The 72,089-nt window shown below is 42.4% G+C and overlaps 4 protein-coding genes across 8 annotated transcripts; 1 reads left to right on the plus strand and 3 right to left on the minus strand.

Moving 5' to 3' along the window:
• Positions 1 to 14,406: 14,406 nt before the first annotated feature.
• On the minus strand, positions 14,407 to 32,176 carry LOC109901684 (tRNA (guanine(10)-N2)-methyltransferase homolog). Of its 4 annotated transcripts, none has more exons than XM_031787030.1 (13): positions 32,060 to 32,176; positions 31,791 to 31,856; positions 31,586 to 31,659; positions 31,350 to 31,431; positions 31,170 to 31,262; positions 30,874 to 31,008; positions 30,423 to 30,579; positions 30,223 to 30,303; positions 29,516 to 29,680; positions 29,250 to 29,322; positions 28,927 to 29,061; positions 22,220 to 22,340; positions 14,407 to 15,890 (listed from the first exon to the last, which is right to left on the minus strand). In XM_031787030.1, exons 1-13 carry the CDS (start codon positions 32,135 to 32,137, stop codon positions 15,738 to 15,740), a joined length of 1,413 nt encoding a protein of 470 aa, XP_031642890.1. In that variant the 5' UTR covers positions 32,138 to 32,176; the 3' UTR covers positions 14,407 to 15,737. The 4 variants fall into 4 exon arrangements, with proteins under 4 accessions (XP_031642890.1, XP_031642889.1, XP_031642893.1 ...); XM_031787029.1 differs by having other exon boundaries at positions 30,417 to 30,579; XM_031787033.1 differs by having other exon boundaries at positions 30,874 to 31,067; positions 32,060 to 32,164.
• Positions 32,177 to 32,556: 380 nt separating this feature from the next.
• On the plus strand, positions 32,557 to 35,586 carry LOC109901442 (actin-binding Rho-activating protein-like). Of its 2 annotated transcripts, none has more exons than XM_020497435.2 (2): positions 32,557 to 32,786; positions 33,457 to 35,586. In XM_020497435.2, the coding sequence occupies exon 2, from the start codon at positions 33,521 to 33,523 to the stop codon at positions 34,016 to 34,018; it is 498 nt and encodes a 165-aa protein (XP_020353024.1). In that variant the 5' UTR covers positions 32,557 to 32,786; positions 33,457 to 33,520; the 3' UTR covers positions 34,019 to 35,586. The 2 variants fall into 2 exon arrangements, with proteins under 2 accessions (XP_020353024.1, XP_020353023.1); XM_020497434.2 differs by having other exon boundaries at positions 32,557 to 32,782.
• Positions 35,587 to 38,321: 2,735 nt separating this feature from the next.
• LOC109901683 (histidine triad nucleotide-binding protein 3-like) lies at positions 38,322 to 43,344 on the minus strand. The gene is given in 6 exon segments (XM_020497668.1): positions 38,322 to 38,354; positions 39,161 to 39,287; positions 39,836 to 39,905; positions 42,876 to 42,923; positions 42,926 to 42,954; positions 43,334 to 43,344. Coding segments are annotated over 6 exon segments (318 nt in total).
• A 687-nt stretch (positions 43,345 to 44,031) lies between these two features.
• Positions 44,032 to 47,478, minus strand: LOC109901441 (nuclear receptor coactivator 7-like). Its single transcript, XM_020497433.2, has 6 exons — positions 47,267 to 47,478; positions 46,631 to 46,777; positions 46,107 to 46,259; positions 45,874 to 45,969; positions 45,578 to 45,651; positions 44,032 to 45,408 (listed from the first exon to the last, which is right to left on the minus strand). Exons 1-6 carry the CDS (start codon positions 47,369 to 47,371, stop codon positions 45,273 to 45,275), a joined length of 711 nt encoding a protein of 236 aa, XP_020353022.1. The 5' UTR covers positions 47,372 to 47,478; the 3' UTR covers positions 44,032 to 45,272.
• Between the last annotated feature and the right edge of the window lie 24,611 nt (positions 47,479 to 72,089).

The following is a 72,089-nucleotide window of genomic DNA, read 5'->3' on the forward strand; positions in this document are numbered from 1 at the left end:
ATGATTCATAAATACTTTTCTTACCCTAAATAATCAAAAAAATTGTATCTACCAATTGGTGCGGAAAGAGACGAATATGCATATATTTAGATGTCTTTCTTTCATTGATCCCTAATATTCTGAACCTGTTCTCTCCATATATTCTAGTGAGTCTGTCGACAAAATTGTAAAAGGTACAGCGTATTTAAAGGGATGGCTTAAGATAAATGTACTCGAAACTCTATTGAATGAAAACTCCACAAGAAAATCTGTTGGTGCGCAAGAGGAAATGTTTTCAAAGATTGAATTACATTTATGCAGCGAACGCAAGGGAACTGTGCCTGCAAAGCCTGTTAAGTCTGAATACCAACTACTGAGAAGTGAGTAGGAAAGGTGTGTGTAAGAAAGATGTAACTTACTCATTTGGAATCGGGCCAATAGAGTTACCCTTTCGTTGGTCCTTTACATGTGAGATATTTCAGAACGATGAAAAAAATGAACCATCTATCTGCACAACACCTTTGAACTTGGTGCTATAAGGTTCTATCTGCAATCCAATCACACAATGCTGGGTTGTCAATCACAAATAATTGTATGTAAGGTGATATACTTATTGAGTCATGAAAGAGGAAGACATCACAAAGCAGATCTGGGATATGAAACATACTCATTATCTCAAAACGATACATTTTGCAGTTAGAGCTTTATAGTCCCAAGTCAGTGATTATTCATATCACTTTTTCAATTCATTATTTTTTTCACCACTTTTTCAGAAGAATGGCCATAACGTAAGCTCTTTATGGTAAAAACCAATAAATACAGGTTCCTTAGAGCATGTTTTAGTCCCTTAGGAGAGGATTGGCTGTTTTTTGTCTTGTTCTATATCAATACGGAAACCTACATGGAAGAGCGTATTTAGACCCCTTGACTTTTTCCAAATTCTGTAACATTACAGCCTTATCCTCAAATTGATGAAAAATATTTTTTGTCCTCATCAATCTACACACAATATCCCATAATGTAAAAAAGCAAAAACTGGTGGAAACATTTTTTTGCACTTTTTATTCAGTACTTTGTTGCAGCACCTTTTGGCATCGATTACGGCCTCGAGTCTTCTTGGGTATGATGCTACAAGCTTGGCACACCTGTATTTGGGGAGTTTCTCCCATTCTTCTCTTCAGGTTCTCTCAAGCTCTCTCAGGTTGAATGGAAAGCTACGCTGCACAGCTATTTTCAGGTCTCTCCAAAGATGTTAGATCAGGTTCAAGACTGGTCTCTGGCTGGGCCATTTAAGGACATTCAGAGACTTGTCCCGAAGCCACTCCTGCGTTGTCTTGGCTGCGTGCTTAGGGTCGTCCTGTTGGAAGGTAAACCATTGCCCTAGTCTGAGGTCCTGAGTGCTCTGGAGCAGTTTTTCATCAAGGATCTCTCTGTACCTTGCTCCACTCATCTTTCCCTCTATCCTGACTAGTTTCCCAGTCCCTGCTGCTGAAAAACATGATGGTGCCATGTTTCCTCCAGACGTGACGTTTCAGGCCAAATAGTTGTGTGCCTTTCCAAATCCTGTCCAATCAATTTAATTTACCACAGGTGGACTCCAATCAAGTTGTAGAAACATCTCAAGGATAATCAATGGACAGGAAGCACCTGAGTTCTATTTCAAGTCTCATAGCAAAGGGTCTGAATATTTATATAAATAAGGTATTTCTGTTTTTTATTTTGAATACATTTGAAAACCTTTCTAAAACCCTGTTTTTGCTTTGCCATTATGGGGTATTGTGTGTAGATTGATGAGGATTATATATATTTATTAATCCATTTTTGAATAAGGCTGTAAAGTAACAAAATGTGGAAAAAGTCAAGGGGTCTGAATACTTTCCGAATGCACTGAAGTGTATTTGCCATTTTAGGGAACTACCACTTTAACACATGTGTGATGAACATGAATGAATATATTTGATGATGTGATTAGAAAGAAGAAAGGGTATTCTCTTTATTTCATTATTGTATGTCTGTACTTTTCTACTTAAATTACTTTAACAATCCGTGCCATATGGCTTTATGGCTGAACCCAGATTGACATTTCTATCTGAGATTGCACCCCCCCAAAAAAATAATTATAAGTAATAATAATAAGTCTTAGGATTTGATACTCAACTTTAGGTACCTTTAAGGTGAGGACCCTGGGTTATGAAAGAATAATTCATCACAACCTGGGATGTGAAAACTTTGATGCTCAATATCTCAGAACTATGCTTTGTGCAGATAGAACTGTATAGTCCCAAGGTCTCACATTGTTACTTTGGAGAGTCGGCCATGTGTCTAAGGGACACGTTTGGGGTTCTAAATCACAGACAGGGCTACGTCTTCATGAGAGCGTGTTTCCAAATCACCTCCACTACACAATGTACTGTATTGTAGGTTTGGTTTTTTGAAGCTTGGGTTCACATGGTCTCAGGTTTGAATGAAATACTTAATTCAAGGCAGGCCAGTATTACTGATGTCTGCAGAGTAATTACGTTGTAGTTACTGTAAATGTTTATTCTGATCAAACACCTTTTTATAGGATTTCTCCTGAATGGACGATCCAACCAACAGAAAATCCCAGCGGATCAAAGGTACCACCTGAACTACAATGGTTTTTTGATGTATCACTGTCTGTGCTGATTCACTATATTACCTTCAGAGGTGAAACTAGATAGTCATCAAGAGAGAAAAGAGAAGCACATTTCAGTGTGCGCAAGAAAAAAGTATCAAGCACAGGTTTTGGAAAAACCCACTTTGACACATAACCGCAAAGATATGTTAATCTCTCTCAATCTCATAAAACACAAACGCATGCACACACACACACACACATACACATGCACGCAAGCACAAACACACACGCCAACAAACAATTTGACTAAAACACCCCACACACATTTACAAATTTAACCCAATCAACCCCCATACACATAACCAATATTCACACACAGCCCAGATGAAAGCTGTCATTAACCACGGTGAGTTTGTACCAGGAGGGTAGCTACTGTTCACATCCAGTGTACAACCCATTTCCAACCACCCAGACCTGACAACCTCCAGCAGCAATGCAGGCTAGGCCTCACTGCTTCTTTGTGGTTTATCCTTTTATAACAAAAAGGGGTACTATGGCAACATTGTTAAACAACAGTAAAACTGAAAAGAGCAAAAATAAACAGAATTTCTGGCAGTAGCTTGAAATCAGTTGTAAACGTAAACTTGTTAACCTGCCCATAACACTTGATTTTACACAAGCCATTTACAGTGCCTGAAGTAGCTACTTTTCCTTCTGTCTCTAGAGAGGAAAATACAGCGCTGTGGTTTTCCCGATCAGCCCCATCCAAATATGTTTATTAGAGATCGAATTCCAGATAAAGTAAGTGAATGGATGGAGAGGGGCTGGAAGAGAGAAAGATTCCCTCCTTTTCCAAAGGCTGTCTGATAAACTTGTTACATTGCCACTTTGAACCTTTTCTCCATAGAGAAGCTGCACTGAAGGCCTGTGGTTCAGAACCACTCATATTCCACAGATTCAGCAACTTAACTCGCAACAAGTTCAGTTAAAAGCTACAGTACAGTAAACCTCAGAGCACATAGCAATAAGTTTGTTTTATTTTCTGGCTCGTACTGTCACGTCCTGACCATATAAAGCCTGTATTTTCTATGGTAGAGTAGGTCAGGGCGTGACTAGGGGTGTTTAGTCTAGTTTGTTATTTCTATGTGGGGTTCTAGGTTTGTTTTTCTATGTTGGTGTTTGTGTATGATTCCCAATTAGAGGCAGCTGGTAATCGTTGTCTCTAATTGGGGATCATACTTAAGTTGCATTTTTTCCACCTGTGGGTTATAGGATATTGTTTATGTTTAGTTGCCTGTTCACACTACATTGTCATCACGGTTTGTTTATTCTTTATTTTGTTTTGTATTAGCTTAAGTTTCACTTTCATTAAAATATATGGAACTCGAAGTACGCTGCGCCTTGGTCCGACCATCTTTATTACGAACTACGTGACACATACAGCTACATGATGTTTGATACTAAAAGCCCATGGTACTTTTCATCATGTTCACAATCACCATCATGTCCAGGCAATGTGCATATGTACAGTACATAGCCCCTCACCAGTTCAATGGAGGTTTGATCTAACATACACCATGGATTACAACAGTAAATGGCACAGCTGTCTTTGTTGGGTTCATTGGGTATGAGCTGAGCTCCATCCAGTCGTTGGCAGCCAGTGTTACAGTTGGACCAGCCTGGGATAAGGCTGTACCTGAGTTGAGGAGCAGGCATAGCGTGCAGGTGAGCGGGCTGAGGGAGGGAGGCATCCAGCAGGCTCACCTGTACACCAGCAGACAGGTGTGTCTGCAGCCTGGGCCTACCTGTACCTGTACCTATAGCTCCTCAACACCCAACACCAATCAGCCGGCACAGATTCCTCTATCCGCCCCAATAGGGGTGACTGTCTCCAAGGTCCCAGGCAGGCAGAGAAAACAAAATTTCAGAACCATGCGTATTTCCTGGCCCCTGCTAACGTAGACCCCCATGGATAACACATTCCAGTGATCAAGGCAGCTGTGAGAGCCACCCCCCCCAATTCACCTCTCCACACACACACCCCCACACCCCAATCACACCCTCCCCACGGGCACTCAGGCGCATCGCCGAAATTCAAACCCAACGACCCTCACAGGCAACACTCCAGTTCCTGGAGAGACAAGAGGCAGAACATCTCATCCTGAAAGATGTAATATGTCCTGAGTGAGATGAGAGATGAGATGAGAGTGAGATGAGTGAGATGAGTGTGAGGGCTGCAAACACCGTGTAGACAGGGATGGAGGTACATATGGTTCAGACAGGAGTTGAAGTTAGGAGCAATTTAAGTACCGTTACCTGAACTCTAATAGATTCATTTGATTATATCGAATGAATTGATTCCACTTTATTCTAATAGATTATATTCTAAGAGATTCTATTGGTTCTATTGTTTCAGAGAGGATCCTTCCACTATAGGCCCTATTTTCACAAAACATAGAGAAGGTTTAAGACTATAATACTCACAATATCTGTTATGAAATCTATTTCGAAACCCTTTAACCGAGTCAGTCTTGCAACTGTTGCATACCAAACTCACACGCCAACTATTTGAACAAACACAGTGCATTGCCATCTTGATATAAAGTATAAGGACTGAAGAGGCTTTCTGATTTGAAGAAAACATCTACTTATTCCACACACAAGAAGCCCTGACTAAAATACGACTCTGCCTATAGTATACATTCCAATTTGCTTTGTTAAAAAGAATTAGCACTTCTCGTCTTGAGTCCCCTGACGGACTGGAAAAGGAAATGTGTTATGGATGGTGTCACCGCCGTCCTGGTTGCCCACTTGGCACCTCAGAGTCATTATACAAGGGCTGGGTCATTGTGAGCCCGGCGGAGGTTTGCCTTGTTAACGAACCAGGAACTGAGAAGCATGGACCAAACTGAAAATTTACCCACTTTTTCCTCTCTCCATTGCGCTCTCTCCCATCTCTTTCTCTCTCACCTTCTCTCCTAATCTCTCTCTTTCTACATCACTCTCTCCCCTCTATCCTCATCTCTCTCCATTTTCTCTTTCTCTCTCCAACCCCCTCCTTAGCTGAGCTCACCCTCCACTTCACTCTGGTTCTTCTCCCAGTTGCTCTGTATATTACACTTTCTCTGTAGAAACCTGTCAAATAAAGTGATGACCCTATTAACACACTGCATGCAAATGGACAAACAGTCATGAATGCAGTCTTTACTAGGGTGAGCAACAGAGCCATTGAAGGCTCTTTCCACAGTTTAATTTTCCATATGCAGGGGCCACAGTTGTATAATGGCAGTGACTCACTTTTTAATAGTTGTGTAATTACATATTATTGAGGTTGAACCAGGTGAACAAACTGATAATTTAGTACACTATAAGAGAAATAGGGTGCCATTTGGGATGCACCCTAGGCCTTAATAAGAATAAAAGGCACTGAGGGAAGAGGGGTGTGTGGCAGTGTGGGGTGTGAGTTTGGTGACAGGGCGGTCAGTGCCCTCTTGTACTTCCAGGTCACTGACCTGCTCCACGTCCAGGTGTGTATCTTCAACAGCATGGCGTGTGTTCAGTGGTCATCTGCCTTTTTTCAAAAGCAACTCATCTAGACTATCCACCATCCAGGGCGAGGCACGATACAGCAGGACATGTTGGTTGGTGTATCCTTTACTCAAGGCTGTCACCTAGTGGTTTATTTTTAAAAGAATAGACACTCTTTTACTTGTTTACTTTTTAAAGGTTAGACAGAGAGTTTGAGAGCTGTAGCCTGTCCTTGATGTTGAGGCAGTAGCCTACAGTGGCTTTAGTTTCACACAGCTGTATAAAAACAAGCCACGGTCTCCTGCAGTGATTTGTGGCTCCACAGCTGACTGCCAGAGGAGAGGAAGGTAGAGGAGGGGAGGCAGGTCGAGGTGGCGTGGAGGGGGCATTGGGGTGAACTGGGGGCAGAAGGTAGAGGTGGGTGGGTGGGGAACCTGCAGGTGTGTGTGCCTGGCTAACTCCTCTGGCTAGGGACAGGTGCACTGCACCTGCACCACATATGCTCAATCAAACCCACATTCATTCGCATTCCAACATCCGCAATGCAAATACATACACACGGACAACAATAGTGTTACTGTGTGTGTGTATGTGAGTGCGTGATGCCCTGTGTTACAACATAAAACACCTCTCTCTCTCTCCCCCAACACACGTCATCAGTCAACAACAAACAGATGTGGGACAATCTATCTGACTGGGTAAGAGACATCACCATGATGAATGTCTTCTTCTCCCTAGACCTGGACTCCCTAAATCTCTGGGGAGGGGGAGGGGGGAGGGGGCGATGACACTCCTCCTTATTTTCTACCTCCTCCTCCTCTTGCTTGCTGGCAAATGATGCTAATTGCGGTCTGGTTAGCTCGACTGACTCAGCAGTTTGGAGAGCACTTTCACACGCTGGAGAAAGTAATCAGGAGTAAGCACTGTTCTGGAACAGCGGGCCTGGAGGGGCGGCTAGTTTCCAACTCCCTCCCCCAGGCTAGCAGTCAGACCTCCAGGAGCTCGGGATGCAGAGGAGATGCCTTGACTGATATAATGGCATGGACATGGACTTTCTGGTCTCACAGGGTATGTGACTTGTAATGGTAGTAACCTTTGACCTTTAAGTGTTTCCTGCCACTTCAACAATATCTCCCTCAGGTTATATAGACAATCCCTCAGTATCCTGCAAATGATCACATTTTAGAGGACCTTTTAGAGTGGCAGACAGACAATGAATCACCACAACCAACACAATCACCTATTACCAATAGACAATGTGCACAACAAAGATGACTTGGGTTGTGTTGGGTTGGGTTGTGCCATGGCGGAGATCTTTGTGGGCTATACTCAGCCTTGTCTCAGGATGGTAAGTTGGTGGTTGAAGATATCCCTCTAGTGGTGTGGGGGCTGTGCTTTGGCAAAGTGGGTGGGGTTATATCCTTCCTGTTTGGCCCTGTCCGGGGGTGTCCTCGGATGGGGCCACAGTGTCTCCTGACCCCTCCTGTCTCAGCCTCCAGTATTTATGCTGCAGTAGTTTATGTGTCGGGGGGCTGGGGTCAGTTTGTTATATCTGGAGTACTTCTCCTGTCCTATTCGGTGTCCTGTGTGAATCTAAGTGTGCGTTCTCTAATTCTCTCCTTCTCTCTTTCTTTCTCTCTCTCGGAGGACCTGAGCCCTAGGACCATGCCCCAGGACTACCTGACATGATGACTCCTTGCTGTCCCCAGTCCACCTGGCCATGCTGCTGTTCCAGTTTCAACTGTACTGAGCCCTAGGACCATGCCCCAGGACTACCTGACATGATGACTCCTTGCTGTCCCCAGTCCACCTGGCCATGCTGCTGCTCCAGTTTCAACTTCCACCTGACTGTGCTGCTGCTCCAGTTTCAACTGTTCTGCCTTATTATTATACGACCATGCTGGTCATTTATGAACATTTGAACATCCTGGCCATGTTCTGTTATAATCTCCACCCGGCACAGCCAGAAGAGGACTGGCCACCCCACATAGCCTGGTTCCTTTCTAGGTTTCTTCCTAGGTTTTGGCCTTTCTAGGGAGTTTTTCCTAGCCACCGTGCTTCTACACCTGCATTGCTTGCTGTTTGGGGTTTTAGGCTGGGTTTCTGTACAGCACTTTGAGATATCAGCTGATGTACGAAGGGCTATATAAATACATTTGATTTGATTTGATTTGATGACCGTATGCAAGAAGAGTAACTACACAAAATTCCCTTCTGGTCTAAGAGAAAGGAAACAACTAAATCCACTGTAGGGTCGTTCCATGTCATTTCCACAAGCCATGACACTCACAATCTCAGATTGTTCTGAAATATTTTAATTTTGTTTAAATATAATTTGATCTCTGTGAATTTAAACTAATTGATTGCACCCAAATTTTCCATTTTAATTTATAGGATTAATTTAATATTAAATAATTACAAGGACTATGGAGCTGCAGCTCATAGTATTGTTCCCCCCTATTTCTATAGGTATAGTTCACCCTAATTAAAACATTGCATCAGATTTGGACCAAACTTTTTCCTAACAATGAGTAAGAATACAAAGAAGTGGTCAAAAATCCTCCATGGACTCCCCACACCCCACGTCAATCCCACCCCAACAATGAGGATATAGCATCAGTTCTCTGTTTGACAGGTAGGATGGAGCTGCAGCTCAGAGGACTGTTTCTTCATCCTATGTAATGTATTCTCAATGAATTTGGTGATGTTTTTTAACCTCTATTTAACTAGGCAGGTCAGTTAAGAACAAATTCTTATTTACAATGACAGCCTACCCCGGCCTTACCCGGACGACGCTGGGCCAATTGTGTGCCACCCTACTGGACTCCCAATCATGGCCGGATGTGATGCAGCCTGGATTCGAACCAGGGACTGCTGTGACGCCTCTTGCACTGAGATGCAGTGCCTTAAACCGCTGTGCCTATCGGGAGCCGGGAGCCATCCTACATCCTGATATCACCAGTTTCTGACTACTATATGGTGCTGTTCCTGCTATTAGGTGCTTATTTTTTAAAGAATTCCCCCACACACATGTTTAAAGGGATAGTTCACCCTAATTACAAAATTGCATTACCTGTTAGCAGTCTATGGATCATGAATGACAGCAACTTTGGTTTGTTAACCTGGGCACTGTTTCAAATGCAAACCTTTTATCATTTGTGGCACAAATCTAATACAAGTCAATAGTACAAATATTAGCATTTTCGCACTCTTTAAAACAAAATCACTTAAGACCAGGTAATATCAGGATGAAGAATCGGACATAAACTCAACAACGTCAATTACTAATTTCTCTGAACAGAGAAACAAAACATAACCAAATTCACTGAAAATGGGGATCCTCAATAAATAAAAATACAAAAATACATTACATAGGATGAAGAAACAATACTCCATGCCGCAGCACCATACTACTTGTCACTTAGAGAACTGAAAGTAAACTCAGTAAAAAAAAAGAAACGTCCACTCACTGTCAACTGCATTTATTTTCAGCAAACTTTACATGTGTAAATATTTGTATGAACATAACAAGATTCAACAACTGAGACATCAACTGAACAAGTTCCACAGACATGTGACTAGGAGAAATTAAATCAAAATCAAAAGAAACAGTCAGTATCTGGTGTGGCCACCACCTGCATTAAGTATTGCAGTGCATCTCCTCCTCATGGACTGCACCAGATTTGCCATTTCTTGCTGTGAGATTACCCCACTCTTCCACCAAGGCACCTGCAAGTTCCCGGACATTTCTGGGAGGAATGGCCCTAGCCCTCACCCTCCGATCCAACAGGTCCCATACATGCTCAATGGGATTGAGATCTGGGCTCTTTGCTGGCCATGGCAGAACACTGACATTCCTGTCTTGCAGGAAATCACGCACAGAATGAGCAGTATGGCTGGTGGCATTGTCATTCTGGAGGGTCATGTCAGGATGAGCCTGCAGGAAGTGTACCACATGAGGGAAGAGGATGTCTTCCCTGTAACGCACAGCGTTGAGATTGCAATGACAACAAGCTCAGTCTGATGATGCTATGACACACCGCCCCAGACCATGACGGACACTCCTCCTCCAAATCGATCCTGCTCCAGAGTACAGGCCTCTGTGTAATGCTAATTTCTTCGTAGAGAAACGCGAATCTGACCATCACCCCTGGTGAGACAAAACCGCGACTCGTCAGTGAAGAGCACTTTTTGCCAGTCCTGTCTGGTCCAGTGACGGTGGGGTTTGTGCCCATAGGCGACGTTGTTGCCGGTGATGTCTGGTGAGGACCTGCCTTACAACAGGCCAACAAGCCCTCATTCCAGCCTCTCTCAGCCTATTGCGGACAGTCTGAGCACTGATGGAGGGATTGTGCGTTCCTGGTGTAACTCCGGCAGTTGTTGTTGCCATCCTGTACCTGTCCCGCAGGTGTGATGTTTGGATGTACCAATCCTGTGCAGGTGTTGTTACACGTGGTCTGCCACTGCGAGGATGATCAGCTGTCCATTCTGTCTCCCTGTAGCGCTGTCTTAGGCGTCTCAGTACGGACATTGCAATTTATTGCCATGGCCACATCTGCAGTCCTCATGCCTCCTTGCAGCATGCTCACTCAGATGAGCAAGGACCCTGGGCATCTTTCTTTTGGTGTTTTTCAGTCAGTTGAAAGGCTTCTTTAGTGTCTTAAGTTTTAAGTTTTTTTAAGTGACCTTAATTGCCTACCGTCTGTAAGCTGTTAGTGTCTAAATGACCGTTCCAGAGGTGCATGTTCATTCATTGTTTATGGTTCATTGAACAAGCATGGGAAACAGTGAATTAACCCTTTACAATGAAGATATGTGAAATTATTTCAATTTTTACGAATTAGCTTTGAAAGGCAGGGTGAAATCCCACCTCCGTTGTTGGGGTCAGATTGGTGTGGGTTCTGGGGGATCCGTGGGTTCTGTGGGGGTCCATGGAGGGCTTTTGACCATTCCCTTGGATTCCTCATGTCTAACTCATTGTTAGAAAAAAGTCTGGTCCAAATCGGGTGTTAGGTACTATATTTATTGAATATTATATGAACCCTATAAATTAAAATGGCAAATTTGGGTGCAATCAATCAGCTTAATTAAAATGTATATTTCAACAAAAGAACGTTTCAGGAATCTTTCTAACAGAAACGATTTCAGAACAATCTGAGATGGTGGGTGTCAAAATCCTCTTTCTTGTGCTTTTTGAGGTGGAACAACCCTGTATCTACTTGTGTCTGGACAGCATTAGAGAGAGAGCGAGAGAGAGTGAGAGCGAGAGTATGCGTGTACAACATATGTCCGAAGAAAGAAGGAACCCCCTCCTAATTATAGTCTCCAGCCACACACTGGAAGTTTCTGAGTAAACTTTTTCTCACTACGTGGTGGCAACACTCCATAGACAGACAAGTAAAAATAACAAGCCTGAAAAGCTCTTCTGTTTCTTCATAGGAATTGTTTGTTTACACGTGATGAAGGGGTGAGGGGGAGTTTGGGGGGATAGAGGGAAGATGGGAGGTCTGTGTGTCGTGTGGTAGGGTAGAGTTTCCCCTGATGAGCCAAGGCATGTTGGGTAATCTAAACGATATGCACCACAAACGATGCAACTGGTGATCGTGTGATCATGTTTTTGCCATTTTTCCTCTGGGGAAATTGGGGGGAATTATGGGCGCAGCTGAACCCCGTTGATAAACAGGCTGAGGAGTAAAGTATATAAATGGTCACTACGCAAGCTTTGGAGATGAAAAATGACCCAGCCACATGTAAACTGTGGTTGGAAAACACAGAAAGCAGCTGACTAACTGCAGTGGGGTAAAAGGTGGGGGCACCCTGTCATTTGGTCTGGGCCTGGGCTGCCTGACTGAGAGTGCCTCACTCATCTAAACATGTCCTCTTTAGTCTGGGTACCAACCACCCAACCAACCCACCAACCAGGGCTGTATTTTTTGCCACCATCTGTATCACATAAATAAGTGCTCATCACCTTCCTCCTTCCATCCAAAATAGCCCTGCTGTTAAATAGAGACCTGTTGCTGTCATTGTTTTTTCCCTTTATCAGTTTAAAGGCCTGTTCGTTCCCTATTTAAACAACACAGCTCATTTTAAAACACGGGAAAGGACTTCACTGACTGCAGTTTATTATCACTTACTTTCCTTACAGAGGATAAAGAAACACTTCAATCTGAGGAGTTTTCCTAAGTCTTCAAGTGTCTCATTAAAACTTCAAGTGACTTCAATACAGATGGCATTTAAGCGGCTCGGGGATTAGAAATCATATCGCATTGGGTTCATATCTCCAGTAAATGTGTGTGTCTTTTACTGGGTTGACAGGCATCATACTCAGAACCAGTGAAATCTCTCATTCCCTGGAGTGAATATCCTGTTGTACTTCTGCTGTGTAAACACTAGAATGTAATGATGTATCAGGTGAATGTTTTAAAACTGGGCTTTTTATATGGATTCTACTACCATTAGTGCAATTCAACACATCATTAAAAAAAGATCAAATAAACAAGCATAACCCTGTCACCTTGGAAACAGATTAACAACAGGTTTCCTACTGGACTAGAGGTTAGTTAGTAGACTGATGATGCCCTCAAAATAGCCCACTCAGGGCTCCAGAGTAATGTTATTTCAACCCAACATGCTGACAGGCCCTGTCCAGAAACAAAACCTATCCCCTACCCCCCTAACAAGCCCTAGACACTTGGCCTCCACCTTACCACCAGCACTGAGAGAGAGGTCAGCCTCTCAGGTCATGGGTTTATTCATCTGTCTCAGTTCAAAGGTCACAGTTCACCAACACACAGGGTAGTAGTATTCCATCTTTATTACAGGAAGGTGCCAACCCAGCCCCCGCTCAAAACAAGATCCCTGATTGATTTATGGTATAGTAGTAACAGGGTTCATACCCAGGAGGCACCTTAATTGGGGAGGACAGGCTCGTGTTAATGGCTGGAGCGGAATCCGTGGAATGGCATCAAATACATCAAACACATGGGTTCCATGTTTGATACCTTTCCATTTGCTCCATTCCGGTCATTATTATAAGCCGTCTTCACCTCAGCAGCCTCCTGTGGTTCATACACATTTTGACAGATGGAATTTCATGACTTTTCCATGACCAACCATTAGCAGTGTTTCTATGTACATAATGTATAAAAAAAGTACGTGGAATGTGGTATTAACACCGGGAGGCTGCTCTCTGATCCCATTTACAATCTTCTGTAGTTGTGCAAGGCACTTAATCAACAAAGTAAAATACCAGGTAGGCAACTGAATAATACTGGATGTGCATTTGATCAAGCCCTGTTCAAACACATCAGAGGCAGTTTATCAAGGCCCGGCTGAGCAGCTCATTTCCAAAATGTGCTTTGTTAAATGGGGACTGGAATAAAAGCCTGCACACCCACACGTGGTCTGCCACTGCGAGAACGATCAGCTGTCCGTTCTGTCTTAAGCGTCTCACAGTACGGACTTTGTCATTTATTGCTCTGGCCACATCTGCAGTCCTAATGCCTCCTTGCAGAATGCCTAAGGCACATTGACGCAGATGATCAGGGACCCTGGGCATCTTTCTTTTGGTGTTTTTCCAGAGTCAGTAGAAAGGCCTCTTTTAGTGTCTGAAGTTTTCATAACTGTGACCTTAATTGCCTACTGTCTGTAAGCTGTTAGTGTCTTAACGACCATTCCACAGGTGCATGTTCATTAATTGTACTTGGTTCATTGAACAAGCATGGGAAACAGTGTTTAAACCCTTTACAATGAAGATCTCTGAAGTTATTTGGATTTTTACAAATGATTTTTGAAAGACAGGGACGTTTCTTTTTTAAACTTTCTTTTAACTGAGTTTATCTTAGAAGTGTTTACTTTGCAGGGTGACTAGCAGGGGCAGACTAGCCATCTGCCAGAAGGGCTGGTCCATTTTTAGCCTAGTGGGCCTGCCTAACTAGTTTTATTTAGGTTTTTTTTATGAATTATCTGACTAATAATGGGGGCCTCAAGGGAAGAAAACGGGACGGTTTGGGGGCCTCATGGAAATAAATTGCAGATGTGTTACAAATGTCAGGGACGATTTCTGGTCCCAGTCCGCCCCTGCTGCCTATCATCTATTCAGTTGCAATGTCCCATACGATGGATGCCCAAATCAACTGGAAGTATCTACAAAACAAGTTTTGAAGCCAAATAATCCAAAAGAAAAGCTACATCTAATCTTTTTTCCTAAAATTACTGTTTGCGATTCACAAATTATTATTTTGATTCACATTCGGTTTGATTGAACAAACACAGGCACTCAAAGTGTCATTCCAATCCTGGCTGATATGCAGATATTTTTATTTGATTGATCAAATATGTAAAAACTGTGCCTAAATAAATTAAATTAACAAATTATTAAATACAGTTCCATGACTTTTCCAGGCCTGGGAAACACCATTTTGAAATGGACTTTTCATGATCATAAAAACCCTGTAATAACTTTGTATTATTTTATGATGGTAACCCACTGAAAGAGGTCAATCAGATTTGACAAATTAGCAGGTAACACATTAAGCCAGGGGGAACCAGCCTGATCGCTGCGGCTAGGTAAAATTAACTAAAAAGTTATTCCTCCCTGATTCAGCGGTGCAGTCTAGATTTCTGTCAGAAACTACAGACAGTTAGGTTGCTTCTCACTCTAGCCACATTGTCAAAGGTAGACTGGTATGATACAGGCTGCGTCCCAAATGGCATCCTTTATAGACAGCCCCCTCCACAAAAGTATTTCCTTCAGTCACACACACCCCCCCCCCCAGGCTTGCACCGTGCAGGGTGGCCAAGATGATGGCATCACTTCTCAGAGTCAACGTTAGATAAACAACACCTTCACTGAAAGTGATGGCAAAACAACAAACGAACCATGGCTGGCACTTCAGAAACTTATTCAAATAAAATAAAATAAAATAATCCAGTATTTGTGTCTTTACAATAAGGAACCGTTAGTTTCTTTAAATGTCCGGATAGAAAAGCTTGAGAAAAGACTTGTGAGGAACAAGTTTGTCCCTTGTCTCGTCTGGAATCTTGCAGGGATACTGTGAAACTGTTATCCAAATGCCCTCTGGTACATGGATACAGCTGCCTGAAAGTAAAGCCCTTTAACAGTTCTCTGGACACTTAGTGCCCTCTTGAATCAAATCTGATAATGTGCTTGCTGGGATAAAACAAAACATAACACAGAAAGATATAGGAAATTGAGAGCCCTTAAATCTCCTGCCTCCAATAAATAAATACATTTTAAAATGGTGTTTATTCGTTCACAATTCACATTCATTATTACACAAAGGGCAATAAACATCAAATAATAAAAAACATATTTGAATAGAAAATTTGATTTAAAACAGGGAGCCCTATGTCCCCATGGAGTCCATTGTAAACCATAGGCAGGTATCGGCCCAATCCTAAATGGAGCCCTAGAACCTTCAGCTAATGCACTTGTGCAGATCTGTGAGAATTCGATTTGTATATGCAATATGGTGAAACTTCCATCTAGCCTATCAAACAGCAAGGTGGAGTTATTACCATATTGATTGCACCTTTCAGATCCTCTGCAGAATTGCATACTGGCTTAGGGGTCCATTTGGAATTGGGCCATCCTGTGATCCTTACATCACTCCCCACCGTTGGCGGCCATCTTGTTGGTCTCCTCCTTTCCTGTCAATGTCCTCTTGCTGATGCCGCTGAAGTACTTTTCCCTGAAGGCGTTGTGGCCTTGGTACGGGCTAAAGTGAGGGTCTGACAGGTGGGCCAGCGCATCTGTCTCCTACAGAGAGAGAAAAGACAATTCAGCCCCATATACCAACGACAGAAAGTTCTTGGTACAATTATACCTCTTAAAATTGCGAGAAAAGTGTGAGGGTTTGCCTTCACAAAGTGGAACCAATTCACCTACAACCTCGGTTCAGTAAACAAATGTAGCGTCATAAAAATGCCTTTGAACACAGGTGAAGGAAGAAAGAAACCAGATGATATCAGACCTCTGCCAGGTATCCCATTAAACTAACCAAACAGCCACAGGATAAAATTCTCACCTTGTATTCCTCTCCTTGCCATCACAAGCTCAGTGTAACAATAATAAATGTTAGCAGAGTGTTATGTTCCTCATATTTTCCTGGTTGGAGCTTTAGCCAGGTTGTTAGGCAGTGTTTGGAAGGCCAGCAGGCAAGAAAGTGTCGGGGCGGACGGACAGTTGGATGGAGCGGGAGGAATGAGGAGTAACGAGGTGCCGGGGATGCAGAGTGCTAGAAGAGATGACTCCCCAGCTGGCCTGCCATTCGTCAACGCCACCTCTCTCTGTTGGCCCTGGTTACCACTGCCAGGCAACCTGTCCTGGACCTAGAGATGGTTACCCTCAGTCCCCACCACATCCAAGAGCAATCCCAGATATGAAGCTCCTAACACTTCCTAAGGTTCCATATAGAAGGGATATTCAATAACCAGAGGGTCAAAGTTTTCCAGGTTCTTTTCTACCTGGTAGTCCTTGATAGGCCTAGAGTTCACACACCTGTCCCAAATCTGAACATTTCCCAACACGACCATACACCAAACCATTCAACACAGAATAGGAAAGCACAGCAACTAACTTCAAAGTGCTCCATGGTAGGAGTTAAAAACACAACCATCACTTCTCAATGGAAGCAGTTCAATTCACACAAACTGACACTGCAAACTCTCACACACACCCAGCGCTGCTGTCCCATGTCATAAAGACATTGAACCACTGGACACTTCCCATTTCCCACTGAGTATTTAAATACTCTATTACCGTCATAGCTCATTCTAATAATTATACTACTGTACTTTGTATTTAGTTACTCTATTTATACACACACAACATATTTATTTAAATACTGGATTATTGACAGCTCACTAATATATTTACTGATGTACATATCATTCTTAGCACATCTTGTGTAAACTGTTCCGGTGTATACGTACAGTGCCTTCGTAAATTATTCAGACGCCTTGAATTTTTCCACATTGTTACGTTACAGCCTTATTCGGAAATATATATTTTTTCATGTCCTCAGCAATCTACACACAATAGCCCATAATGGCAAAGCAAAAACAGGTTTTAAAAATGCAAATTTACAGAAATACCTTATACACATGCTATGAGACTCGAAATTAAGCTCAGGTGCATCCGGTTTCCATTGACCATCCTTGATGTTACTACAACTTGATAAGAGTCCACCTGTGTTAACTTCAATTTATTGGACATGATTTGGAAAGGCACACATCTATATAAGGTCCCACAGTTGACAGTGCACGTCAGAGCAAAAACCAAGCCATGAGGTCGAAGGAATTGTCCGTAACAGGATTGTGTCGAGGCACAGATCTGGGGAAGGGTACCAAAACATTTCTGCAGCATTGAAAGTCCCCAAAGAACACAGTGGCCTCAATCATTCTTAAATGGAAGAAGTTTGGAACCACCAAGTCTCTTCCTCAAGCTGGCCGCACGGCCAAACTGAGCAATCAAGTGAGAAGGGCCATGGTCAGGGAGGTGACAAAGAACCCAATGGTCACTCTGACAAAGAACCCAATGGTCACTCTGACAGAGATCTGAAGTTCCTCTGTGGAGATGGGGGAATATTCCAGAAGGACATCCATCTCTGCAGCACTCCACCAATCAGGCATTTATAGTAGTGGTGGCCAGATGGAAGACACTTCTCAGTAAAAGGCACATGACAGCCTGCTTGGAGTTTGCCAAAAGCCACCTAAAGGACTCTCAGACCATGAGAAACAAGATTCTCTGATCTGATGAAACCAAGATTTAACTCTTTGGCCTGAATGCCAAACATCACATCTGGAGGAAACCTGGCACCATCTCTACAGTGAAGCATGGTGGTGGTGGCAGCATCATGCTGTGGGGATGTTTTTCAGCCGCAGGGACTGGGAAACAAGTCAGGATCTAGACACAGATGAACAGAGCAAAGTACAGACAGATCCTTGCTGAAAACCTGCTCAGGACCTCAGATTGGAGCGAAGGTTCACCTTCCAACAGGGCAACGACCCTAAGCACAAAGCCAAGACAATGCAGGAGTGGCTTCTGGAGAAGTCTCTGAATGTCCTCGAGTGGCCCAGCCAGACCCCGGACATAAACCTGATCACAGGATCTGCAGAGAAGAATGGGAGAAACTCCCCAAATACAGGTGTGCCAAGCTTGTAGCATCATACGCAAGAAGACTCGAGGCTGTAATCGCTGCCAATGGCGCTTAAACAAACTACTGAGTAAAGGGTCTGAATACTTTTTATTATTTTTTATAAATGACCAAAAATCTGAGGATAGAAAACAAAGGAATAACAATACAAACTGAAAGACTAAAAAGCACACTAAGGAAAAGCAGAGCTGAAAATGTGTGTTTTAAGATCCCTTTTAAATATGTCCAGTTTCAGCCCCCCTCAGGTTCTCTGGCAGGCTATTCCAGAGGCTGGGGGCATAGTCTTCGTCCTAAGCTTTGGGACAGTTAAAAGGCCAGCACCAGAGGACCTGAGGGACACATAACTAAAAAGCATGTCTGACATGATTTTGGGTGCACAATCATTCATTGATTTAAGAACCAATAGAAGAATTTTAGCATTTATTTTAAAACTCACAGGCAGCCAGCGCAGAGACTTTAAAACCGGTGTAATGTGCGCTCTTCATCTGGTCTTGCTGCAGCATTCTGCATGTTTTGCAGTTGACCAATGGCTTTCTTAGGTAGACACGACAGAATAGCATTACAGTAGTCAAGCCTGCTGTAATAAAAGCATGGATGAGTCTCTGAATCAGCCTGATCAGCATGTAGCTACATTTGAATTATGTGTGTACTTGCTTGACATTGTACTGAATTGTAAGGAGCTGGTAACATAACCATTTCTCTGCACCCGCTATAACATCTGCTAAACTGTGTACGTGATCTCATTATGAACGGTAGCCTACATTCTCCAGCTTTTGCAAATCCTTACCTCTGATTGGATAAATAGTCATTTCAGTTTGAGACTGAACTTTGGCCTAAGATCACATCACAACATATGGAAAGTGGTAGACGGGCCAAGTTCACGGCCCAGTCAGGAAAGCCTGTCTTGATTTGATTCTTACCATTACAGCCTCTAAAGCAGAAGCCTTTGAAGACTGGGTTGAGCAGCATTGCTGGATACAGCCTGCCAGGAGGAGACTACGGAAATGTGATAAACAGTTGGGTCCCAAATCGACACCCTTGATAAAAAAAAACAATGACTGTATAAAATAAATAGTTCAAATACTCTACAAACTTGGATGCATTGGTTGTTTCAGATTATTTTGTGCACAATATAAAGTAATAGTAAAAAATGTAGTGTGTAGTTTTAGAGGCGCAGTATTTGAATTATTTACTTTACAGTCATTATTGCTCATCTTTATCAAGGGTGTCAATAATTTGACGCCACTGTATACCGTGCCTTCAGAAATTACTCACACCCCTTGACTTATTCCACATTTTGTTGTGTTACAGCCTGATTTGGCTGACCCATCATATGCACAATACATGAAATACATAAATATCTAATTGGCATAAGTATTCACACCCCTGAGTCAATACTTTGTAGAAGCACCTTTGGCATGTTCTCCCATCTTAGCCAAGGAACTCTGTAGTTCGGTCAGAGTGGTCATCGGGTTCTTCATCACCTCCCTGACCAAGGTCCTTCTTGCCAGGTTTCTCAGTTTGGTCAGACGGCCAGCTCTAGGTAGAGTCTGGATAGTTCCATATTTATTCAATTTTCCAATGATGGAGACCACTGTGCTCTTGGAAACTTTCAACGCTCTAGAAATAGTTGTATACTTCCCCAGGTATATAGATCTACGAACAGTTCCTTGGACTTTATGGTATAATTTTTGCTCTGACATGCACCGTCAACTGTCACCTTATATAAAACAGGTGTTTCTTTCTAAATCATGGCCAAACAATTGAATTTTGCCTTGACAGCTTTGCACAATTTTGCCACTCTCTCAACCAGCTTCACCTGGAATCCTTTTCCAACAGTCTTGAAGGTGTTACCACATATGCTGAGCACTTGTTGGCTGCTTTTCCTTCACTCTTCGGTCCAACTCATCCCAAACCATCTAGATTGGGTTGAGGTTGGGTGATTGTGGAGGCAAGGTCATCTGATGCAGCTCTCCATCACTCTCTTTATTGGTCAAATAGCCCTTACACAGCCTGGAGGTGTGTTGGGTCAATGTCCTGTTGAAAAACAAATGATAGCCCAAACCAGATGAGATGGCGTATCGCTGGAGAATGCTGTGGTAGCCATGCTGGTTAAGTGTGCCTTGAATTCTAAATAAATCACTGACAGTGCCACCAGCAAAGCACACCCAAACCATCACACCTCCATGCTTCACGGTGGGAACCACACTTGCAGAGATCATCCATTCACCTACTCAGCATCTCACAAAGACACAGTGGTTGGAACCAAACATTTCTAATTTGGACTCACCAGACCAAGACAGATTTCCACCGGTCTAATGTCCATCGCTCATGTTTCTTGGCCCAAGCAAGTATCTTTTTCTTGTTAGTGTACTTTAGTAGTGGTTTCTTTGCAGCAATTCGACCATGAATGCCTGATTCACACAGTCTCTGAACAGTTGATGTTAAGATGTGTCTGTTACTTGAACCCAGTGAAGCATTTATTTGGGCTGCCATTTCTGAGGCTGGTAACTAATGAACTTATCCTCTGCAGCAGAGGTAATTCTGGGTCTTCCTTTCCTGTGGCGGTCCTCACCAGTTTCATCATAGAGCTTGATGGTTTTTGCGACTGCACTTGAAGAAACTTTCAAAGTTCTTCAAATGTTCCGGGTTGACTGACCTTCATGTCTTAAAGTAATGATGGACTCTCATTTCTCTTTGAGCTGTTCTTGCAATAATATGGTCTTGGTCTTTTACCAAATAGGGCTATCTTCTGTATACCACCCCTACCTTGTCACAACACAACTGATTGGCTCAAACGCATTAAGGAAAGAAATTCAACAAATTAACTTTTAACAAGGCACACCTGTTAATTGAAATGCATTCCAGGTGACTACCTCATGAAGCTGGTTGAGAGAATGCCAAGAGTGTGCAAAACTGTCATCGAGGCAAAAGGTGGCTACTTTGAAGAATCTCAAAAATAAAATACATTGATTTATTTAACACTTTTTTGGTTACTACATGATTCCATATGTGTTAATTCATAGTGTTGATGTCTTCACTATTATTCTACAATGTAGAAAATAGTAAAAATAACGAAAAACCCTAGAATGAGTAGCTGTGTTCAAACGTTTGACTGGGACTGTATGTAAATTAGATATTTATGTAGACGATTGAGAGGGAAAAAAATCGATTTAATCTATTTTGAATTCAGGCTGTAACACAACAAAATGTAGAATAAGTCGAGGGGTATGAATACTTTCTGAAGGAACTATTTATCTATATATAGTAGCATGCTATGAGATATATGTTCCAGGTTTGGGGCACTGGGAGTCAGAGACAGATGCCAGTGTGTGTGTGTGTGTGTGTGTGTGTGTGTGTGTGTGTGTGTGTGTGTGTATGCGGTGATTCAGACAGGGCTTGCCTTTATGGGAACAATTGTGTTTTGAAGTGAAGAGGTTGTCAAATCCAAAGATGGATTATTTTCCATAAAATATGTGATTAAGTAATTTATGTGCTGTATATAAAAAAAGCCAATCATAGCCAGATGCTGAGGTTTATGGCAGACCTCGAGGGAAGCACCATCGACATCCCCTTTAACTGTGTTGTATTGCGCGTGTGTATGTTTAAAGAACACAGACCGACAACACTCATAGTACACATATGTGCATGCTTGTACATACAAACACGGCACAAACATATTCAGTGGCACGCACGGATACTTTACTTTGTAGATACATGCATGTAATTCATACTAAGCACACCACAGCAACATGAAAACCTACAATTATATAGTGTTGCAATCATATTCACAAAGGGATCCATCTACCTTTTCGAAATGAGTGATGTTCCACTCAAACGCATAAACCCGCTCGTAACAGCAGTCACACACAGGGTAGACAAGTACAAAAGCATATATACGCACACACCAGACAGACGGACGGACACCCACCTCTGGTTCCTTGATCTTCTCCATGGTGATGAGACGTCTGGAGGTGTGGCTGGAAAGGGTCTGTTCACAGTTACTGACCAGTCTGAGACAGGCATTCAGGGGCACCATCTCTTCACAGTACCTACAAACACACACACACACACACTCTACTGGTGAATCATTATGGTTGAGTACATTCTCAAACAGCTGGACCTGTACTGTAGCATGAACTAATACATCTAAAGGGTTGATGGGTCCAAATCATCCTTCAAACTACAATATCTGCATCTCACCATACACTCACCTGCAGAGTAGACCAGCCTTAGCCTCCATGTAATCCCCTCAAAATGGCACTACATCCAGGCCAGGTCAACTCTCTCTCCGTTAAACTCAACCCAGATCAACTCTCTCCTCACTCCCTCTCGCTCACTCTCTCTATCCTCTTTCCCGATCCCAACTCTAGGCCAGTTCTCTCTCAGCTCCAGGCCTTTACAATGTCATGATCTGACTGAAGTGGACAAAAGCCATGGTGAAAAAGGTGAACTAGATTAGATTTAAGATATCGGGAAAACGTATTCTTGTCAGGAGCGCTGTGTGTGTGTGTGTGTGTGTGTGTGTGTTCGCGCGCATGTCGGCAAAGCACCAGGGCAAGGTACTGTATTTATTAGGATCCCCATTAGCTAGGGTCAAAGCTGTAGCTACTCTTCATGGGGTCCATGAAACATGATATTAATAGACCATTGCAGCTGAAGGACAGAACTACAGAAAATGACATAATACATAACATTAAATCGACAGGTACAGAACTACATCAATTAAAAATAAGGATACACACTTTCATATTATTTTGCCTTAGCAATTCATGCAACATATTCAAATGGCTCCACTACAGTCATCCATTTTTATTGAGTTGCTTACTGCTACAACTGCAGCTCCTCATCCTAACTTCTCAGAACCAGTTGTTCTGTAAACACTAGCGAGAATGTCACAAAATTAGGAACCACCTTTGTCCTCGGTTCTCCCGCTTGACGTCAATACTATTCATAGTAATAATAATGTGATTAATAGATGCTACTGAATGAAAGTGCCTGTAGATTACAGGCCTCTAGTGTGTGTGTTTGTCAGCACCGTGACCAAAGCGAGGCGTTCATTCTACCTGCCGATCACATCTTATTACTGGGTAGCTGGTCCTTCCACATGGGCAGTTTCATTTAAAGATGGGTGGGGCCTTTCAATACAGCTTTTTCCATCTTCTCAGACAAATAGAGTTGAAACCTCTGTGTAGATGTCCCATAGGCAGGCAGATTGTGGGTCAGGTTAGAGGCTATTTAAGCCCTATAGGCTGAGGTGCATTAGACTAGCCCACCTGCCTTTTATTGCATGGTATACTGTAGGCCAGATAGACATTGTCAAGGCATATTAATTCAATTGTTGTCAAGATGGGGAGAGGCCTGTTTTGATAAGGAGAAGCTCAGCATTCTTAACCACACAACTGACCAAACAAGTCCTACAGTCTAAAGTTGTACCTTGACTACTGCCTGGTAATGTGTTCAGGTGCTAAAAAGAAATACATAATAAATCTACAGCTGCCCAGCAATGTTCCAATGTCAACAAAACGCATGTTAACCTTTCCTGGCTCAAACTAAAATGAGTCCTTAGGACATTCCGGGAAGGTCTGGAGGTTGTGTCAATGTCTCCTGGAGATCCTTAGGACAACCCCTGTTTGCTGAGGAGATTGGAAAAAAGAAATAAATAAAAGTGAAGCAGACAAACTGTCTATTCAATCAACTAACATACAGCGCTGACAGACATTCATATTTCACAAGGTATGCAAATAAAAGGTCTCGTCATAGTCCCTAAAGCCAAAAGGAATTCAACACAACACAGTAATATACTGTATGTAGCCATGATAGCATGGAACTCCCTGACATCTCAAATCACTCAAGCAAGCAGCAAAAGTAGCTTTTAAAAAAACTAATTAAACAGCACATCACAGCCCAATGCCTCTGACCTAAATTGCTTGTAGCATCTCCTTCCAGAGCACATCTGGTGTTTTGGTTAAAGATAAGATATGCCCTTGACATCAGGATATCAGGGCCTGCTCAGAGAAAGCAACTGGAATCAAAGCCTCAGTAGAGTAAGGACGTACTGCTCCATATGATATGATAGTCTGGTCAGCTTACTGATGTTAATCAGCAGAGCAAGGTTTTATTGAAGTGAATTCTTATTTTGTGTGTGACGAGTGGATGCTGCTGGGTGTGAGTGGTGCAGGAATGAAAATGCAAAACAAGTTTATGAGAACCAGAGGAAACTCCATATCAAGGGGACTTTATTCATTTTATAAATAAGTACTAAGGCAATGCACTATACCTTAGTTAACCCTTTATGGGTGGTAGACTAACACATTGCACTATACCTTAGTTAACCCTTTATGGGCAATAGACTAACACAATACCTTAGTTAACCCTTTATGGGTGGTAGACTAACACAATACACTATACCTTAGTTAACCCTTTATGGGCAATAGACTAACACAATACCTTAGTTAACCCTTTATGGGTGGTAGACTAACACAATACACTATACCTTAGTCTATTGCCCATAAAGGGTTAACTAACACAATACACTATACCTTAGTTAACCCTTTATGGGCAATAGACTAACACATTGCACTATACCTTAGTTAACCCTTTATGGGTGGTAGACTAACACATTGCACTATACCTTAGTTAACCCTTTATGGGTGGTAGACTAACACATTGCACTATACCTTAGTTAACCCTTTATGGGTGGTAGACTAACACAATACCTTAGTTAACCCTTTATGGGTGGTAGACTAACACAATACCTTAGTTAACCCTTTATGGGTGGTAGACTAACACAATACCTTAGTTAACCCTTTATGGGTGGTAGACTAACACAATACCTTAGTTAACCCTTTATGGGTGGTAGACTAACACAATACCTTAGTTAACCCTTTATGGGTGGTAGAATGTAACACAGCAAATGTTTTGTTTAGTTCATTTCTATGCACTAGACAGGGCGAAGGAAGTAAGTGAAGCCCATCTGATCAGAATTATGACTCTGTTCAATTTATAGGACGGAGTGGAGTGACAAATCTCTAAAATGTCCACAATGCCTCGCTTTGGTCAGTGCTGACACATGAGAGGCCTGTATTTTATAGGCACATCTATTAATCACATTATTATTATTATGAATAGTATTGACATCAAACGGCAGAACCAAGGACACAGGAGGTTCCTGATATTGTGAGATTCTCGCTAGTGTTTAGAGAATAGCTGCTTCTGAGAGATTAGGATCAGGAGCTGTAATTCTAACAGTAAGCAACTAACTAAATGGACGACTGCAGTGTAGCCATTATTATGAATACATGTAGATTACGAGAGAGTGTTTGTTTGCATACGTAGCACTTTCTCCTACCAGCACCACACTGACGCTGGGCCATATTTTCACCTTACTGTTTGTCTCCTGGGTTGCTATGGCCACTGTGGAATACAGGCCTCTAATGTGTTGTGGTGTGTGTGCGTGCGCGTGCTTCAGGGAGCACCGCGACCAAAACGGGTGTTAATTCTACCTGCCAATCACCTCTTATTACTGGGTAGCTGGACCTTCCACATTGGCTGTTTCATTTAAAGATGGATGGGGTCTTTCAATACAGCTTTTTCCAACCTCAAACATTTATAGACTTGAAACTCCATGCAGATGCTAAGTAAGCAGCACAGGAGGCTGCTGAGGGGAGAACGGCTCATAATAATGTCCGGAACAGAGCGAATGGAATGGCATCAAATACATCAAATCAAAATGTATTTGGCACATGTGACAAATACAACAGGTATATAGACCTTACAGTGAAATGCTTACTTAGAAACCCTTAACCAACAATGCATTTTTTTTAGGAGCACACAAAGAAATTTAGGAGCACAATGAAATATATTTGATGTAACAAGCCATTTTCTTTGTAGCAATAGTGCAAGGCTGACGGGCATGAATCTGCCCTCAGTGTATTCTCCATGCCACTCAGGGGCTGACGCACAGTGAAGTAATCCTTGCAACAATTATCTTTACATTTATTGGTGCTATGGTACTCCAAATAATAAAAAAATGTCAGGTCACACAGCAAAATATTTAGGCGCATATGCGATTAAAATGGTCGCACTGTATATACCCTGATGGTATACTGTAGGTCAGAGACACCGGCATTAAGCACAAGGATCTGTCTCTCAGTAAGGCAGCAGCAGGAGTGTTATAGACAAAAGGAAGTCGATAACCCCTTAAACCAACCATCGGAGTTCAAACCCCATGAACTTCCTGTTAGCTTTGCACTCTGCTTCATTAGCGCCGTCTGGCTTATGACTTTAACCCATAGAGAATGATAGACACATCTAGTGACCAAAAGGCCATCTTAGCATTGGCAGCGCCATTGAGGGCTTCAACCACGCTTCAGCCATTTTAAAGTAGTCAACTCGGTGGGGATTCCTATGGGTTGTAGCCTCAATGGCACTGCCCATGCTGTCACAGACGCTATAATAGCACAGATATAGAGGACTCATCTTTATCTCTATGCTTTAGCCTCTGAGATAATGGGTCTGGTTCCTGCCAAGGCGCTGCAGCAGAGAGGAAATGGCAACAGACCACACCGTGGCTGGAAAAGTCTTGAACTAGTTCAAATTTAAACACAGTATCACAGAGACAGAGAGACAGGGAGAGAAAGAGAGAAAGAAAGAGAGAGAAAGAGCAAGACTAATGAGCTTGAGAAGCCACAGAGTTAATTGAAACACTGAAAGGCAGCTGAGGCACAGGGCAAGGCGGTGCTCCTCATGACGAGGGCAGAAATGTTTTAATTGGCCGGCTTGGGGGACCTAATTGCCTAGGCCTGTGACCAGTGTTAGGGGACCTCGTATTGGCCTGCGTCTGGTCCGACCCCAGCCCAAAACAACACAACAGTAACACAACACAGCAAATAGTTTTTTCCTACAGCAGCTGCACTGCAACCCCCCTTTATGACTCCAGTGTTTACAAACAAGCATGTTGCTCCACAGTCCTGTCCCCTTCGACCATTTAGTCACCCTGTTCTTTCTCAAAGGTCCACCGCAGTAACAGTCATTGGCGAATGGCGACATCTAGTGGTGTAGTATATCGCGCTCTCTCAGGACAGACTTAGGACCACCTAAATCTAACCTATTAATGTTTCAGTGTTACTAACCAACTTTGTGCAATAACATTTTCTCTAAACTGAATTCCCACCTCTACCAAAAACCCACATGCCTTGTCTTATTAGCATCCCCTAAGTCTCTTGTTCATAAACTTTCCCTTTTCTCTCCATATATTTTCTTTCTCTAAGACCCACCTTCTTCTTTGCTCAGTAAATGTGGAGATGAGTGGAAGGGTCAGAGCAGGCCCAACACAGGGGTATTTTTGTTCTGATCCAGTCCTGACATTCTGGAGGTCATGACTCCTGACTGATACTGTGAGGACCTCCAGCCCAACCCAGCCTGGGTGCAACCCGGCCTTTCTCCCTCCTTCCCGTCACCATAGCAGGGTGACAGAAACCCAATAACCCCCCGACAGCCTCCCAATCCCCAGTGTGGAGCCCACAGATCAGGACCTGGAGACAGCCTGTGTTTGGTCGGTGTCAGCATGTCTGGCCTCATGGGTTTATTTTGGCACTCTGCACTGAATGAGACAGGGTCAGGAACTGCTAAGTAGTTACACACCCAGAGTGAGGAGAAGAGCAGAGCACAGGCACAGTCAGTCAGACTGAGGCACATAGTTGCATAGACTCTCTCTTGCTCTCTCAACCACCAGTGCTAAAGGCTGTAGCCCTCTCTCCTTTCCCTGTCTCAGCCAGTCAGTGTGGGGAACTCCAGTGTGTGTGTCACAGACAGTCAGGGGGAACTGCTGGAGGTGAGCGGGAGGTGTAATAGAAACATCACAGGGCTGTGGTGTATGGTCTGGTCTCATCTTCCTGATACTCAGACCCTGCCCTGTAATCAGTGGCCAGGAGTCCCAGGGGCCTGTATCCTGTCTGTGGTCCACACAGTAAACCAGCTGTATGGAACAATACACCCAATATACCTCAGGACACCTGCACACTGACCAGAACACCACTAACCCCCAGGCCTGGGACAGAGAATGAGATGTGCTGATGGGAATAAACCCCTGGTCCTGACAGAGAATATGATGATTATGAGGGGAAGAGGTGCAGAGAGAAAAGCCCTCATCTAAACTAGAATGCTTTGTTGAGCAGATCTAGTACAGTAGCAACACTTCATCAGGGTGTAGGCTAAATCACCAGTGTGACTGTGGCCCTCTAGTGGTCTAACAGGGTAAAGGGGAAAGATAGCAGTTTTTCCTGCTGATACATGCTGTTGACTGGTGAGGTTGACCCTGTGTGCAATAAGGTCTTATCAAATGCGGTTTGTATCTATTCGACATCACAACAGTGATATTTGGTTTAAACATAGAAGAGGGAGACTGTGTAGACAATACATCTGTGAGCTCAAACCCATGTAAACACCATGATGATACAGTAGATTCAACAACACCAGATGTGAATTTGACCAACTCAGACTAAAAAGCTTTAACAGGAAGTGCTGTATCCAGGGACCACAGATGGATATTAACCATGTACCTATATGTAGATAACTCTGGTGCAATACTGGGGTTGTTGTGAATGGTCCCTGACAAATAAACACGTCAATACTCACTCTGGCCTGTAGATTGGTAGCCAGTAGACTAGCCGCCCTCCGATGACCAGGTGTTGAGCTGAGAAGTTTAACAGGTCAGTGAATATATCACTCAGGTGGTAGGCCATGGAAACGGGGACATGGCTGTCTCCAATGCTGGATGAAAGATAAACGCATCTTCACTGTTTACACACTGATTTAACATAATCTGAGAGGACTTTATATCTCTCTAGTGTATCTATTGCTTGCTTGCAAGTTTTACAGCCTGTCCTTTTCAAAACTGATAGCAAATATACAAAGCACTATAAACAACACTGAGACTTAAGAGGAAGATGAAGACGTACTAGTCTTCAGATGGCTTCACACTGTCCTTCTGAGAGCCTGTTCTCCTGGTTGACTCCCGAATCCCATACGGGGCTGAGAATTAAACAAACACACACAAAAATTAAAGAGAAGAGATTTGAACAGATTTAAATCTGAACAAATCACAAAGAATGTGGACTTCAACAGACTAAGACGTTTTACTCGTGCATGGCTGTACAGGAGACATTACTGGATGGAGGACCCTACATGGGAAGAGAACACACAGAGCTCTAGGATAAGAACGTACGGTCAGTGATGATGGCGTCAAAGAGCACTCCGTCCCTCCAGATAGGCTTGGAGGCGTCAGACACAAGGACGTCCACATACAGCTTCTCTGAGCCGTACTGACGCAGGTTGGCTCTGATGTTCTCATCTGGACCCCTCCACTTCTGGTTCTTACGACTCGCTTTTCCTGAAAAACAAACCAAAATACTATTATACAGCAATGCACTTGGTTGTAATTAGGGCCGGGATGATAGCAGTATCGCGATAATCGTTAGTTTTGTGGCTAGGAAACAAAACACGAAGCGGATTTAACCTCTTTAGGAAAACAGCTCGAATGTTGAAAACATTATGCATCGAGATTCACATTTATTTATTTTCCAAGCTATAGCACACAATATTTTACACACAGCAGGTGTAAAAGGACCAGTAGAGTTTGATCTATTTCTTATTTATTTTTTGCCATGGGTAAAAATAGAGATACGTGATATGATTACAACTAGGACCGGGGGGATACCAGTATCAAGTGTTAGGCCTATAGGACAATGCAATTGGATTTGAGCGTGAAAATGAGCACAGAAAAAAATAACTATTTTAAAAGATCATAGAAAGAGCACAAACAACATAATGTTCATAATATAAAATGGATTAACATACTTGCCAAAGAACAAGATATTTAGCTCTGGGTTCCAAAATAAGAGAACGTAAACAAGGCCATTTCTAGGATATTACCTATCCCATGGATGGTGTTGTAATCAATATCCGTTCCACAGACATATGCACCAAAATGAGAGCATGCAACCAGGAGGCTACCTGAGGGAGAAAGAGAGAAAAAAATATATCCAATAAGCACAGACTAGCCTTGGGTTCAGCTAAATGCAGTGTATTTCTGCAAGCGTCAGTTCAAAGACCAAAAGTAACTTAACTCTTACCAGTCCCAACGAAGGGGTCGTAGACCAGGTCGTGAGCCTTGACCCTGGCGTGGTTGGCCATGATAAAAGACAACCCAGCGTCCATACTGGTGTTACCTATGAAGTGCCTGTTCTTCACACTGTGAGAGCGAATCAACTCACGCTGGCCATCTGCAATCTAAGGAACATACAGTTGATAAGACAAGATCAAATATAGGCTTACCTTTATCATTAAATGAAACAGTGCTTCTCAACCTGGTACCTGGCTTATACACGGGGGACTTGGGAAGACTCATAAGGACATAGGCCTCATAATAAGTTTCACAAGAGGGAATACTTCAGGCAGACCAAAATGTGATTGGCAACCAAAGAAGGTTAACAACCACTGTGGTAAATAACGTTCATGAGTTATAGTAATTACTCATTTGTATACTGACACAGAAATGAAGGAGCACACAGCACACTGACTCACCCATCTCCCAAAGTAGATGTAGAGAGGCTCGTCTGGGATGTCGTTAGGGTCAGTTCCATAGTCCTCCAACAGACAGAAGATGTGTTTAGGGTTCCGTAGATTGACCCTTCCCTCGAAGGAGAGATATTCCATTGCCTTGGGGAGGAAGACCACAGGGTAACTTGTCCAGGTGCATACTGCTTATCAGTGCCTGCCTTTAACACAATAGGGCAGTAAAAAAGGTAGAGTAAGTTGACTTTTCTGGGATCAATCTTAAATACAAATTACTGGGAGCAAGTCAAGTGTATCATACTCACATCTATCTTCTTAATTCTATCTTCAAACTCTAGAGTCTTGTTGAAAGTGTAGACATTGATTTTGTATGTTGAGTCTTTCTGTAGGAAGGGTGACTGTTGGGAGCAGTAAAGTTACACACATTAGAAACTCCACATGATTAGTTTGCCCTCTATTTAGATGTAATCTAATTTCTCACAAACCATGTTCTCTGTTGGATATTTCAAGAGCGTGTTCCTGAGTTCACTGTGCGTTCTGCCATGACCCCACAGCTCAAATGCAGACCTAGGTGATAAACAAATAACCACAAAAAGGTCATTACAATTTACTGTGACATTCAAGTTGAGAATCATCTCAGAAGAGAAGGGCTGATGAGCAATGCTGCTGTACCCCTCTAGCTCTTTTCATTGCAACTCCATTGTTGATTTGTCTCACTTACTTTGCACAAACAGTTCTGGCCATGATGCTGTTGACATCTTCCTCTGACAAGCCATTCAGGAGCCAGAATGGAGACTGGGGAGAAGAATTACAGAAGATTTTAGGATTTGAGAAGCCTATGCATGGACAGCTGATAATGGTCAACTCCTCCCTTCATTGGTAAAGCTATCAGGCTAATAATACATATAGACACTAACGTATTTTACCTTTTCTTTGAAGTTTTCACCTGGATCAAACGGTTTGCCCCTGAGGGACAGCAGCGACCTAATCTCCTGTAAGGTTACGATGGACAATAAATAAAATCTGAACATTTCTGAAGAATTCAAACATGACAGCTTGTAGATAGTAACGTTACTATCGTAGCAAGCTAATGTATGGGAGAAATTCCGTAATGAGACACCAACATCTTTAGAGATAGAAACAAATAACACAACATTTACAGTTTGACAGAGAGGTACGACATTTATATGCATACCGGTAGCCTGAAGTCAACATTGTCCTGGGCCAGATGTATCAAATATTGCAGGCATATTCTGCTACAGTGGATCGCCATGTTCGAGTTCTTACGCAAAATACACCCGGCTTAAAACTGCGTCCCCGCGAATAGTGGTTCCTGTCTTTTTCAAAATAAATACCACCTTGCCAGCAATGATTGTGCATTAAATGCATGTATTTTGTCAAAGCTAAATTTAAATGTGTATGTTTTTGTTTTGTCATTAACGTCTAAATCATTATGTGCTTATTATTCTGTATAGCTGCCACATAACTGCTTCATAAATGAGAGTGCATCATTTTACTGTAGAGGGAGCTAATGATCCACCAACTAAACATATCCCAGGGGTAAACGCTTTACTTCAGAACACCGCTCACTGACAGGGCACGTGACACCTCCTCAACGATTGGATCAAAATTTAGCCGCCTGCATCATCACCACATTGTCATTGGCTACTTTGGGTGCCTATCAGTGTTTTTCACTGTTCCAATGTAAAGTTCCATAGCATGGATACAATGTTGCTAACAGACACACGTTCCTCAGGCTACATCAGTGTTCGTGACAAGAAGTGTTAAGGTACCAAAAATCTAATATCAGGACCAATGTCAGCTATTCATAACGGGTCGACACGGACAGAAGAAGAAAATCTCGGAATAATCAATACATCGACGTTGACATTGTAGCAGTGACACTTGTCACCTTACCGTATGTATGTCACTTTCAGTTTACAGATGTGTGCTCACTTTGCATTCCTATATTTCTTGTAATGTGAAATTAATTTGTGCGAGATTAATTAATTGTTTTTCATTTGTAACTCAATCTGGAACAGGGTATCATGTACCCTGTATCATGTAAGCTGTCATCAAGGCAAAGGGTGGCTACTTTGAAGAATCTCAAATATAACATATATTTTGATTTGTTTAACACTTTTTTGGGTTACTACATTCCATGTGTTATTTCATAGCTTTGATGTCTTCACTATTATTCTACAATGTAGAACATTTTAAAGTAAGGAAAACCCGTGAAATGAGTTGGTGTATCCAAACTTTTGACTGGTACTGTATATATATATTTAAAAAAAATACAGGACAAATCTGAGGGGGCACGTGCCCATGTGCCTCCTATGGGTATGATACCTCTGATCTGGAAGAACTCTCACCTTCATCAGAGCATTAGTAGGATGATGACCTGTTATTATAAACTATATTAGTTATAATAAAGTTATCATAACTTTATTCAGGGTGTAATTAAGTGTTTAAATACGCTATTTGTGATGAGTACTTTGTCTCCGTAAATTAGAAATAGGCCTAGGCTACCATACACAGACATGTAATTGTGCTCTCAACAGTTGTTCATTAAAACTTTTATTACACCCACAGAAAATGAACTATGCCTAAAAGTGGACGGATCACTTAATATGTACAAGACATCTGAGACACCACCATGGAGAACAACGATGACAGGACAGTGTGTGTGACATCAGTGAAAGGGTTAAAGGACAACTGGCAGAGATGGTCCAACGAGCACCAGGAGTACCAGAAAGACAACCCCTTCAGTTACGACCGGGGGGCTATGGTGAGTGCGACTGCCCAGCAGCAGAGGTTCCAGCGGGATCAGGATGGCTACGGGAGGCCCCTGGAGGGCTCCTTGACAGAGCAGAGGGGCCAGAACGCCCACATCCACATCAGCCGGGAGGTGGAGGAGCTCTGCCAGGTGATCAGGGACATCGGGGAAAGCTGTGGGGACGGAGGCGGCGAGAAGAGACCTGTGGTGACGGTGGAGTTTGGGAAGCTGTTTGAGCACTATGTGAACATCTCCAACAAGGTGGTGGGGATCCTGCTGAGGGCCAGAAAACAAGGCCTGGTCAGCTTTGAAAGGGAGATGCTGTGGCAGGGGCAGGATGACAGGGTCCTCATCACACTGCTACAGTCACCAGGATGAGATGACAGGGTCGTCTCTATGCTGCTTCAGTGACCAGGTTGATGCAGCTGACAGACAAGGCGGTAACCAAGGCCCTGTCCAGAAACATCCCCTAAGGATTGGCTAGGTCTAAGCAATATGATAAATTACATTAGGTAGCAAGGTGCAGCTACAACACCTGAAAATAAAAGAGAGCCGCACACTCTAGGAGCTCAGATGCAAAAATGTAATACCAACATTTCGACAGCCAAGCTGTCTTCATCAGGGTATAATCACAAACACTGCGGGATGACTCGTTTATATAGTGTCAAAAGACACAGGTGTCTGTAATCATGGCCAAGAGTGGCCTAATATCATTGGTTAATAATCAAATATTAAAATATCATACAAAGAACAGCATACAAACAACAAATGGATAGCATACGATCATAGATTCATTTGACTACACAAGTTTACAAACAATTACAATGGCAAAGTCATAATAATCACAAGAATGGCTTCAGATCAAAGTCTACGTTGAGACCGAAGGGCGCAAGGGTCTTTCAATTCTTTCAGATTTACACCTGCACCTAGTATGGGTAGTTGTTTCTGGACAGGCCCCAAGAGAACCAACCTGTGGCAGCAGTGACATGCAATACGGTGCTGTAGGAGGAACCTGAGCCTATTGGCCTGAATGGACCTTGCGTTGCATTCCAAATTACACCGCTACACTGTAATCTACATAGCGTTTACAATGTTCCTTAGCAACCTTTGTAATTAGACATAGAGGAAAGGTGTACTTTTTAGGGCACAAATACAACACACTGACACTGTAGGCTTATGTTAGAAATGCTGGAAGGAGGCTATGAAACTGCATACATGGTTGACAATGTAGCAAAATGTACCACCATTTTATTTACATTCAGTAGAAATAGCACATCACTTTTTGGGCCACTGGAATTTGTGGAATTCACACTGTACTAAATTCACATTGTTCAATTTAACAAGGGTTGTTTGAGGAATGCTTTTGCAGCTACTTGCACTCATAACACAATATGATGAAATATACTCCAACACTTTACTAATTATTTTGTCACCAACTAATATACTTTATTCCGCACATACACACACACACACACACACACACGTGTTCATGTTTACAAAGGAAAGCACTGATGTTTTTCAATAAAGTCTTCCAACAGATCACCAAAAATGACTGTTAATTCATGATAAATTGCATTAGAATGATAGGTAACACTTTATACTTTTTATAAGGCATTAGAAAAGGGTCATAAACATTTATATCAAGTCATAAAGCCTTAAAACGGCATACTTTACATTAAGTGTTACTGAATGATGTTTCCCATTAATGAGAGACCAGGAAGGAAATGTAATACCTTAGTGGAGGCAGAAATGCATCATTTATTTAACCTAACCATGAACAACCATTTACATAAATACATGTTGAGATTTTTTTTACAGCGACACGTCAACCAATAAATACAAACACATGACGCCCTCAATTTCATGCAGCAGCATACAACTAAACATACATTACATAACCGAAAGGTTGCTAGATCGAATCCCCGAGCTGACAATGTAAAAATCTGTCGTTCTGCCCCTGAACAATGCAATTAACCCACTGTTCCTAGACCGTCATTGTAAATAAGAATTTGTTCTTAACTGACTTGCCTAGTTAAGTAAAGGTCAAATATATATACATTTAATAATGACTTTGTTGAGTGTTCCATCGGGCTGCAGTGCATAACAAAATGAAGAATCACTCTCCAACATTCCTAATAGAATAACACAGTTAATGTAGAGTATTGTGTTAAATGAATGTGTGACTCAAGAAACAATTGTTTATGGATGACTGAGCTCCTATTATGCATCTTGATGAATTAGTAATGTAGGTATTATTCAGTGAATATATTAAACCTCCACACTCCAGTGTACACTTCCATTTTACTCTTTGATCGTATATGATTGATTACCATTCATGCAAAACAGTTGCTTTTCTGACCACATGACTGAGGCCTAAAAGAGCTCATACTTCTCATTATGTTTCTCTGCTTTCAGTTATTTTACCTCATAATACAAGATCCTGTTGACAGTGACTGCATCGCGAATGGCACACTATTCATTGAACTACTTCTGAGCCCAGATGGGAAAAGGGTGCCATTTGGGATGCCGGCCAGTGGCACAATGCACATGCATTACTCATCTTTATCGAAGGTATCCTGCAATGACACTTACAGTATGTTTCCCAGTCCCAATACATCCCATTCACTTACCATTCTCAGGTCTCCTGGTCATGATCACTTAAGAATGTCTTACTAATCGTTCTTTACATTAATACTGGAGCCTATGCACACACATGTACAATGATCAAAAAAATAAAGGGAACACTTAAACAACACAATGTAACTCCAAGTCAATCACACTTCTGTGAAATCAAACTGTCCACTTAGGAAGCAACACTGATTGACAATAAATTTCACATGCTGTTGTGCAAATGGAATAGACAACAGGTGGAAATTATAGGCAATTAGCAAGACACCCCAAATAAAGGAGTGGTTCTGCAGGTGGGGACCACAGACCACTTCTCAGTTCCTATGCTTCCTGGCTGATGTTTTGGTCACTTTTGAATGCTGGCGGGGCTTTCACTCTAGTGGTAGCATGAGACGGAGTCTACAACCCACACAAGTGGCTCAGGTAGTGCAGCTCATCCAGGATGGAACATCAATGCGAGCTGTGGCAAGAAGGTTTGCTGTGTCTGTCAGCGTAGTGTCCAGAGCATGGAGGCGCTACCAGGAGACAGGCCAGTACATCAGGAGATGTGGAGGAGGCCGTAGGAGGGCAACAACCCAGCAGCAGGACCGCTACCTCTGCCTTTGTGCAAGGAGGAGCACTGCCAGAGCCCTGCAAAATGACCTCCAGCAGGCCACAAATGTGCATGTGTGTGCTCAAACGGTCAGAAACAGACTCCATGAGGGTGGTATGAGGGCCCGATGTCCACAGGTGGGGGTTGTGCTTACAGCCCAACACCGTGCAGGACGTTTGGCATTCGCCAGAGAACACCAAGATTGGCAAATTCGCCACTGGCGCCCTGTGCTCTTCACAGATGAAAGCAGGTTCACACTGAGCACGTGACAGACGTGACAGAGTCTGGAGACGCTGTGGAGAACATTCTGCTGCCTGCAACATCCTCCAGCATGACCGGTTTGGCGGTGGGTCAGTCATGGTGTGGGGTGGCATTTCTTTGGGGGGCCGCACAGCCCTCCATGTGCTCGCCAGAGGTAGCCTGACTGCCATTAGGTACCGAGATGAGATCCTCAGACCCCTTGTGAGACCATATGCTGGTGCGGTTGGCCCCGGGTTCCTGCTAATGCAAGACAATGCTAGACCTCATGTGGCTGGAGTGTGTCAGCAGTTCCTGCAAGAGGAAGGCATTGATGCTATGGACTGCCCCGCCGGTTCCCCAGACCTGAATCCAATTGAGCACATCTGGGACATCATGTCTCGCTCCATCCACCACAACGCCACGTTGCACCACAGACTGTCCAGGAGTTGGCGGGTGCTTTAGTCCAGGTCTGGGAGGAGATCCCTCAGGAGACCATCCGCCACCTGATCAGGAGCATGCCCAGGCGTTGTAGGTCATACAGGCACGTGGAGGCCACACACACTACTGAGCCTAATTTTGACTTGTTTTAAGGACATTACATCAAAGTTGGATCAGCCTGTAGTGTGGTTTTCCACTTTAATTTTGAGTGTGACTCCAAATCCAGACCTCCATGGGTTGATAAATTTGATTTCCATTGATAATTTTTGTATGATTTTGTTGTCAGCACATTCAACTATGTAAAGAAATAAAGTATTTAATAAGAATATTTCATTCATTCAGATCTAGGATGTGTTATTTTAGTGTTCCCTTTATATTTTTGAGCAGTGTATATTTGTATTCCTTTTGATATCTTTCTTTACCAAGGGAAAAATGACCCCAAAATCATTCCAGTCATTACTATTTCATATACTGTGGTAAAAGATAAAGCGGAACTATTGGTAATTTTCACAAAAGTCTTTAAAATTAGAAGGAAAAAATATTTGGCTTCATTTCTGATTTGGCTGTTCAGCTTGATACTAGAATTAAAAACCTCAGTTGAGTTGATTTGTACCATCATCACTAGTCTCACTGTAACCTGCTAGGGAGTATAGTACTCTCACACAGAGAACCACAGAGGGAGACCAGACCAGTCCTGACCTGCTCACTTCACTACTAGTAAGGTAACCCCATTTCTCACTGGACCAGCTCAGACTGCAACCCACCACTCAGTTGGTCTCTCCCTTAAGAGTTCAGCTGCTGAATCAACTGGTCCGCCTGAAGTAGACAAACACACATAGTACAATAATAAATCAATTACAATTCATAGCTTCTTCATGACTTTTTGATGTCTGAATTTCCAGTCCATTGTCACGCTCATGTAGTGTATCTAAAGGTAGAAAAACAAAGGCTCTTGCATGAGGTGAGAGCCTGCAAACCAACCTGATGGGAATAGACTGATATGGGTGAGTGTCCCTGACATACTGTATAGATGGCCATCCTTTAACCTGGGAAGACCCATATACACACCAAAGGCAGACACAGGTAAAAACAGGTTTCTTAGTCCGGTGTATTTGGGGCTTTAGTCACCTTACTTCATCCCAACAGATTTCCCCAGTACAGTAGTCTCCACATGGAGTTAATCGACCATGAAAGCTGGCAGTGATAATGCAGTGAGATTAGTGTTGGCTGACTGGCTCTTAACAGATAACAACAACACAACAGCCAGAGTGAAATAAAAGAGCTGCTAGAACAGGAACAATGGAGCTGTTCATCATCTGCCAATCTAGACTGTCTAACTACATGTATATGTTTAAAAAAAGCCCTCTTTCCCAAACACAATGCTAACAAGCTACTCCGACAAGTCTAAATGAGTGGAGTTGATGTGTTGGTGTCCAGGTGCTGTCTTGGCAGCAAGGAAAGGGAAATTGTTGTTCTATCCCGACTGTGGTATAGTACAAACACTGAACTCAATAGGTGGATAATATTACCACAGAACAGACAATGTGGGGGGAATAGTGAAACATTTATCACACAAATTCTGACAGCTACTGTACTACAATGGCCAATTGAAAGAGACTTACCATGACAAACCAATAGGAGTTGGGTCTGTAGAAGAGGCGGGACATGAAGCCCATTTGACTGGCAGGTGCCAACACATGGTGATGCAGGTGAGAGACAGAACAGAATGGGGGCCAGTGGAAGCCAAACTTGTAGACAGAAGCAGGCAATGTTTATTTTCTTTTTGTCTCTGCATGATCTGCTGTGACAACAGCAGCATGTTCAAAATGCTAAATTCTACAGACTACTGAATGTGATTTGCTGTTGTATGTCATTGCATTAAGCCAAACCAATCAAATATGCATGCATAGCAAACATTTGGCCTATACAATTGGAGCCACTTGTTAATAAAAGGGCCGGGACGATACCAGTATTGCAACACTCGTCAGTATCGTGGCAAAGAAACAAAAACACAACATGGATTTAACTTATTTTGAAAAACAGCCCTAATGTTGGAAAGATATCATTATGTTGTCATCTAGTCACATTTGTTCATTTTTCAGGCTAAATCACACAATACTTTGCATACAGCAGGTTTTAAAGAACCAAAGAGTTGTCTGCTTGTATTGAATTTTTTTTGCCATGGAAAACATATCTCAATACTGGTATTGTCACAGCCCTAATAACATCTGAAGATTGAAAAACGCTCCTTCATTTTAATCATGTAACATTGACTGGAGAGAATGTTGTGGTCATACCTAACATCGCTGAGGTCTAAGACATTGTTCTTCTGAAGGATCTCCATCCCTATCTCCACCATCTTCTCTACTGATCACAGACACAGCAGGATAATCAGTTAAAACACACACACAGTCACACCCTGACCTTAGTATTCTTTGTTTTCCTTGTTATTTTGGTTAGGTCAGGTCAGGGTGTGACATGGGTGATGTATGTGTTGTTTGTCTTCTCTAGGGGTTTTTGTATGTTTATGGGGCTGTTTCCCTTCTAGGTATATTGTATGTCTATGGTTGCCTAGATTGGTTCTCAATTAGAGGCAGCTGTCTATCGTTGTCTCTGATTGGGAACCATATTTAGGCAGCCATATTCTGTGGGTACTTGGTGGGTGATTGTTTCCGTGTCTGTGTTTGTTTCACCACACGGTACTGTTTCGGTTTTTCACGTTTCGTTTATTGTTTTGTACTGTTTCGGTTTTTCATTCAAATCTACTATGGACACTTACCACGCTGCATTTTGGTCCGATCCCTGCTACACCTCCTCTTCAGACGAAGAGGAGGAAATCAGCCGTGACAGAATCACCCACCAAAACAGGACCAAGCAGCGTGGTGACAGGCAGTGGCAGGAGGAGCAGCGCAATCAGGACTATTGGACTTGGGAGGAGATACTGGATGGAGATGGACCCTGGACGCAGCCGGGGGAATATCGCCGCCCCAAGGCAGAGCTGGAGGCAGCCAAAGCGGAGAAGCGCCGGTTTGAAGAGGCAGCACGGAAGCAGGGATGGAAGCCCGAGAGTCAGCCCAAAAAAATTATTGGGGGGAGGCACACAGGAAGTGTGGCGAAGCCAGGTAGGAGACCTGCGCCAACTTCCTGTGCTTACCGGAGAGCGAGAGGGACCGGGCAGGCACTGTTTTATGCTGTGGAGCATAGCCCGGTGCGATACATACCAGCTCCTCATATCGGCCGGGCTAGAGTGGGCATTGAGCCAGATGCCATGAAACCGGCTCTACGCATCTGGTCTCCAGTGCGTCTCCTTGGGCCGGCATACATGGCACCAGCCTTACGCATGGTGTCCCCGGTTCGCCAGCACAGCCCAGTGCAGGCTATTCCACCTCGCCGCACTGGCAGGGCGACCGGGAGCATTCAACCAGGTAAGGTTGGGCAAGCTCGGTGCTCTAGAGCTCCAGTGCGCCTGCACGGTCCGGTCTATCCAGTGCCACCTACACGCACCAGCCCTCCGGTGGCAGCCCCCCGCACCAGGCTTCCTGTGAGTGTCCAGAGCCCAGTACTTCCTGTTCCTCCTCCCCGCACTCGCCCTGAGGTGCGTGTCCTCGGCCCAGTACCACCAGGGCCGGCACCACGCACCAGGCCTACAGTCCGCCTCGCCTGTCCAGAGCTGCTAGAGTCTCCCGCCTGTCCAGAGCTGCTAGTCTCCCGCCTGTCCAGAGCTGCTAGAGTCTCCCGCCTGTCCAGAGCTGCTAGAGTCTCCCGCCTGTCCAGAGCTGCTAGAGTCTCCCGCCTGTCCAGAGCTGCTAGAGTCTCCCGCCTGTCCAGAGCTGCTAGAGTCTCCCGCCTGTCCAGAGCCGCCAGAGCCGCCAGTCTGCAAGGAGCCGCCAGAGCCGCCAGTCTGCAAGGAGCCGCCAGAGCCGCCAGTCTGCAAGGAGCCGCCAGAGCCGCCAGTCTGCAAGGAGCCGCCAGAGCCGCCAGTCTGCAAGGAGCCGCCAGTCTGCAAGGAGCCGCCAGAGCCGCCAGTCTGCCAGGATTCTCCAGAGCCGCCAGTCAGCCAGGATTCTCCAGAGCCGCCAGTCAGCCAGGATCCGCCGGAGCCGCCAGTCAGCCAGGATCCTCCAGACCTGCCAGTCAGCCAGGATCTTCCAGAGCCGCCAGTCAGCCAGGATCTGCCAGAGCCGCCAGTCAGGCTGGATCTTCCAGAGTCGTCAGCCAGTCCGGAGCTGCCCTTCAGTCCGGAGTTGCCCCTCAGTCCGGAGCTGCCCCTCAGTCCAGTGGGGCCATTTTGTAGGGTTGTCAATCCTAGGTTGACGGCGAGGGTTGCCGTTCCTAGAAGGAGACTAAAGAGGACAAAGACTATGGTGTGGTGGGGTCCATGTCCAGCGCCAGAGCCGCCACCATGGACAGACGCCCACCCAAACCCTCCCCTATAGGTTTAGGTGTGCGGCCGGGAGTCCGCACCTTTGGGGGAAGTTGGCTGTCTTTGTTTTGGCGAAGTTGGCTGTCTTTGTTAGGAAGAAATAGTCTTCACACAGTTCGCAACAAGCCAGGTCACACAGTTCGCAACGAGTCATGTTAGCAGGCAATATTAACTAAATATGCAGGTTTTAAAATATATACTTGTGTATTGATTTTAAGAAACGCATTGATGTTTATGGTTAGGTATACATTGGAGCAACGACAGTCCTTTTTCGTGAATACACACCGCATCGATTATATGCAACGCAGGACACGCTAGATAAACTAGTAATATCATCAATCATGTGTAGTTAACTAGTGATTATGATTCATTGATAGTTTTTTTATAAGGTAAGTTTGATGCTAGCTAGCAACTTACCTTGGCTTCTTACTGCATTCGTGTAACAGGCAGGCTCCTCGTGGAGTGCAATGTAATCAGGTGGTTAGAGCGTTGGACTAGTTAACTGTAAGGTAAAAATCTGTCGTTCTGCCCCTGAACAAGGCAGTCAACCCACCGTTCCTAGGCCATCATTGAATATTTTTAAATCAGCCAAATCGGTGTCCAAAAATACAGATTTCCGATTGTTATGAAAACTTTAAATCAGCCCTAATTAATCGGCCATTCCGACTAATCGGTCGACCTCTAACACACATCTTTGGGGCGGCAGGGTAGCCTAGTGGTTAGAGCGTTGGACTAGTAACCGGAAGGTTGTCAGTTCAAACCCCCGAGCTGACAAGGTACAAATCTGTCGTTCTGCCCCTGAACAGGCAGTTAACCCACTGTTCCCAGGCCGTCATTGAAAATAAGAATTTGTTCTTAACTGACTTGCCTGGTTAAATAAAGGTAAAAAAAAAAAAATCTTTAAAGTTACATACCTAATGACACATGCTCTTTACTGAGTGATTTACAGTTTCCAACATGTATGTGGGCACAACCAGGTAATGGTGGGGCTCGCTGGTTCAACTAGGACGTCCATCACAATCAGCATTGTTTTCAGTTTGGAAGCTAACCTGCCTAAACTATTTTTGGGGGATCAATACTGTATATTGTTTCCACATAGCTATGGAGTATGATCATAGAACAAAGGTGTTAACGGATTAGCTCAAATTACCTGTCATTAACTGTCAGTGGTCATCATTGTCGCCGTTTATCTGACAGCTAACATAGCTAGCCAACGTTAGTTAACGTAACGTTAGCCTAGCTAGCTAGTTTATCGTTGGTGAGTCGACGGGAAAAGGAAACATTTACCCAACTTGGCAATACGCACTAATGACCACCTGAAGGCGGAAGTGAAACACGTCCCTCACTGAATCAGTCTAGATAAAATATTTACATTTTAGTCATTTATTAACAGATATGCTTTTCTATTTTCTGCCACATCTTCAACATGTATACGTTAATGCATCGATTATATTGCATTGTTGTTTTTGCCTAAATGATTTAAAGATGCGATTTTTTAAGCCATTTTCGTGTTCTGCAGCAGCCAGACCTAGGAAAAGAACGATACAGATTAACTTGATTTCTTTTACTGGTCATAGCCTATAATTTAGTTGATCTAACACCTCCTTACTATTTACAGTAATAAAGATGTGCTCAATTTAGGTATTTTGTATTTTATTAGGATCCCCATTAGCTCTTGCGAAAGCACATTAGGCTGTATCCTATGTAGACCTCGTTTTTGAGATTGCAGGTGTCGTTTTCATTAAACAAACATCCTTTCTTTGACAGTACAACAAGATGTAAATCAATGCTGTGACATTTTATAATTTCTTTCAAAACCAATACTTGTACAATGACTGTGTGACTACTGAGGTGGCCTTAGGCTACCTATTGCTAGATTAATTTCAACATACAGAAATGACTGGGCATCTAGTATGATATTTCAAACTACTGGGTTAATCTAACACATGTCATATATCCTTTTGTTACTATAAATCTTGCTTTTAAGATTGTTGATATGAATATTAGTATTACTATTTCAGGCAATGATGCTTATTGATCTTATAACAATCAGTCACATAATCACACAGGTTTAAAGCACATTTTTGTCACCTGGAAATGCAGAATTTTAATAAGGAGCCATTAACAGTGCCAGCACTGTACAGCACACATACAGAAAAACATACATACTTACAAACTCAACACATACAAATAGAACAGAACAAAGCAAACAAAACAAAATACTTCCCTAGATAACATTTCTTTAAATAGTGGTTAGAACATTGGAATCCCCGAGCTGACAAGGTACAAATCTGTCGTTCTGCCCCTGAACAAGGCAGTTAACCCACTGTTCCTAGGCCGTCATTGAAAATAAGAACATCAAAGTAATGTGAAGAAGATGCCAAATTAAAACAATTGGTACATCTTATATCCTGTTTTGTTCTTGACATTTTTTTTTCATTATTCTCTTTTACAAATTTAAGAAAACATTTAACATGGGATTTAAACCCATACCTTTAGTACAAACCATTAGAGGCCACAAGTGAATGGACTTCCAGGTATTTCTAAAGGTTTTTACAGTCCTCAGTTAACCAGGCAAAACACAGATACAACCTGAGTTAATGCTGGTATAATAGGTTACGCGCTGGTAAAACACAGCTAAAACCAGCCTAAAAGTCACGAGACCAGGTTTTACACAGGACAAACCCAGGGGAGAATGACTGCCCCCTCTCATTCAAGGCCAACCACAGTACTGCAGGCATTATTTGCAGAACACAGGATCCCCATTATAGTGAATGGGAAGATGGCAATCTTTGTGTAAATAAAATAATAACAAACAAAAAAATTATGCTACTGATAATTGCTTCTATTATACCATATGTATGTGCTTGAACCGATTATTTTAAAATCGCACACAGAAGAAGTCATTATCATAGTTTTGTAGCTAATGGCAGCGTGTCTTACCCCAATCTGCCTTCAATGTGAAAAACTCAATGAGAGGGGGCAGCACTGAGCTAGCCTGCAGCTTCACATCCTGGAGTAGCTCAAACTAAGCATGTTATGCCTACGTAAATCTCCCACATGAGACACCATCTTAACGGATTTCCTTGGCTTCAAATGCACTATTGAGTTTTCACATAGGAATGGTGTCACATGATCAATGGCTTTGTCCGTTCATATATGAATTAAGCTCACTGTACTCTAACAGCTTGAGCACAGGCTAAACCTCACTGAACACAAGTAAAGCCATGTTGTAAACCATAGATAGACATGGCTCTGGCTTTTTTCTCTCTCTCTTTTCCGCTTCTGAGTCTCTCAGTGTCTCGCTCTGTTTACTGTACAGTCCAGACCTCCAGCTCCTGCACTGTGAAGTCTTGCTGGGTGGACAGGGGCTGGTTGTTGAAGGTGTGACAGGAGTAGCTGGCACCGTGGTACAGATCAGCATCCAGCCACAGGCCAAAAAGCCCCCTAGAGGTCAACAAGAGAAACATATATCAGACCAGAGCCAAGGGATGATCTGATCTGTAGACATCAATGGGTTTGTGGAAGCTAACTAGATTTACTTTTAGATTAGGTATTTAGGTATTAGGTATTTTAGGCTTAGGTATTTCTGATAAAGAACATTCTGAACACTTACCCTCCTCCACCAATCTGTAGAGAGTCCATATGGCCCCTGATGAAGTATGAGTTCTCACCACTCCACCTGTAGGCCTGTGTGAAGAGAGAGGTGTCAGACTAACTCACGACAGTCAGGGGAAAGATACTGTGATGTTGACCACAGCCTATTAACTACAATGACAGGGGCTGTATCTAAAATGATACCCTATTCCCTATAGTACAAAGGTAAGCTCTGGTCAAACGTAGAAGTGGACTATATAGTGAATAGGATGCCATTTTGGACAAAGCCGTGCACACAACAGCATGCAGTGTTACCTTGAATGCAGGGTCGAAACTGTAGACAAAAGTCTCTCCTGTTCCGTAGCAACAGTCACTCACTCTGAAGGGATGGGAGGAGAAGGCACCAAACACCTGAGAGAGAGGAAAACAAACCTATTAGCATTTTACTGGGATCGTATGACCCATTCATAATGTAATAACAATGTACATGGATGTAATATTACGATAAATGTCAATCATATAGAACAGTGCGTTGTTGAGATGTCTACCTTTTTTTCCATGTCTTTGATGACCAGAAGCACAGGACTGTCGATGTGGGCCATTTGCCTGTACAGAGTCTTCAGGCTGGTGCCATGAATGGCTGTGCTGTAGACCAGGTTCCATGGATACCCCTGTGTCCTTGCTGGCATGTGATTGGCTAGCTGGGGTTTCAGAAACAGAGGATGAGATTGATGATGAGAAAATGTCCCATTAAATTCACATGTCAAAGCTGTGTAGTGTTAAGATAAGTATGTGCACTTTATTTGCCCGGAACTCAGTATAAATTGAAGAACCCCCAGAAAAGTCCCATATTTAGCTTTGTACATATCAAATAAACCAAAGCACTAAGTTCCTCCCATGAGCTGGCTGTGTAGCTTATATAGTGCTGGGAGATGATTGCTTTACTTTTCCTTTACTTCATCAGGTTTATTTGCTAAGTACAAAGCACCTTCATCAACATTTCTGTAAACGTGCCAGGATTGACTGTATTAGCTACAGTGTTTCGTTTTGGTGTAGGTTAACAGTAACTCACACTCTCGATGTGGTGGTCATTAAGGAGCTGGCTGTGGTTTCGGAGAACAGGAAGTAAGTCCTCGGGCTCCTCGTCCTCAGAGCGGTTACCCTCCTCTGAGCTGCACACGCTCCGTCGACGCTTCACTGCATCCTTCCCTGTGATGATCTGCAGGGAAATAACTCTTTAAGGGGAAAGTTCATGCAAATTACAAAATGACACATTGATTATGTCCCCGATATTAGAATTTTCCGCATTCATGTTCAAATGATCTTAAAGTAACTTTATTAAGATACACAATCAATTTCAGATACTTGAAGATGATTTGGATATGAAACCACAACTCTGTTCAAACACACTCTCCTTTTCTCTCTGCTGTTAGTTTCTTAACCACACTGATATTGTAAAACATAAGGCTGAGTGATTAACTGACTCAAACGCAAACACACATAAAACATGAAACCACCCACAATCAGTACTAGTGATGGAAGGTGGGTGATAAAAGACTAAATACAATCATTTCTTTCCAAGAAATTACCATTTTTGCAGACCACCCAAAAACGACTCTTCAATCAACAAAAAAGGCATACAAACTAGTACATTATCTCACGCTAAACATTACAATTCATGAATATCTGAGTATAGTTAGCAACCCACCTCTACATTTGGCTCCAGACATTTGTTTGCAAAGTAAAGCACCTTGATGTTCTCCTGCATTGGTCTCATGTCTACTAATATTCCTCTTAGTCTAACACAACTCATTTATACTAATAATGTAACATTAGCCTTAGTGTATGATACTGTATGTACCACAGGCACAGGCAAGAGTGTGAACTGATAACCTGTACCCAACCTTCAAATGCTCTCTCTTAAATGATTCAAGTTTCATCCCCCTAAATATCATTGGCTGATAGCAACCCTGCTTTTGGTAACGTCAACGGCCACCTCCGTTTTGTGGTTCAGATTAAATTCTCGAAAAACAGGATGCCATTTTCAGTTAACTGAATTATGGGAAGTATGCCCAAATATGGGATGTCCACCAGGTGCAAAGTATGTAATGATTGCACTAACAGCAGTGGGCAAACAAGTAGCCTGGGTTCTAGTCTGTGTCTGCTAACCTTCCACTCCTTGTACTCCTGGGTTCTAGTCTGTCTGCTAACCTTCCACTCCTTGTATTCCATGCCATATGCCAAACATGTTTAGCATTATGAGAAGTGGCAAGGAGTGGAATGTTAGGAGAAGAAGACTGGTACCCAGGCTAACACATCTGTGCGTTGCAGTGACAATAGTTCATAGATATTTCATCACAACAAACCTAGTCTGGAAAAATAAATGTCAAATTAAAAAAAGTTTCAAACTTGCTTAAATCTATTATTTCATACTTGTATCATTTTTCTAATCCATTCTTTATAATGATAAACTGCTCTCATTGTATTAGAGATAGAGATCCTTGAGAGATAGAGATCCTTGAGTCAGAACTCACCTCCCAGTTTTTGGAGGCAGGGGCAGCTGGGTCGAGGAATAACTCTTTCTCCACTACCAGATAGTGGGGATTCTTGTGGTGTCTCGTGTTGTTGTCCTTGGTGTAGAAGTGGTCAACCCTGAGGAGGCAATCACAATACCAGTCAAAAGCTTGGTATTGGTACACCTACTCATTCAAGGGTTTTTCCTATTTTTCCTACATCAATATATTGTTTATGTACTTTATATTATGTAATACATGTTTCACCAAAAAGCCCACACACTCTTCTGCAATATTATTGAAACACAATCTAATCTAACAACCACAAGCCAGAAATCTTTAAACAAGTCTAAAGTTAACCAATTTCTGCATGGAAAAACAAGTCTTTCAGCTACTTTTCAGAAATAACACTTACAGGAAAAGGTTCATTAAGAGTCCAAATACATGACTACACACCATTGGAATGCCACTATCGGATCATGCATAGCCTTCACTTGTGGCTCACCACCCACATGCATTCTTGCACACACAAGACCTGAAGTCTCATGCAGAAGAGGCTGGAGCTGACATAGGCCTAGCTATTCCCCCGAACAAGAAAACCCCCAAAAGCTGCAATATCAAAATCTCTCCCATTGCTCTAGCAAAGAAAGGGCAAGATTCGTCTTTACAAAACCCGTATTTCTCCAAATCAAGCGTCCAGGTTTGGTATCCAAAGTAAGTATTGTGACTTACTCTTCAACGCTGTAATTGGCTCCCATGCTGAATAGTAGCCGGGGTAGAAAGGTGGTTCAAGGGATGGAAAAGGAGGTGAAGAAGAGAGGATGATGTGGTGAAGATGAGAGAGGATGGTCTGGAGGCTCAGAGCTTTAACAGCATGTCCACCCCATCTCAGCCATCAGGCATCTTATACTCCAGCGTTGCCTTAGATAAGCCCCTTTCACCATAAAACCCTTTCTTGAGGTCCTTCAAGGCTGCCTGGCATGGAGGATTTCATAATGGCGTTAGATAGCCTCTGTGACACATCTTGACTTGCTACAGTATGCCTCTCTGGGCTGGACCTGGTTCAGAAAATGACTGTGTTAATTCACTGTCTCAGAGACGCTAATTTCCGAACAGATAAAGGTCTGGCTGACGGACACTGTCTATCTCTATCTGTCTCTTTTCTTGATACTTTTGTTTTATTGTAATCTGCACTCTATTGTGTGGAACACAGCCAGTCCCAATTGACTCCCTACCACTTCACTTTGGCCCTTACCCTTCAAGGTGTGCAGATCTGTAAGGTGGAAGCTCCTCCACTACATTGCGTATACCTATCCATACCCTGTACAGTCTTCAAATCTCCAAGAGTTAGTGTCAAGAGGAAGGGGTAAGGAGCGAATTGGAAACTCTGTCTAAAAGAAAGCCAGGGGTCACAGAGGAGGCCAAGAGGTTACACAACAGTAGCCAACCGTAAGATGGAAGAAATCCATATTAGACTGTGTGGGGGCTGATTATACAGACACACATGGAGGGTCGATGATGTTGACAGTTACATGAATATGTGAAATTAATTTTATTACGTTAAATATAAATGGACAACTTTCCATGAGTGAAAAACATGAATCATGCGCAATAGACAGCAGTGAGTTAAAGATCTACTGGTACCTACTGTATATAAAAAAATTCATGCAGATTGAGAAAACAATCTGGTATAGTGGGTGTGATTTCCAGGATAATTGCTTAATAATTACAGTTTGTACTGTACCTGTTAGACAACTTTCACTTGGCAGTTAAGCATCTATTAGTTGATTCAACTCTCCTCCAATTCATGCAAATCCGCTCTCTGCCTCAGCATGTTCCAGAGTCATGGGAAAATCTCACATGGACCTGGACATGCTAAAGGCATCCTTAGTGCATTTAAATATTAATTGCAACTAATTGAATGGCCGCTTTGGGATCGTGTACAAAATGCAAATCAGGCAATAAGTATTTAAATGAAAATGTATATATTTAGATGGGGGATGGGGAAGATGGGCCCTCTATCAAAAACAATAGAGTAGAAGGATGAGGAATTATCATCCAGAATACAAACAGAGTTTGACACTTCATCAGACCATTCTCACAGAGACTTTGACTGGACCTAGGGATATTACATGTAAGAACTACTGAAACGTTGTATAGTGCAAGCCCAATCTATGAAACCTATTGATTAAAAAAATGTACTGTTTCACACAGAGGTTATCATTCCAACTCTCATTGTGTGTTTTCATGTCAATAGTGGTGCATGTCTTAGTGATAATAGGCAGTAGAAAACATTTGTCTATCACCCCTAACCTGCGTCAGTTAGTCTTACCTGCTGTAAACTGTGTACGTGACAAATAACAGTTGATTTGGGATGGGAGAGATAGAGTAGGGTTCACACATAGGTCACAGACTCTAAAGAGGTGTCAGAGAACTAATAGGATTACTAGGCTACCATGTGAAAACAAAACTGTGAGGAGAATATTGACCGTTCAAAAGGTTTTGAAAAAGTCAACAGCATTCACTGGTAAAAGGCAAAAGTGCAGGTGTCAGCCCTCTTTAAAGATGTACTCCTGACGTCCACCTGTTCGCTCACAGATGTTGAGGAAGAGGAACTGCCTTACTGTAAAACAAAACTTTACTACTGTATTTATCGTCCTCTGATAGGGAGTTGTCTCTTCCTCCTATATATGCACACAAATACCCATTTTATGAGGATGAAAGTAAATAGAGAAGTACTATCCACCTAGAAGCACATAGCCATTCAACTGTCAAATATAGACAATGACTACATTGTAGCCTTTTTTTAACTAGGCAAGTCAGTTAAGAACAAATTCTTATTTACAATGACGGCCTACCAGGGAACAGTGGGTTAACTGCCTTGCTCAGGGGCAGAACGACAGATTTTTACCTTGTCAGCTCAAGGATTCAATCCAGCAACCTTTCGGTTACTGGCACAACACTCTAACCACTAGACTACCTGCCGCACCATTCAGTTATATGAGAACATGAAACTGATATTTCCCTTATTTATCTCAGTTTAACTATTTCATTCTGTCACAAGCCACACATTAGGGAAAGGGGATATCTGGTCAGTTGGACAACTGAATGCATTCAACTGAAATTTGTCTTCTGCATTCAACCCAACCCTGCCTTAATTAATGTCATCGGTGTCCGGGGAGCAGTTGTTGTTGGGGTTAACTTCCTTGCTAAAGGGCAGAACGGCAGATTTTTCCACCTTGCCGGCTCTGGGATTCAAACAAGCAACCTTCCGGTTACTGTCCCAACACTTTAACCGCTAGGCTCCTTCACCAGCCAGAGGTTCCAGTCAAGTCAAACAAACTACATGCAGTAACAAATGCATTTTATTAGCAGCTAAACATGCATAACTCTCTCTCTGATTTTCATGTGTAACCTTTTGCTTTGGGATCAGTACCCATTTAGAGCGTATTCAAAAAGTTGAACATTTGGGCTAAGTGATAAAGTTTGTACTTTTTCTTCAGTAGGCCATAATATAGCTTAGCTGTAGTTTCACGTGTCTCTTTCTTGGTTTGCTGCAGCAGTGGAACATTTTTCATTACCAAGACAACTCTGGGCCCATTATAGAGAAGAGTCACCCTCACCTGTCCTGCTATAAGGCACAAGAGAAGAACTTGTTGAGTTGAACCAGTTCATTTTGGGTGACATAGAACTACACGGCTGGTGTCCGAGGCCCCACAGAGCAGCAGTAAAATCACAGCAATAGCAGCCACATTCTCCTGACCATGTTATCTTAAACTCACCCAAATGACAATACACTACATATCTCAATGAGAGATCCAAACACTTTCAGCCGTTCTTGAATAAGAGAGTTGGCACAAAAGGACCATGACGTAAAGTAGATTCAGATGGCTGTGCAAATAAACTTGGTAATACTGTATTCCTTTGCCTGGCTGGTTTTTTAAATGTATGTATTTATTTCACCTTTATTTAACCAGGTAGACCAGTTGAGAACAAGTTCTCATTTACAACTGCGACCTGGCCAAGATAAAGCAAAGTAGTGCTACACAAACAACAACACAGAGTTACACACGGGATAATCAAACGTACAGTCAATAACACAATACAAAAATCTATAAGATTAGGGAGGTAACGCAATAAATAGGCCATAGTGGCGAAGTAATTACAATTTAGCAGTTAAACACTGGAGTGTAAGATGTGCAGAAGATGAATGTGCAAGTAGAGATACTGGGATGCAAAGGAGAAACAAAAAAAGAACAATATGGGGATGAGGTTGTTGGGTGGGCTATTTACAGATGTGCTGTGTACAGGTGCAATGATCGGTAAGCTGCTCTGACAGCTGATGCTTAAAGTTAGTGAGGAAGATACAGTGGGGAGAACAAGTACTTGATACACTGCCGATTTTGCAGGTTTTCCTACTTACAAAGCATGTAGAGGTCTGTAATTTTAGGTACACTTCAACTATGAGAGACGGAATCTAAAACAAAAATCCAGAAAATCACATTGTATGATTTTAAAGTAATTAATTTTATTGCATGACATAAGTATTTGATACATCAGAAAAGCAGAACTTAATATTTGGTACAGAAACCTTTGTTTGCAATTACAGAGATCATACGTTTCCTGTAGTTCATGACCAGATTTGCACACACTGCAGCAGGGATTTTGGCCCACTCCTCCATACAGACCTTCTCCAGATCCTTCAGGTTTCGGGGCTGTCGCTGGACAATACGGACATTCAGCTCCCTCCAAAGATTTTCTATTGGGTTCAGGTCTAGAGACTGGCTAGGCCACTCCAGGACCTTGAGATGCTTCTTACGGAGCCACTCCTTAGTTGCCCTACCTGTGTGTTTCGGGTCGTTGTCATGCTGGAAGACCCAGCCACGACCCATCTTCAATGCTCTTACTAAAGGAAGGAGGTTGTTGGCCAAGATCTCGCGATACATGGCCCCATCCATCCTCCCCTCAATACAGTGCAGTCGTCCTGTCCCCTTTGCAGAAAAGCATCCCCAAAGAATGATGTTTCCACCTCCATGCTTCACGGTTGGGATGGTGTTCTTGGAGTTGTACTCATCCTTCTTCTTTCTCCAAACATGGCGAGTGGAGTTTAGACCAAAAATCTCAAATTTTCTCTCATCAGACCACATGACCTTCTCCCATTCCTCCTCTGGATCATTCAGATGGTCATTGGCAAACTTCAGACGAGCCTGGACATGCGCTGGCTTTAGCAGGGAGACCTTGCGTGCGCTGCAGGATTTTAATCCATGACGGCGTAGTGTCTTACTAATGGTTTTCTTTGAGACTGTGGTCCCAGCTCTATTCAGGTCATTGACCAAGGCCTGCCGTGTAGTTCTGGGGTTGATTCCTCACCTTCCTCATGATCATTGATGCCCCACGAGGTGAGATCTTGCATGGAGCCCCAGACCGAGGGTGATTGACCGTCATCTTGAACTTCTTCCATTTTCTAATAATTGTTACCAAGCTGCTTGCCTATTGTCCTGTAGCCCATCCCAGCCTTGTGCAGGTCTACAATTTTAACCCTGATGTCCTTACACAGCTCTCTGGTCTTGGCCATTGTGGAGAGGTTGGAGTCTGTTTGATTGAGTGTGTGGACGGGTGTCTTTTATTCAGATAACGAGTTCAAACAGGTGCAGTTAATACAGGTAATGAGTGGAGAACAGGAGGGCTTCTTAAAGAAAAACTAACAGGTCTGTGAGAGATGGAATTCTTACTGGTTGGTAGGTGATCAAATACTTATGTCATGCAATAAAATGCTAATGAATTACTTAAAAATCATACAATGTGATTTTCTGGATGTTTGTTTTAGATTCCGTCTCTCACAGTTGAAGTGTACCTATGATAAAAATTACAGACCTCTACATGCTTTGTAAGTAGGAAAACCTGCAAAATCGGCAGTGTATCAAATACTTGTTCTCCCCACTGTATAAGACTCCAGCTTCAGGGATTTTTGCAGTTTGTTCCAGTCATTGGCAGTAGAGAACTGTAAGGGAAGGTGGCCAAAGTAGGAGTTGGCTTTGGGGATGACCAGTGAAATATACCTGCTGGAGCGTGTGCTACTTGTGGGTGCTGCTATGGTGACCAGTGAGCTGAGATACCTAGCAAATACTTATAGATTACCTGGAGCCAGTGGGTTTGGCGACGAATATGAAGCGAGGGCCAGCCAACGAGAGCAGACAGGTCACAGTGGTGGGTAGTATATGGGGCTTTGGTGACAAAACAGATGGCACTGTGATAGACTACATCCAATTTGCTAAGTAGAGTGTCGGAGGATATTTTGTAAATGACATCGCCGGAGTCAAGGATCAGTAGGCTAGTCAGTTTTACAAGGGTATGTTTGGCAGCATGAGTGAAGGATGCTTTGTTGCGAAATAGGAAGCCGATTTTAGATTTTATTTTGGATTGAAGATGCTTAATGTGAGTCTGGAAGGAGAGTTTACAGTCTAACCAGACACCTAGGTATTTGTAGTTGTCCACATATTCTGAGTCAGAATCGTCCAGAGTAGTGATGCTAGACGGGCGGGCGGGTACGGGCAGCGATCAGTTGAAGATGCATTTTGTTTTACTTGCATTTAAGATTAGTTGGAGGCCACGGAAGAAGTGTTGTATGGCATCAAAGCTCGTCTGGAGGTTTGTTAACACAGTGTCCAAAGAAGGGCCAGAAGTATACAGAATGGTGTCATCTGCGTAGAGGTGGATCAGAGAATCACCAGCAGCAAGAACAACATCATTGATGTATACAGAGAAAAGAGTTGGCCCAAGAATTGAACCCTGTGGCACCCCCATAGAGACTGCCAGAGGTCCGGACAACAGGCCCTCCGATTTGACACACTGAACTCTATCTGAGAAGTAGTTGGTGAACCAGGCGTGGCAGTTATTTGAGAAACCAAGGCTGTTGAGTCTGCCGATAAGAATGCAGTGATTGACAAAGTCGAAAGCTTTGGCCAGGTTGATGAAGATGGCTGCACAGTATTGTCTTTTATCGATGGGGGTTATGATATCGTTTAGGACCTTGAGCATGGCTGAGGTGCACCCATGACCAGCTCGGAAAACAGGTTGCATAGAGGAAACTTGGCTTTCGAAGACTTTAGGAAGGCAGGGTAGGATAGATATAGGAACCAAACTTGATCTGGAAATAAGTAGAATAATGGTGAGGACAGTGTTCAGTCTGGTTTAACCAGGTAAGTACAGATGTACTATCTTAATTTGATCACTCTGCACCTGAGGAAATTCAAATGTGACTCTTGATTTACATACATTTATTGAAAACCTGCAGTTTACTTTCTCTCTCGTTTACTCAAACGCTAAAGCACCAGACAGAATAAATGTCCGACTACTGTAGGTCCTACTGCTGCAACATTCAAATGTACAGAAATGTATCTGAAATGCAGCCATACACATCAACATCCGTTGTTTTATATAGCTTAATAACACAAGATAGATATTGTTCTCCACTATGCCATACAGTACAAGTGTATGTGAAATGCAGCCTTAGGCTACACCTAAACTATAGCCTACTGTAGCCTATCCAAGACTAATTTCCAGTTAGAAAATTAAGACCTAACACCTGTATTTCTTCCCTTTATACACTAAACCACAGAAAACTGCTCAATTGGAAAAGCAAGTCTGCTACAGTCAGCATCAAATCAAATCAAATTGTGTTTGTCACATGATTCATAAACAACAGGTGTAACAGTGAAATTATTACTTACAAGTCCTTTTCCAAAAATGTAGAGTTAAAGACAAAGATGATATACATGTATGTGTGAGTGTGTGGGTAGTGTGAGTCCAGTGTGTGTGCATAGCATCAGTGCATTATGGAACACACCAGATTAATAAATGTGTTTATGACTAAGCCAAATCTCTAAGCTTGCTGAACCGGTTTGGTCTGGAAAAAGGATGTCTAAGTAGCTTGTATTCATGTTATTGTCTTATTCTTGTTTTTGTTCTATACTCTTTGCTGTACGGTGTCTGTGGGTTTTTCAAAAGGTGCATTAAATCACATGTATTATTATTATTATTATGCTGTTGGCGAGTAAATTTTGTACAACATATTCTCTTCATGCTATTAGTGTTTATTATATGGTAATTATCTGAAATAGAATTGAATAGATGAGAGGGGCAGTGAGAACAAGAAAGGAATCCAACTTCACTACAGACTGTTCAAATAGATTGCAATTCATCAATACCACATCTCTCTCTCATTTTATTTCTAGGGGCGGCAGGTAGCTTAGTGGTTAGAGCGTTGGGCCTGTAATTGAAAGGTTGCTAGATCGAATCCCTAAGCTGACAAGGTCAAATTTTTTCCTGTAAATAAGAATTTGTTCTTAACTGACTTGCCTAGTTTAAAAAAAAAACATCTATCCCTGTTCCCTCTGTTAAAGTTCTGTCTATATCTAGCAATAATGTTATGTCACTGCAAGATCTAACTTCAGTGTCACGACTCCTACCGAAGGTGGCTCCCCTTCCTGTTCGGGTGGCGCTCGGCAGGCGTCGCACGCCTGCTGGTTGTGCGGGATTATTTCGATGTACATGTGTACACGGCTATATGTCACGGTTGTCCGTGTTTTTTTTTTTTTGCTGGCCGTTTTTTGGGGGCATTTGTTTTGGTTGGCGTCTGTTCACCGTTGTAGTGCATTAAAAGTAAGCTCTACCCTGAACTCTCTGCTTCCTGCGCCTGACTTCTTCCCCACTACACCCCGGGCGTTACATTCAGTGTCTTTCTATGACTCAGTGGTGCATTGTCTGGTGTAATGAGGAATAAAATAGGGTTTTATGCTTGATGGTAATGACATTACTTAAAACCTTCAGAGTCAAGTGAGTTAATGAATGATGTTGAGATGTCAGAGAAGCTTTTTCCTCTGACCTACATACTGTAAGGTTGCATGCAGCAGAGAGTCACTCTGTGGTAAAAAGCTACTCTACACTTCTCAGGCTCAGAGTGGTAAGGGGCTTCCTAAGAAATTGAGTAGGCTGATGTACGCATTTGAGTAGGCTGACGTACGCATAATTTTCCAATTTAGAACTAGCCATACGTTTTTTTGAAATGTGAATGCAACCGCAGTTTACTTTCCCCCAACCACATGTTTGCCAATGTTTGATTGTAATTTCATTTAATTGTGTATCTATATGAATTGTGGAAACATATACATTATACTGTTGTTATTACCTAACATGACTGTAATCATAGCTGACCAAATTAATGATAAATAATAAGTAATAATAAAGAATCATACTTTGTTGGAGGGTTAAGGGGTATAAATCTATTCCTAACCTAGATTACAAAATAACTTTTAGGCGACACATTTCAGTAAGAAAGGAGCTGACGATACCAAACATTGAGTTGAAGAGGAGAAGATAACTGAAATAATAGGTTCAGCTAAGGGCAGTGCACAGACCTTTGATGAGGATACTTATTTTGCTAGAACCACTCCTGGGGTGGGTAGGAGGCTATATCAGCTAATCATCGCTAATGTAGGCTAGATGAATCAGCTAGTTAGCTAGGCTACGCTGTCAAAACAAGCAAATTCGTCTTTACTCGACTTGAATTTGTTCTGATACTGAAAGAGGCGAACTGTAGTTGCCTCCTTCCCTGTCCCTGACAGTGAGACGAGACAACACATTCATTTCAAACTCACTAGTAGTTCCAGTGTTTTCTAAAGGCTCAGACCTGGGTTGGGGAGTTGCAGTGATGAGACAAGATCGAAATTACACAACAAAAACTTTTTATAATAATAATACAAAATTTAAAAAATCTAATACTGAACAAAATTTTAAACCAAACTATTTCAAAGATTTTACTGAGTTACAGTACATTTGAGGAAATCAGTCAATTGATATACATTCATTAAGCCCTAATCTATGGATTTCACATGGCTGGGATTACAGATATGCATCTGTTGCTCACAGATACCTTAAAAATGGGTCTCAAAAATGTGTCACTGTATTTTTGTTCACTCAGATTACCATCGATAAAATGCAATTGTGTTCGTTGTCCATAGTTTATGCCATACCATAACGCCACCGTCACCATGGATGTACCTCAGCCACACTCAAGGTACTCAACGATATCATAACCGCCATCGATAAAAGACAGTACTGTGCAGCCGTCTTCATCGACCTTGCCAAGGCGTTCGACTCTGTCAATCACCATATTCTTATCGGCAGACTCAGGAGCCTCGGTTTTTCGGATGACTGCCTTGCCTGGTTCACCAATTACTTTGCAGACAGAGTTCAGTGCGTCAAATCGGAGGGCATGCTGTCTGGTCCTCTGGCAGTCTCTATGGGGGTGCCACAGGGTTCAATTCTCGGGCCGACTCTTTTCTCTGTGTATATCAATGATGTTGCTCTTGCTGCGGGCGATTCCCTGATCCACCTCTACGCAGACGACACCATTCTATATACTTTCGGCCCGTCTTTGGACACTGTGCTATCTAACCTCCAAACAAGCTTCAATGCCATACAACACTCCTTCCGTGGCCTCCAACTGCTCTTAAACGCTAGTAAAACCAAATGCATGCTTTTCAACCGGTCGCTGCCTGCACCCGCATGCCCGACTAGCATCACCACCCTGGATGGTTCCGACCTAGAATATGTGGACGTATGCACTCACGCCGCCAAGCTTACCCTAGTAAAACTGACTATCCTACCGATCCTCGACTTCGGCGATGTCATCTACAAAATGGCTTCCAACACTCTACTCAGCAAACTGGATGCAGTTTATCACAGTGCCATCCGTTTTGTCACTAAAGCACCTTATACCACCCACCACTGCGACTTGTATGCTCTAGTCGGCTGGCCCTCGCTACATATTCGTCGCCAGACCCACTGGCTCCAGGTCATCTACAAGTCCATGCTAGGTAAAGCTCCGCCTTATCTCAGCTCACTGGTCACGATGGCAACACCCATCCGTAGCACGCGCTCCAGCAGGTGTATCTCACTGATCATCCCTAAAGCCAACACCTCATTTGGCCGCCTTTCGTTCCAGTACTCTGCTGCCTGTGACTGGAACGAATTGCAAAAATCGCTGAAGTTGGAGACTTTTATCTCCCTCACCAACTTCAAACATCAGCTATCTGAGCAGCTAACCGATCGCTGCAGCTGTACATAGTCTATTGGTAAATAGCCCACCCTTTTTCACCTACCTCATCCCCATACTGTTTTTATTTATTTACTTTTCTGCTCTTTTGCACACCAATATCTCTACCTGTACATGACCATCTGATCATTCATCACTCCAGTGTTAATCTGCAAAATTGTAATTATTTGCCTACCTCCTCATGCCTTTTGCACACATTGTATATAGACTCCCCCTTTGTTTTCTACTGTGTTATTGACTTCTTAATTGTTTACTCCATGTGTAACTCTTTGTTGTCTGCTCACACTGCTATGCTTTATCTTGGCCAGGTCGCAGTTGCAAATGAGAACTTGTTCTCAACTAGCCTACCTGGTTAAATAAAGGTGAAATAAAATAAAAAAATGGATCACCCTGTTCAGCTTCTTGATATGCCACACCTGCCAGGTGGATGGATAATCTTGGCAATGGGGAAATGCTCACTAACAGGGATTTAAACAAATTTGTGCACAAGATTTGAATGAAATAAGCTTTTGTGCGCATGGAACATTTCTGGGATCATTTGCTTCAGCTCATGAAACCAAGTGGACCAACCCATATATTTTTGTTCAGTGTATATAAAAAGCTTTACATAAGGCCATGCACAGATAGAGCCCTTTGAGGTTCTGGAGCACCTGCCCCCTTTCCCCTTCTATGAAAGCATGACATTTAGATTGGTGTCATTGCTTTAAACAAATATTTTTGTTGTCTCTTTTCTATCTTGTAACTTAAATAAGATGAATTGCCCAACAAACTAGATCAGTTCTCATGCACTAATTATTCTTGAAAAAATTCCCCTCTGAAAAAAGCCCTTACGTCTTGAAAAAAGCCCTTCTGCAACCGCAAGCTTCCTCTTCGCATGCAGGAGCTTCGCACCTGCGCCTGGCAGTGAGTTTGAAATGAATGTGTTGTCTCGTCTCACTGTCAGGGACAGGGAAGGAGGCAACTACAGTTCGCCTCTTTCAGTATTAGAACAAATTCAAGTCGAGTAAAGACGAATTCGCTTGTTTTGACAGCGTAGCCTAGCTAACTAGCTGATTCATCTAGCCTACATTAGCGATGATTAGCTGATATAGCCTCCTACCCACCCCAGGAGTGGTTCTAGCAAAATAAGTATCCTCATCAAAGGTCTGTGCACTGCCCTTAGCTGAATTTCAGTTATCTTCAACTCAATGTTTGGAATCGTCAACTGCGCTCTCAGCTCCTTTCTTACTGAAATGTGTCACCTAAAAGTTATTTTGTAATCTAGGTTAGGAATAGATTTATACCCCTTAACCCTCCAACAAAGGAATCAATTAATATACTGTATATAATTGATTTCTAAGTCCCAAAATGTAGGTAGCAAGTAAGGATTCTAGCATTAAAACTAAAACATGCAATACAACCAAATTAAAATACATTTAAAATATGTATTTATATTGCCAAATTGCATGAGATTACTATGGACGCTGTTTCCGCCATTGTATAAAATAATTATCAGGTAGGGTAGACAGCTCTGTCCACCTATTTAACTTTAGGGAGAGAGAGAGTTGTGAGACTCAGACCCCCCAACTCAATACATCGCAAAGAAATGGGAAGGCAGGTTCACTCAGAATGCATCAACAGGCTTTCATGGAAACTAACCAGTAACATCGTCATCACTTTCCAAACAGAATCTTGACGTTTTCTACTTGCTTCACTTTCACCCGTCACTCCAAGAAAGGTGTGGGGACAGCTATAAGAGTGTGGTCCTGGAACCAGGCTGGTTCTAACCCGACCTCTGTGGCTGCTCAGTGGGCGGGGTTTCTGTCGCAGTGGAATGAGTAGCAATCTGAGTCAGGGGACTTTCATGTGGTAATTCATCACCCACGTTAATCTTCCAGCAAGACAATAACCCCAAGCACTAATCAAAATCCACAAAGGAATGGTTAATTGTCCATAAAATCAACATATATTGCAATGACCATCTCAGTCTTCGGACTTGAACCCCATTGAAAACCTGTAGTTTTAATTGTAAAGGGCAGTCCATAAGCGCAGACGAAGGATAATCAAGGATCTGGAAAGATTATGTATGGAGGAATGGTCCCTCCCAATGTGTTCTCCAATCTCATAAAATATTTTAGAAAAAGGCTAAGTGTCATCATCCTCACAAGGGGAGGGTGCTGGAGTATTGAAAACAGGGGATCCAATCATTTTGACCCCTCTTTTTATTTTTTATTTTATTATTACTTATTTTATTACATCTTTCTCTGAGAAAAGTTATTAGTATAAAAGCACACAATATAGCTCAGTATTTGTACTGTTTGTTTTATACAGTATTTTTTGCTCATCTTTATCAAGGGATGTAACGGATGTCGTCTGGAGATAGAGAGGAGGACCAAGGTGCAGCGTGGTGAGGGTTCATGTCTTTTTAATAAACAAACTGAACACTGGAACAAAACAATAAACGATGTGAACAAAACGAAACAGTACAGTGTGGCTCAAACACTCACACTGAAACAAACACCCACAAACCAAAAGTGAAACCCAGGCTACCTAAGTGTGATACTCAATCAGGGACAACAATTGACAGCTGCCTCTGATTGAGAACCATACTAGGCCGAACTCAAAAACCAACATAGAAAAACAAACATAGACTGCCCACCCCAACTCACGCCCTGACCATACTAAAACAAAGACAAAACAAAGGAACTAAGGTCAGAACGTGACAAGGGATCCAATAATTCCAGACCCCACTGTATATGAATAGTTGAAACATATAAATTACTTTTGTTATTACCTAACATGACTGTAAAGAACAAGTAGTAAAAAGAGCTTTACTTTGTTGGAGGGTTAAGGGGTTTATAAATCTATTCATAACCTAGATTACAAAATAACTTTTAGGGGACACATTTCATTAGGAAAGGAGCTGAGAGCTCACTTGACGATACCAAACATTGAGTTGAAGAGGAGAAGATAACTGAAATAAAATGTTCAGCTGAGGGCCGTGCACAGATCTTTGATGGGGATACTTCTTTGTTAGAACCACTCCTGGGGTGGGTAGGAGGCTATATCAACGTATCATCACTAATGTAGGCTAGATGATCATCTAGTTAGCTAGTCTATGCTGTCAACTTGGGCTGTGGGAATTAAGAAACTGTGTACAACGCAAACCCAATTTGAATCAATGAAACCCATTGATTAAAAAAATAAACTGTCTAACACTGGTTCACGCAGAGGTTATCATTCCAACTCTTATTGTGTGTTTTCATGTCGATAGTGGTGCGAGTCTGAGTGATAATAGGCAGTAGAAAACATGTGTTTATCACCCCTAATTTGTCAGTCTTACCTTCTGGAAACTGTGTACGTGAACCTCACCATCATTTGGGATGCTGCAGAACTGCACGGCTATGCTACGTGACAGAGGTCGTGTTCCCCCGATAAGGCGAGGTGACACAACAACCAATAAACATAATGAAACAATTGAAATGCCACGGACGACACGCACACACCCCCACTACTGAGACACCAGCAAGAATAAGCCAGACCTGGCAAGAATAGAGCCGTTACCTCGGCGATTTCCCTTTTAAATAGAATATTAAGATGAATGAAGATGAATGAAGATCGTAAGCAATAACACAAATGGTCGAAATTCGTAAAATGTTATTAGGAAGCAGACTTAAAAATACAATTGTGAATAGCCTTAATAGCACAACTAATATTATAGCATTGACAATATTGTTAACAGCATTAAGAGTAATGATTGCTAGAAAATTATTATGGTAAAAACAGTTAAACATATAACATAACATTCTTTATAATGCTTCTACTAATAATAGTAGTAATAACAAATAATAATATTATCATTATAATAATCAACTTTTTGTTCAATCTTTTATCCTATTGTTATTTGGTCCATTATTATTTAAGTGGTAATGCCCGAGAAGCGGGTGTTGCTCGTCAAGTGCCAGAAAACCGTGCCAATATGTCCTCCCAACACCGGCATTATTCCCGGGCATTAAAACTTTTATACAACGGTTTACCAACATATTCAAATAATAATTTATTCATACGATTTCATCCTTCCACAATATATAGTCCTGACCAAATCTAGAGTTGCTACCCAATCCGGCTGGTCGTTCGTTCTATCTGTTTGGTTGCCAGAGAGCGACCTAGTCATTCAGTATTTTTGTTCTGTATCTATGGACGCGACCCAGTCTTTCATTCTAAATGTTCCTTTGCTGTACTGGCTGGCAACGGTCTTATCCCTTGCTCGCTAGCTAGTCAACTACAGCTAATTTACTGTCATGTAAAAATATATATATTTTAAAACAGCAAAGTAGCTGCATTTGCGTTTGTTTAAGCTGTTTTCTAGTGACATTTATTTGGATACATCCATAACAATGAGCTAATGATGCATGATTTCGCCTGGCAAAGAAAATGTGCTCTTTCGTCAGGACACTGTTGTTCAGAGGAGTTAGCCAACAACACAACTAACACAATCACTTCAAACTGAAGCTGGACAGACAGAAAACCAGCAGCACTTTGTTTAGTTTGATCTGTTTTCTATTGATATTTCTTTGTATATTTCAAAAGAAATGATGCTGATTCATGATTTCGACTGTGAAAAGCTGCATGCCTGTCTGTCTCATCCCGACACCTTCATTACTATAGTACAGCTGGAGATTGAATTTGAACATTGAAACAATGTTGTAAATGTCAGAGAGGCAGACAGCAAGGTTTATACAAATTTCCACTGTTGAAAACTAAATGTTAGTCTTAAAGAAATGTGAGATAATGTCTAGATGATTTTTATAGTGGAGATCAAGTTTATACATTGCTAGCTGGGCTGATGAGACAGTGGATTAAGCAGTCAGATGGAACAGAGTAAATGTACATTTTAATGTCATAGATTTAGCCGATGATAACTTGTGGAATAGACACTGGCTGGAATGCGTTCAGGATTAGACCCAGTATAATGCACTGCACACAAGGTTCTGTCATTCATATTTCACTGAACACAATTTCCTGTACATTGTGTCACAGTAAAAGGTCAATATCCCTCAGGAGTTTACACCCCCAAGGTGGTCATTGCTATTATTGTGGCCCTCTAAGGCTGCGCTTAGACAGGCAGCCCAATTATGATGCTTTTTTCAGGTCTGAAAAACATCTGATGTGAAAGTTCTAATGTGATTGGTCAAAATACCAATTAATGGAAAAGAATAAGCAGAATAGGGTTGCCTGGGCCTCCCGGGTGGCGCAATGGTTAAGAATGCTGTACTGCAGTGCCAGCTGTGCCACCAGAGACTCTGGGTTCGCGCCCAGGCTCTGTCAAAACCGGCCGCGACCGTGCTGTGAGGGGAGGTACATGAGGAGATGTTGGCTTCCTCTGCTGGGAATACGGGAGCTGGGCACCCTGACACGTACAGCTCTAAGTGGAGGTAATTAGAGGAAAGTGCCAACCAGCTGTGGAGTCCAAATAATAGGAGCACTGAGGCACACTGCCAGAGAATTTAATGTTAATTTCTCTACCATAAGCCACCTCCAATGTCATTTTAGAGAATTTGTCAATTACATCCAACCGACCTCACAACCGCAGACCACGTGTAACCACGTCAGGCCAGGACCTCCACATGGGATGATCTGAGGCCAATGATCTGAGGCCTCCTCAGCTGATGAAGCTGAGGAGTATTTCTGTCTGTAATAAAGCCCTTTTGTGGGGAAAAACTCAGTCTGATTGGCTTGGCCTGCCTGCGCCCCTGCCCAGTCATGTGAAATCCATAGATTAGGGCCTTCTGAATGTATTTCAATTGACTAATTTCCTTATATGAACTGTAACTCAGTAAAATTGTTGTAATTGCTGCATGTTGCGTTTATATTTTTGTTCAGAATATTTACATGAAAATGTACAGTACTTTAAAATACCTGTATAAAAGTGAGTTATCACAAAATACACTATTTATAGCCAAACTTACAATCATTAGACATATGAACTAATCAGGGATGATCCAACCTGCTCTTAAGGAGCCACATGGTGTGCAAGCCCTTGTGCAAGCCTTTATTCAAGCCCAGTTCTACATGTTTATACTAATAAGCTGATTAGTTGAATCGGGTGTGGTAGTTTCTTGACAGGTCTTACCAGCTTGTCTTCCCGTTCCTCAAGTTCTGTTTCCTAGTTTTTCCCGGTTCTGACCATTCTGCCTGCACTAACCCCGAGCCTGCCTGACTCTGACCTGATTATGAACTTCTGCCCACCCTGACCCTGAGCCTGCCTGCCGTCCTGTACCTGCCTGACTCTGACCTGGTTACGAACCTCTGCCTGTCCTCGACCTGCCCCTCGCCTGCCCCATATTTATAATAAATCATCTGAGAATTGTACTATCCGCCTCCGGTGTCTGCATCTGGGTCATATCCTGAGTCGTGATACAAAACAGAATCTGTGAGACTCATGCACCATGTAACCCCCATTCATTTAGCAGGTCAAAATGTTACAACTTGTAACTAAACGTTTTATTTACAAGATTCTCAGTTCAAACCTTCACCATGTTTTCAAAAGCTGTGCATCTGTTCAACTCCGCCCATTGACATTTTAGAAGCAATCAAATTTGTTCTGCCCCCTAAACCAATCAGATTATTTTTGCCCTTAGAACAAATTTGACAATTTATGTCAATCTGCCTGCCACAAGCAGCAACAGTGTATAATTTGTTATCCCTTTCTCAAAACATTGTAGTTCCCCTAGAGGGCACTATAGCATTAAAAATGTGCATAAAATGTTCTAGCTAGCAGTTTGTGAGTAAGAGAGAAAGCCCCAGATACCTAGTCAGTGGTGTAAAGTACTTAAATAAAAATAATTTAAAGCACTAAAGTTGTTTTTTGGGGTATCTGAACTTTACTATTTACTTTTACTTCACTACATTACTAAAGAAAATAATGTACTTTTTACTCTATACATTTTCCCTGACACCCAAAGTACTCATTATATTTTGACAGGAAATTTATCCAATTCACAAACTTATCAAGTGAACATCCCTGGTCATCCCTACTGCCTCTGATCTGGCAGACTCATTAAACACAAATGCTTTGATGTCTGAGTGTGCCCCTTGCTATGCGTCAATTAAAAAATAAAATAAATTGTGCCGTCTGGTGTGAAATAATTTGTACTTTTACTTTTGATACTTAAGTATATTTTAGCAATTCCATTTACTTTTGATACTTAAGTATATTTAAAACCAAATACATTTAGACTTTTACTCAAGTAGTGTTTTACTGAGTGACTCACTTTAACTTGAGTCATTTTCTACTAAGGTATCAAGTATGACAATTGAGTACTTTTTCCACTACAGTACCTAGTCCATTGTTGCCAATTTAGCAACTTTGTTTTCAGAGCCCTCTAGCGACTTTTATTCGTAAAAGAGACTAGCTACTTTTCAGGCTGTCTTTTGCCACAGAGATTTCCTATGGTTTTAATAGCATTTAGGGATTCTTCTCACTCAATTCTGCCGCAAACGGGATTGTGAGAAGCTGTCTGCAACAGCAACAGCTGTGCTGCAGAAAGGCAAATTGGTGCTGTGGTGTTGTTGCGGTAATGGCTCAATGTAATCTTGTGTTTCTAGCGACAGATCAAGGAACCAAAAGCATTTCTCACTGAAAAATTGAGAGCTTCAAGTTCCTCAGTGTCCACATTACTAAGGACCTATCATGGTCCAAACACACCAATACAGTCGTGCCGCGTGAATGACAACACCACTTCCCCCTCAGGAGGCTGAAAAGATTTGTGGTTCAGGCAACACTGACCTAGTCTCGAAAAAGTCTACTAGATAAGCTACCTACCATCACAAGCTAGTTAGTAGAAATCCCCATAAAGTGAAATCACCAGATCGAAATATAGAAATATACAGTGTTTTGAGCGATATTCTTTTCAAGAGTTTTAAGTTTTTTTGTTTGAAGATGATTTTGTTTCATGACAGAGAAAGTGTTTATCAACAGCACAGTGTTTCACGTTTTCTTTCTTTATGAGTCAGATTTGCAAATGAGATAAAGTATTCTTTCGTTTTTAGCTCTTGTGAAGTGTTGATGATGTCTAGCTAGTTACATGTATTGCTGATGGGGCCAGCTCTGAGTTGTCATTCTAGAACAGGGATGGGCAACTTTGATTGTGAGCAAAACATTGTAGTGTCCCCCCTCCTGACGGGGGAGAATTCATTTCCTGCAATTCTAAACATTTTGCCATAGAGTGGAGAGAAATGTTGGCAGTTTTTAATATGATTACTGAGTGAGAGTGATTAACAAAATCAGTGAGGCGTCCCCGGCTGATAATTTTACCATGATTACTACATGTTTAGATAGCTTTCCCCAGTTAAAATAACTTACCAATAAATAAAAACATTCTTCATTTTTACTATTTTCTACAATGTAGAAAAATAGTGTAGGGAGCATGCAGTAACCCAAAAAGTGTAAAACAAACTAAATATATTTATATTTGAAATTCTTCAAACTAGCCACCCTTTGCCTTGATGACAGCTTTGCAAACTCTTGGCCATCTCTCAACCAGATTCATGAGGTAGTCACCTGGAATGCATTTCAATTAACAGGTGTGCCTTGTTAAAACGTAAATATTGAAATTTCTTTCCTTCTTAATGCGTTTGAGCCAATCAATTGTGTTGTGACAAGGTAGGAGGGGTATACAGAAGATAGCCCTATTTGATAAAAGACCAAGTCCATATTATGGCAAGAACAGCTCAAATAAGCAAAGAGAAACGACAGTCCATCATTACTTTAAGACATGAAGGTCAGTCAATCCGGAAAACTTCAAGAACTTTTAAAGTTTCTTCAAGTGAAGTCGCAAAAACCATCAAGTGCTATGATGAAACTGGCTATCATGAGGACAGCCACAGGAAAGGAAGACCCAGAGATACCTCTGCTGCAGAAGATGAGTTCATTGTAGTTATCTGCCTCAGAAATTGGCAATTAACTGCACCTCAGATTGCAGCCCAAATAAATGCTTCACTGAGTTCAAGTAACAGACACATCTCAACATCAACTGTTCAGAGGAGACGGCGTGAATCAGGCCTTCATGGTCAAATTGCTGCAAAGAAACCACTACTAAAGGACACCAATAAGAAGAAGAGAATTGCTTGGGCCAAGAAACACCAGCAATGGACATTAGACCAGTGGAAATCTGTCTTTTGGTCTGATGAGTCCAAATTTGAGATTTTTGGCTCTAACCGCTGTCTTTGTGAGACGCAGAGTAGGTGAACGGATGATCTCCACATGTATGGTTCCCATCGTAAAGCATGGAGGAGGAGGTGTGATGGTGTGGAGGTGCTTTGCTGGTGACACTGTCAGTGATTTATTTAGAATTCAAGGCACACTTAATCAGCATGGCTACCACAGCATTCTGCAGCGATACGCCATCCCATCTAGTTTGCGCTGAGTGGGACTATCATTTGTTTTTCAACAGGACAATGACCCAACACATCTCCAGGCTGTGTAAGGGCTATTTGACCAATAAGCAGATTGATGGAGTGCTTCATCAGATGACTTGGCCTCCACAATCAAATCAAATGTATTTATATAGCCTTTCTTACATCAGCTGATATCTCAAAGTGCTGTACAGAAACCCAGCCTAAAACCCCAAACAGCAAGCAATGCAGGTGTAGAAGCACAGTGGCTAGAAAAAACTCCCTAGAAAGGCCAAAACCTAGGAAGAAACCTAGAGAGGAACCAGGCTACGAGGGGTGGCCAGTCCACTTCTGGCTGTGCCGGGTGGAGATTATAACAGAACATGGCCAAGATGTTCAAATGTTCATAAATGACCAGCATGGTCAAATAATAATAATCACAGTAGTTGTCGAGAGTGCAGCAAGTCAGCACCTCAGGAGTAAATGTCAGTTGGCTTTTCATAGCGGATCATTAAGAGTATCTCTACCACTCCAGCTGTCTCTAGAAGTTGAAAACAGCAGGTCTGGGACAGGTAGCACGTCCGGTGAACAGGTCAGGGTTCCATAGCCTCAGGCAGAACAGTTGAAACTGGAGCAGCAGCACGGCCAGGTGGACTGGGGACAGCAAGGAGTCATCATGCCAGGTAGTCCTGAGGCATGGCCCTAGGGCTCAGTTCCTCCGAGAGAGAGAAAGAGAGAATTAGAGAGAGCATACTTAAATTCACACAGGACACCGGATAAGACAGGAGAAGTACTCCAGATATAACAAACTGACCCTAGCCCCCCGACACATAAACTACTGCAGCATAAATACTGGAGGCTGAGACAGGAGGGGTCAGGAGACACTGTGGCCCCATCCGATGATACCCCGGACAGGGCCAAACAGGAAGGATATAACTCCACCCACTTTGCCAAAGCACAGCCCCCACACCACTAGAGGGATATCTTCAACCACCAACTTACCATCCTAAGACAAGGCTGAGTATAGCCCACAAAGATCTCCGCCACGGCACAACCCAAGGGTTGGTGCCAACCCAGACAGGAAGATCACGTCAGTGACTCAACCCACTCAAGTGACGCACCCCTCCTAGGGATGGCATGAAATTACCCAACCTCAACCCAATCGAGATGGTTTGGGATGAGTTGGACCGAAGAGTGAAGGAAAAGCAGCCAACAAGTGCTCAGCATATGTGGGAACACCTTCAAAACTGTTGGAAAAGGATTCCAGGTGAAGCTGGTTGAGAGAATGCCAAGAGTGTGCAAAGCTGTCATCAAGGCAAAGGGTGGCTACTTTGAAGATTCTAAAATATATAATAAATGTTGATTTGTTTAACACTTTTCTGGTTACTACATGATACCATATGTGTTATTTTCAAGTTTTGATGGCTTCATTATTATTCTAAAGAAAGAAAAACCCTTGAATGAGTAGGTGTGTCCTAACCTTTGACTGGTACTGTGTATATATATATATACAGTGGGGAGAACAAGTATTTGATACACTGACGATTTTGCAGGTTTTCCTACTTACAAAGCATGTAGAGGTCTGTAATTTTTTATTATAGGTACACTTCAACTGTGAGAGACGGAATCTAAAACAAAAATCCAGAAAATCCCATTGTATGATTTTTAAGTAATTAATTTGCATTTTATTGCATGTTATAAGTATTTGATACATCAGAAAAGCAGAACTTAAAATTTGGTACAGAAACCTTTGTTTCAGTGTATCAAATACTTGTTCTCCCCACTGTATATATACCGCCAGTTGCCCATCCCTGTTTTAGAATGTGTATTGGCATATTCTTCCCGCTCGTGGAACTATAAGTTTTTTATGCAGTCAAATGCCGATACCTAAGGAATTTTAATGGAAATGTTATTATTTATGTTAGAGATACTATTATTCCTGTTATGAACTTGTTTCTTCGTGAAGAGTTTTATCATATTGAGACGCTATTTCATGTAAATATGTTATTCTAACATCCATATTCTAGCTTTTATTTGATGAATATATGTTAGCTACAGTACTGTTGCTAGCAGTTTTAATGGAGTCAGTGTCTTGTTTACATTGAGAATTGAGAACTTTTACCGGTAAATTTAACATTCTATGTGAGATCCTGTGCAGCTCTAGGCAGATTTTTTTTTAAATCTATTGCTTGATTCTGAGACCAGAGCGCCGATTCAACGATCTCAAAGAATGGCGAGCTATCCAAACCCATTTGACTGACTGGCAAGTGCAGGCTGTACTGCTTGTACTGCTTCTTCAATTCTTCTCATTGAGGATGTGCCTCGTCATTGGATCAGTCATTGGATACTAATAAGAAAACTGCAACAAACTGAACACACACACTATCTACTTTTCTATTTGTGACTGATTTTTATAGTTTTTTTATATTTGTGTACTGATTAATTTATGTGTTGATGAATTTGTGCCTATTTTATTAAATGTGCCAGGTTTTTTGTCATTTTTAATCCAAACCTTGTGCTTCAAGACCAAAAGTGCATTCAGAAAGTATTCAGACCCCTTCTCTTTATCCACATTTTGTTACATTACAGCCTTATTCTAAAATAGATTAAATTAATACAAATCCTCATAAATCTATACACAATACCCCATAATGACAAAACAAAAACATGTTTTTTAAAATGTTAGCAAATCTATTCAACTTAAAAAACAGAAATACCTTATTTCCATAAGTATTCAGGCCCTTTGCTATGAGACTCGAAATTGAGCTCAGGTGCATCCTGTTTCCATTGATCATCCTAAAGATGTTTCTACAATTTGATTGGAGTCCACCAGTGGTAAATTCAATTGATTGGACATGATTTGGAAAGGCACTCACCTGTGTATATAAGGTCCCACAGTTCACAGTGCATGTCAGGGCAAAAACCAAGCCATGAGGTCAAAGGAATTGTCTGTAGAGGTTCTTCTGTGGAGATGAGAGAACCTGAAGGACAACCGTCTCTGCAGCACTCCTCCATCAGGCCTTTATGGTAGAGTGGCAAGACGGAAGTGACTCCTCAATAAAAGGCACATGACAGCCCACTTGGAGTTTGCCAAAAGGCACTTAAAGGACTCTCAGACCATGGGAAACAAGATTCACTGGTCTAATGAAACCAAGATTGAACATCTTGGCCTGAATGCCAAGCATCACGTCTGGAAGAAACCTGGCACCATCTCTACAGTGAATCATTGTTGTGGCAGCATCATGCTGTGGAGAAGTTTTTCAGTAGCATGGACTGGGAGACTAGTCAGGGTTGAGGGAAAAATTAATGAAGCAAAGTACAGAGAGATCCTTGATGCAAACCTGCTCCAGAGCGCTCAGGACCACAGACTGGGGCGAATGTTCACCTTCCAACAGGACAATGGCCCTAAGCATACAGCCAAGACAACGCAGGAGTGGTTTCGGGACAAAACTCTGAATGTCCTGGAGTGGCCCAGCCAGAGCCCATACTTGAAACATCCCTGGAGAGACCTGAAAATAGCTGTGCAG

The sequence above is a fragment of the Oncorhynchus kisutch genome, linkage group LG13 (assembly GCF_002021735.2).
Source record: "Oncorhynchus kisutch isolate 150728-3 linkage group LG13, Okis_V2, whole genome shotgun sequence".
In the NCBI taxonomy this organism is placed as follows: domain Eukaryota; kingdom Metazoa; phylum Chordata; class Actinopteri; order Salmoniformes; family Salmonidae; genus Oncorhynchus; species Oncorhynchus kisutch.

What these genes read in the sequence shown, in the direction of transcription:
- LOC109901684 (XM_031787029.1), bottom strand. Translation starts at nt 32,137, where the DNA reads ATGGCGATCCACTGTAGCAGAATATGCCTGCAATATTTGATACATCTG. An exon ending in GTGAAAACTTCAAAGAAAAG is followed by an intron (nt 31,660 to 31,790) that starts GTAAAATACGTT and finishes TCTTCTCCCCAG; the next exon opens with TCTCCATTCTGGCTCCTGAA. An exon ending in GTGAAGCCATCTGAAGACTA is followed by an intron (nt 29,062 to 29,249) that starts GTACGTCTTCAT and finishes TCTTTCATCCAG; the next exon opens with CATTGGAGACAGCCATGTCC.
- LOC109901442 (XM_020497435.2), top strand. Translation starts at nt 33,521, where the DNA reads ATGGAGAACAACGATGACAGGACAGTGTGTGTGACATCAGTGAAAGGG.
- LOC109901441 (XM_020497433.2), bottom strand. Translation starts at nt 47,371, where the DNA reads ATGAGTTGTGTTAGACTAAGAGGAATATTAGTAGACATGAGACCAATG. An exon ending in TCAAAGACATGGAAAAAAAG is followed by an intron (nt 45,970 to 46,106) that starts GTAGACATCTCA and finishes CCTCTCTCTCAG; the next exon opens with GTGTTTGGTGCCTTCTCCTC. An exon ending in CTACAGATTGGTGGAGGAGG is followed by an intron (nt 45,409 to 45,577) that starts GTAAGTGTTCAG and finishes GTTGACCTCTAG; the next exon opens with GGGGCTTTTTGGCCTGTGGC.